The 70,792-nt window shown below is 51.7% G+C and overlaps 1 protein-coding gene and 2 gene segments (V, D, J or C); all 3 read left to right on the top strand.

The window, feature by feature from the left end:
• LOC115642212 overlaps positions 1 to 10,429 on the top strand; it is a 12,173-nt gene extending 1,744 nt beyond the window's left edge. The window contains 1 exon segment of the V gene segment in view: positions 9,990 to 10,429. Coding sequence covers positions 9,990 to 10,429 — 440 coding nt within the window.
• A 6,903-nt stretch (positions 10,430 to 17,332) lies between these two features.
• LOC115642211 (immunoglobulin alpha-2 heavy chain-like) lies at positions 17,333 to 41,451 on the top strand. Its single transcript, XM_030545696.1, has 4 exons — positions 17,333 to 17,418; positions 30,493 to 30,817; positions 31,587 to 31,794; positions 41,311 to 41,451. The coding sequence occupies exons 1-4, from the start codon at positions 17,373 to 17,375 to the stop codon at positions 41,449 to 41,451; spliced, it is 720 nt and encodes a 239-aa protein (XP_030401556.1). The 5' UTR covers positions 17,333 to 17,372.
• Positions 41,452 to 44,367: 2,916 nt separating this feature from the next.
• On the top strand, positions 44,368 to 45,021 carry LOC115642210. The segment is given in 2 exon segments: positions 44,368 to 44,489; positions 44,582 to 45,021. Coding segments are annotated over 2 exon segments (486 nt in total).
• Positions 45,022 to 70,792: the final 25,771 nt, after the last annotated feature.

Below are 70,792 nucleotides of genomic sequence, written 5' to 3'. Positions count from 1 at the left end.
ACTTGTCGTTTTATCAGTTTCCCAAGGTAAACTTTTGCCTCCTTAAAGGTCACAGGATGTCACCTGTGTTACCACAGCCTCCAAATTATTACTTCTTTGCTTTATTTCCCTCGGGTCTTTTATCAGAAACGCCAGATAACGGTGAGCAGTTTATTCAAAGATAAAACTTCTCTGAAGCGCCACCGCCCTCCCCTTTCCCACCCGTCACACTCTCGCTGCCCCTCGAAGGGTGGTAGAAGAATTACTGAGATATTTAGTTGATTTTTATCATTTCATTGCAGCTCGAGGCCAAACCCTTTACATAAACCACCATGAAACAGGGAATGTAGGTAGAAGAGGTGCAAATCTATAGCAGGCTAACCCCACACACGCACACACTATAACAATCCCACGCTATTACAACTCAACTACCCGCTGCCTTTGCCATTGAGCAACCCCAGATCCGAGTGCACCGCTCTGCATTACTGTGCCAGATATGGACACCACGGGGATCCAACCTATGATAAACATACAGGAAGAGATTTCTGCTTCTAACCCTGCCTCAGTGGGTCACAACACAGCCTGGAATTGGTGGTTATTCTTTTATAAGATATAGCGAACCAGCCACAAAATTGAACTCCTGTTTCACCGCAGGGGATAACAAGAAAACATAAAGGCAGTTTCCTCAGGCATCTCAGTTCTGATGTCACCACCAAAAACCCTGGATTGAGAGACAAGTGGTTCTTTACAACCTGTCTCATCAAATCATAGGTTCTCCTGATCCCAAAGGACCACCCGGGGTGGGGGGCCAGGTTTGTAGAAATTTTGGTGGTGCCCAAAATGCCCAGAGCTTGCCATCCCCAACTCTGCTCCCCACCTGCCTAAGGCCCTGGGAGGCAGTGTGGGTGGGGAGAGGGGGTCTGGGGGCAGGCCCTGGGCTGGGACAGGGCATTGGGGTGCAGGCTCTGGGATGGAGTTTGGGTGCTGTGTGCAGGCTATGGGCTGGAGCAGGGGATTGGGGTACAGGAGGGCAGGGCCAGTGCAACCATTTAGGCGACCTAGGTGGTCTCCTAGGGCACTGGGATTTGGGGGCACCATTTTCTTCAGCAGCGACTGCGGTGGCCAGATCTTCGGCCGCCCTGGTCACAACCAGCATTTAAGCGGAGGGAGCTGGGGCAGGGGAGGGCCGCCTGCAGCAAGTAAGGGGGGAGGGGCGGCAGGCAGGGGAACTCCCCGCCCCAGCTCACCCCTGCCCTGCCTCCTCCCCGACCACGCCGTGGCTGCTTCACTTCTCCCGCCTCCCAGGCTTGCGGCACCAACTGGGAGGCAGAAGAAGGGAAGCAGCCACGGTGTGCTCAGTGTGCTCATGCACAGAGCAGGGGTGAGCTGAGCCGGGGCGGGGGGGTGTGCCTCAGGGCAGAGGGTGGGGAGCTGCCACAAGGGGGCGCCTCAGGGCAGAGAGTGGGGAGCTGCCACAAGGGGGCGCCTCAGGGCAGAGAGTGGGGAGCTGCTGTGGAGTGGGGGGTGCGTAAGGTGGAATTTCACCTAGGGTGCAAAACATCCTTGCACTGGCCCTGCAGGAGGGGGATAGGGGTGCAAGCTCTGGAAGGGAGTCCGGGGGCAGGAGAGGTGTGTGGGAAGGGGCAGAGGTGCAGGCTCTGGAATGGGAGTGGAGGAGTGTAGTTCTTACCTTGGGCTCCTAGGCAGGGCAGCAGGGCCATCTATAGCCACTTAGGTGCCCTATGCAGCCTCTTCCCCCCCACCCCCGTGGGGAGGCGGTGTGGGGCCCCAGGACTCTGTAGGGGCGGGAGGAAGAACCTGCTCCCCCACCACCCAGGGTCTGGGCTGCACTCAAGGCCTGCGAGGCCCGGGAGGCAGGAGCTGTGAGTGGGTCACTTTGGGGGGCCCCACAGGCAAGGCCGGCTCTACTGTTTTTGCTGTCCCCAGCAGCACACCGAATTGCTGCCCTGAATGGCGGGGGCAGTCCATGTGTGCTGTTAGGACAGAACACGCGTTTCCGCGGTGGCAGCAATTTGGTGACAGCTTCTGTCTTCAGCCAGAAGACAGAAGCTGCGCTGCTGCAGACAGCTGAACATAGAATCTGCAGCCAAATTGCCGCTGCTGGGGAAATGCGCGTGCCATCCTAAAGGCACACCAACTGCCCCCACCAACAATCTGGCATGCTGCTTGGGGGCAGAAACACAGGGACTGCTATCCTTTGCAGAGTGCCGCCCCAAGCACCTGCTTGGGATGCTGGTGCCTGGAGCCGGCCCTGCCCACAGGCCTACAGTGGCTTGGGGCATTGGCAGGAGGCCAGGAGCAGCCAGCTGTGCTTCTCTCACCCCAGCCCCAGCCCCAGCTGTGTCGCTCAGGAGGAGGGTTTTGGGAGGAGGAGTCCCACTCACTCCATACTCACCAGTGGCAGGAAGCAGAGCGCCGTGGCTAGGAGCTGGAGGAGTAGAGAGGGCTGGGTCTGGGCTGCTCCGCTTTCCACTGCTGCCGGTGAGTGCAGTGTCGCTGGGAATAGAGGTGGAATCAGGAGCAGCGTCAGAGTTTTTGGTGCCCTAGGCGGGGGACCTTCCGCACTCCAGGTCGTTGGCGGCAATTCTGCGGTGGGGGGGGTCCTTCCACACTCCCAGTCTTTGGGGCACTTCAGCGGCGGGTCCCGGAGCGAGTGAAGGACCCCTCGCTGCCGAATTGCTGCTGAGGATGGCAAAATGCCCCCCCCCCCCAAAATCCTGGTGCCCTAGGCAACCGCCTAGGTCTCCTAAATGGAAGCGCTGGCCCTGGGTGGAATGGGGTTGAGGCGGGGGGAGCAGGGAAGAAGGCTAAGTGGTGGGGCAAAGGGAGTTGTCTGGGATCCTACACACACCTAGGGATGGCTTTGGTCCTTGCAGCGGGTGCAGCCCATGGAGAGGGGGAGGTGGCAGCCAGGGATAGGGCTGGTTGAAGGAGCTGGTGCTGCCACATACGCAGCATGCAGCTGCCTAGGGCACCATGAAATTTGGGGCAATTTGGCAATAATCTGTCCCTTTCGTAATGATTCCCAACATTCAGTTTGCTTTTCTGACTGCTGCTGCACATTGAGTGGATATTTTCAGAGAACCATCCACAATGACTCCAACAACACTTTCTTGAGTGTTAAGAACTAATTTAGACCCCATCATTTTATATATATATAGTAGAGATTGTTTTCCAACGTGTATTACTTTGCATTGATTAACGTTGAATTTTGTTGCCCAGTCACTGAGTTTTGCAAGATTCCTTTGTAAGTCATTGCAGTCTGCCTGGACCTTAACTATCTTGAATAGTTTTGTATCATCTGCAAATTTTCCCACCCCACTGTTTACCCATTTTTCCAGATCATTTACGAATATGTTGAACAGTAATGGTCCTAGTACACACCCCTCAGGGATACCACTATTTATCTCTTACCTTTTTGAAAACTGACAATATATTCCCACCCCTTGTTTCCCATCTTTTAACTGGATACAGATCCATGACAGGACAGCCTTCTTATCCAGTGATGGCTTACTTTTTAAAGGTCATTTTAAATTAAATAAATTTAAAAAATATATATTTATTTTAGAAATCTAGAACTGCTATGTGTTTAGGATTAAATTTGCGTTATCCTAACAAAGCATTTAATTTATTTATTCTCTTTTACATGTCACAGGTCAAAGTGAAAATGAAAAGATAAAAAACAATGCAACAATTTTTCCACTCAAAGTCCTCAAAAACCAGCCAAGGTGAAGAATATACCGAGAACCAAGAATATATCAACATGTCATCTGAAGGTTCAAGTGGTATATCTACATCCGACCAGCCCGAAGCACAAATACAGCTACCTAGTAAAGAAACAGTGTCTCCAAAACCTAAAGGCAGTTCCTGATGTTTGTCAAAGTGTTCCCATTTATTGAAGTTACAAAAGATGGCTACTGTTGCACCTCTTGCAAAAAAAGCGCATCAACATGCAGAAAGCCTTATAAGCCCAATTTTAAAGCCAAATTTAGAAATACTTAATAAGGTTGTTAAGAATGTGGGAGACTTTACACAGTTTACATGAACAAACATAGCTGTGGCATCATACTTTCTATTTAAGCAAGACATACCACACTCTAAAACTGGAGGTCAATGTTAAGTGCATTGTCACTTGTTCATCCTGAAGTTGAACGCTGGTTCTGAAGAAGACCGGAAAATGCTCACTATCTTTCTGCAACAAACTCAACTGATTGGTTAGAAGCATGCGGTGCAACAGTGAAAGACTCAGCACATTCAAAAAAATTGCATACATGGCTGATGAATGCACCAGTGCAGATGGGCATCAAGTATTAATCACTGTGTATGTTATTTTGATGTCAGGGATAGGCCAGTAGATGCATTTCTAGATGTTCAGATTATAGAAGACACATGGGCTGCATCTGTGACAACTCACGTCTTAGAAGAGTTAAATGCTTGTCAGTTGGACCCCAAACACATGGCTGCTTGTGCATTTGATGGAGCTGCAAACTTCTCTGGAAGACATATAGTACAAGCTTTGCTCAGAGAAAGGTGTAACCCTAATCTCTCCTATACACACTGCAGAGGCCATCTACTCCAACTAGCACTAGTACGAGCTGCAGACTTTTCAAAAGAGATTAAAAAAGCTATAAATTTAATGTCTTCATTATATTCTTTTTTCAGAAAGAGTCCAAAAAGACTGAATATTTTGTAAGATTTAGAAGATACTCTGGGACTGAAGTTCAAATCAGTCCAACTTGGGAAAATCCACTGGCTTTCTCTTGAACGATCCTTGGCTCTTGTTTTAAAATTCCAAAGCTAGTAATAACAGCTGGAGTAAAGTATCTATTGAGGTGGGATGGATTTAAGTAGTGAGGCTGGTGGTTTACTGTTGCTACTACGTCAAGAAAAGACTATTGCCATTCTCTCTCTTGTAAGTCTACTGACAAAATCATTTGAGTCATTAAACAATGCCATTCAGATATCTGCTACAACAGTAGTAGATCTTTGTCCAGCAAGAGAAGCTACATTTGGATCAATCACAGAGCTATCCATTGAAAAAGTACTGGAAGAAGCAAAGATATCAGTCCAGAAGTTGACTAATGAAGGCATTTATATTGGATCCTTAAGTGAAGAGGGCAAGAAATGTTTGTTAAGTCTGCTGAAAAAGTACACAGACTTGATTCTTACAAATCTACAACATCTTCTAGATTCTATTCAAGCTCTACATAGCTTTTACAGATCCCTGTCCAATAAAACACTGACAACGGAGTGGAGTAAGACACTACCAGCAAAGGGGCTGCCATATGATCAGAACAGAATAGAGAATTTGAACAGAGAGTGGAATATTATATAACAAATGAATGAAGATTTGACTTCATCTTTTTTGTTTTTATCATCATTAGTGGCTTGACCCAACCTTTGTGCTATGTTTCCTGGGATAAAAGAAGTAGGAATTTGTGACTGGTTGGATCTCAGAAACCCCCTTGGGACCAGGTGTGGCAGGTTTGTAGAAATTTTGGTGGTGCCAGAACTCGTCCCCCCCGCAAACTCCATCCTCCACCTGCCTAAGGCTCTGGGAGGGAGCTTGTGGGGGAGGTCGGGGGTGCAGGTCCTGCACTGGGGATTAGGGGGCAGGAGGGGTGCGGGCTCTGGGAGTGAGTTTGGGTGCAGATTCCAGGCTCGGGCAGGGGGTGGGTATGCAGGAGAGGGGGAGGGATGCAGGCTTTGTGAGGGAATGTGGAGGGCTGGGGTGCAGGCTCTAGGTGGAAGTTTGGGGGCGGGAGGGGGGGTGTGGGAAGTGGGGTGGGGGTGCAAGCTCCAGGTTGGGACAGGGGTGGGGGTGCAGGATGGGGTAAAGGGGTGCAGGCTCTGGGAGGGAGTTTGGGGATGGGGGTGCGGAGGGAGGGTGTGAAAGCTCTGGGAGGGAGGGAGGGGTGGGAGAGGGTATGGAGGGAGGGGGGTTCAGGGGTGAGGACTGTGGGGTGTGGCTGGGGATGAGGGGTTTGAAAGTGGGTTCAGAGCTAGGGCAAAGGGTTAGTATGAGGGCTGGGGCGTGGGGATAAGGGTTCATGATGCAGGAGGGGACCCAGGGCTGTGGGAGTGGGTTAGGGTGCCAGAGGATGAGGGCTCTGTCTGAGGCCAGGGATGAGGGGTTTGGGGTGTGGGATGGGCTCAGGGCTGGGGCAAAGGGTTTGTGTGGGGGGTGTGAGGACTCTGGCTGGGGGTGCAGGCTCTGGGGTGAGGCAGGGCTGGGGATGAGGGGTTTTGGGTATGGGAAGGGCTCAGGGCTGGGGCAGAGGGTTGGGATGTGGGGTGTGAGGGCTCTGGCTGGGGGCTCTGGGGTGGGATAGGGCTGGGGATGAGGAGTTTGGGGTGCAGACAGGCTGCCCTGGGGCTGGAGCCAGAGAGTAGGACTCCCCTCATCCCTCTGCCCGCTGGCAGCAGTGAGCTCTGGGGGAATGACCCCTTTCTCCCCCCCAGCAGCACACTCACTCCACACCACTGTCACTGCATGTGCTCCTAGGGCCTCTCTCATGTCCAGGAAGCCCCCTTGTCTCCCCTGCAGTGGGTTCTGGAGCGGTGTGCCATCACACGTGGACCTCCTCCCAGGCTGCTGCACCTCGCTGTAGCCTCACTGGGTGTGGGACGGTGGAGGCTGACCCTCGTCCAGCATTGGGCAGTAGCAGTGACTGTGGGAAGGGGGGCCCTGTGCTGGTGGAGGGTCCTGCTAGAAAACAGAAGGGTCTGAGGTGGAAGGGCAGGGTAAGGGCAGCCTGTCCTGCCACTAGTGAGGGGGGCAACTAGGACCCTGTGGTGGCAGTTCATGCTGGGAGCCAGCAGAGCGGAGTCAGGGTGAAGCTGCAGGGGAGAGGCAGGGGCACTCTGGGTCGGGGGGGGATGCACAGGGACAGCAAGTGGGTCTGGGGGACAGTTGAGGGAGGCATGTGGGGGCAGTAGGTGGGGCCGGGGGAGAGTACCAGCCCCAAACATTGATGGAGCCCAGGCACCGTGGGCCCATACAACTCGCTGCCCCTGCTTGGGACTGCCACCTGAGCCCATTTTCCCTGCCAGCCTGGGACTTCTGAACCTTGCCTTGTTTGAACCAGACGCACTTGCCTCTCTACAGCTACCCAATGGAGTTTTGACAGGTTTCAGAGTAGCAGTCATGTTAGTCTATATCCACAAAAAGAACAGGAGTACTTGTGGCACCTTAGAGACTAACACATTTATTTGAGCATAAGCTTTCGTGGGCTACAGCCGACTTCTTCGGATGATTGGAATGGAACATATAGTGAGGAGATATATATACACAGACAGAGAGCAGAACAACAGACTGTCTGTGGAGCCTAATCAGCTCTGTCTTTAAACACTGGAGAGGGGCAGGTCAAACAGTACTTGTCCGGACCGGCTCTAGGCACCAGAAAAACAAGCACGTGCTTGGGACGGCATATTTCCAGGAGCGGCATTCTGGCCAACAGCTTCAAAAATTCCAGCATCAACCCCCAGCTCTCATCAGGCAACAAAGTGCCACCAACTGCCTGGATGTGTCGGGCAGCGACCCTCCAGGCTACAGCTACAAAGTCTGCCTGACCCCGGAGTCTACCAAGAGCCACTTCATGTTCCTACAGCCTGAGACCCCCAAGGAACAGCGAGAGCTGCCTAGAATTCACCAGAGTGGGGCAGGAAGCCCCAAGCGGCCATAACACCGTCATCAGTGCCACCAGCCAGGTAACCCAGCACTGCAGTACAGCCAGTGGGGCTCAGGGAGACACACCGGGAGTGAGAGCCATGAAACACCCCTCCGGGAATTGGTCCCACTTTCCCCTTCTTCTCTCCCTCCCCTGCCCTCTTGGAAGCGAATCTGAGCCAGGAGAAATCCTTTCATTCAGCCACAACTTCTTAAAGATAATGACCGGACCCTTTGATGCAGTGGCAGTGTGGGAATTAGCACCCATCGGACAGCGGGCAATTCTCCAGTGCTCTCCTTTCCCATGTCAGTTAATGATTTGGGGAACATCAGGCTCATTTTAAATGTCTTGCCTGGGCTAAAGGCAGTGGAGGCTGGGGAGACCAGGAAGGTGCCTTGCCAAAGCACTTAGACCTGATTATCAGTGATTTCAGCTGTAGTGGTCACTCTGTGGAGCCTAATCAGCTCTGTCTTTAAACACTGGAGAAGGGCAGGTCAAATAGTACTTGTCAGGACCGGGTCTACGCACCAGAAAAACAAACACATGCTTGGGACGGCACATTTCCAGGAGCGGCATTCCGGCCAACAGCTTCAAAAATTCCAGCATCATCCCCGACTCTCCTCGGGCAACAAAGTGCCATCAACTGCCTGGATGTGTTGGGCAGCAGCCCACCAGCCTACAGCTACAAAGTCTGCCTAACCCCAGAGTTCACCAAGAGCGACTTCATGTTCCTAAAGCTGGAGTCCCCCAAGGAACAGCGAGAAAGCCACCGAGAACTTACCAGGGTCAGGAAGGAAGCCCCGAGTGGCCAGTAACACCGTCAGTGCCGCCAGCCAGGTAACCCTGCGCTGCAAAACAGCCGATGGGGCTCAGGGAGGTGCGCCGGGACAGAGTGCCATGAAATACCTCCCCCCCAAGGGTTCGCCTGGCTTTCCCCCTTCTTCTGTCCCATCCCTGCCCCTTGGAAATTAATCTGAGCCAGGAGAAATCCTTTCATTCAGGCACAACTTTTTAAAGGTAATGGCCCCACACTTTGATCAAGTGGCAGCAAGACCAGCTCCTGGCACCAGCTCAGCAAGCAGGGGCTTGGGGCAGCCAAGGGGAAGGGGCAGCACATCGGACTCTTTGGGGGCTGGTCTATCAGTTCCTCTCAGAGGGAAGGACCTGCCACAGAATTGCAGCCAAAGTGCCGATCGCAACTTTTTTTTTCCTTCCACCCCTTGGGGTGGCAAAACCCCCGGAGCTGGCCCTGAGTGGCAGTGTCGGAATTAGCACCCGTCACACGGCAGGCAATTCTCCAGTGCTCCTTACCCAGGTCAGTTAATGATTTGGGGGACGTCGGGCTCATTTTAAACGGGCGAAAGGAGCAGAACGCTCAGAAGCAGCAGCCCAGCTCCTAGTAAGACTGAAATATGGAGCGTGCCCAGGAAAGCCAGGGGCTGTCTCAGGAGAGAACTGTCCCCTTTGGAGGGCCCTCGCTCAGCCTCCGATCGCGGCTGCACAACCCTGTAGCCTTCCTTCAAGAGACCCAGACGTGAAGCCCGGGCCGCAAAGCATGCGGTGATTTAAACCTCTCAAAATGCCCCTCTCTGGTCTGTATTTCCCCCCCGCATGTGTCACAGGGGCACGAGTTACTCGGGTGCTCTGGTGGCCCACGGGGCTTTTCAGCTCCTCTGTCTCAATAAGAAATTCAGGCAGATACACCCGTCTAGAGCAGATTCAGGTACAGTCGTTGCCCAAAGCTGCATCAGTACCGCACCCAGTCAAACAAAACATAACAACACTGCAAAGTGCAAACGTGTAAAAACCACACACACAATGAGCTGGGTGAGAGCTGGGTATTTTTTTCTTGGGGCAGCAAAAAATCCACAGCCGGCCCTGCTCCCAGGGGTCTGAAAATGTCAGGAGCGCCCAGCTCCCTGTGCCCGGCGTTGCACAGACACACAAGACGGGACAGTCTGACTCCAGCACTCGGAGCCCTAGGGCGAGTCACTCAGATCACTGGCAGCAGGAGTGTGTGTCTCTTATAAAGCGGGGACATGCAAATGAGGGAGACATTTTCCTGTTTAAATCTGTGCCTCTCTCTGCCCAGGCTGCACACGGAGACACAATCCGCAGCCCCTGGGTCTGTGCAGTGACCAGCCAGTCCCTGAGAACTTTCCCCTCCAGCACCAGGGAAAATGGGATTTTTGCTCCTTGTAATTTTCATTGTAACCACTTTGGAAGGTATTTTCCTCCTCTGAATAACTGGCAGAGTTAGAAGAATATTGTGTTACCGCTGTTTTTATACTGATATTAATGGCCTGTCTTTATTCCCAGGTGTCCGGTCCCAGGCGCTGGTGGAGTCCGGAGGGGATGTGAAAAAGCCCGGAGACTCTCTCCGCCTCTCCTGCAAAGCCTCCGGCTTCACCTTCAGCAGCTACTGGATGAGCTGGGTCCGCCAGGCTCCTGGCAAGGGGCTAGAATGGGTCGCTGCTATAAGCACGGGTGGGAGTAGTACATATTACCCTGATTCAGTGAAAGGCCGATTCACCATCTCCAGGGATGATCCCAAGAGTGAGCTGTATCTGCAAATGACCGGCCTGAAGCCCGAGGACACCGCCCGCTATTACTGTGCGAGAGACACAGTGACACGAAACCGGTTTGTGATCCTACAAAAACCCAGGCTGCGGAACCGCCCTTCTCCCGGCAGCCGCGCGGGGGCAGCAGTGACACACACCCCGCTCCGGGCTCACACAGGAGACCCGGCACCCGGGTGAATGTAACACAAACCTCCCGGCAGTTTTAACCCTTCCGTTCCCGGGCAGCGTGTCTCCCCTTCCTGCCCAGAGCCCCGCTGGGTGCAGAGATCCCCTCGCTTCACCTGTGAACCCCAATCCAGAGTGAGTCCTGTTCTGAGTCGCTCTCCCCTCGTTGAGCTGGCATGTTGGCTCCCCCAGAGCCCGTCTCTATGTCAGAAATTCAGTGGCATTTTGGCGGAGGCTCAACCGCCACCATGGTCCTTCATCTGGCGCATGACAGACAAAAAGGTTGGGGACCACTGCTCTAGATCAAGCGGTGTCATCGAGAGGTGTCATCACCAAAATGCCTCTGAATTTCAACAGCATTTCGGTGTGTGCTTGACCACCATCCAGGACGCAGGCACATTTTGGGGCACCATTTTGAGAACCCCTGCAATAAATCATTCTCTGCTAGATCGATCCCTACCTGGCAATCCAGCAGGTAGTGAAGACCTGCCCTGAGAGGGAAAGCCACTGGTCCGTCTCAGGAATGTTATGCCATTGTGTACGTCTGGAGAAGTTATGCCCATACATTGGGGACACAGATTCCATCTGCAGACTGACCATGCTGAGCTAAAGTGGCTTCACACAGTCAAAGAGGCTAAGGGCACGTCTATATTACCCACCAGATTGGCAGGTAGTGTTCAATGTATCAGAGATCAATTTATCGCATCTCATCTGGATACAATAAATGGATCTGCTAATTGATGCCAGGGCCACCCAGAGGATTCAGGGGGCCTGGGGAAAAGCAATTTCAGGGTCCTCTTCCATAAAAAAAGTTGCAATACTATAAATACTATATACTCATGGGGGCCCCTGTGGGGCCTGAGGCAAATTGCCCCACTCGCCCCCTCCCAGAAAAATTAAGGTTTAAAAAGGTATCATTGGCTCTCAGCATCAGCTAGTGCTAAAAGGCACCAAAGCTCATTAAAAGGGTTGGACATATATTTTCTATCAAAACCTTTTTTGGATCAAAAACTAGGGGTTTTTTAAAAGCAGAAAAAAATCACAAACAATGTCTGCTTTCCTTCAAAATGTGTTGTGGGATTTTTAATTGAAAAGCTGGAATTAGTCTGCCAAAACCTGAACATGGTTTGGGGTTTCAGAAGTGTGTGGCCAAATGTTTGCTACTTGCTGTGTTTGTTTAAAGAAACAATAAAAAAAATTCTGCTTAAAAAGAATCCAAATCTTTTGAACCACCTCAGCTTGTGACCAAACGCCTGAGCCCATCCAGTCAGAGATTTTCCCAGGTTTCTGATACTCTGCTGGCTTCTTGGACTCATATCTGTCTCCATAACTTTGGGTTCATTTAGGTTAGAACATAAGAACATAAGAGTGGCCATACTGGGTCAGACCAAAGGTCCCTCCAGCCCAGTAACCTGTCTGCCAACAGTGGTCAATGCCATGTGCCCCAGAGGGAGTAAACCTAACAGGTGATGATCAAGTGATCTTTCTCCTGCTGTTCATCTCCACCCTCTGACAAACAGAGGCTAGGGACACCATTCTTCACCTGTCCTGGCTAATAGCCATTAATGGACTTAACCTCCATGAATGTATCTGTTTCCTAGAGACTGTCTCTGTCATAAACAGATAAGAAAAGTTAATAGCACAGAAGTACTTTATATCTCTTTGCCTGGAAAGGGTTAACAAGTTCAGTAAGCCTGGCTGTCACCTGACCAGAGGACCAATCAGGAGACAGGATACTTTCAAATCTTGAGGGAGGGAAGTTTTTGTGCTGTGCTGTTAGTTTTGGTTGTTGTTCACTCTGGGGGCTCAGAGGGATCAGACGTGCAACCAGGTTTCTCTCCAATCTCCCTGATACAGTCTCTTATAAGTTCAAAATAGTGAGTACTAGATAAATAAAGTGAGTTAGGCTTATGGTTGTTTTCTTTATTTGCAAATGTGTATTTGGCTGGAAGAAGTTCAAATGTGTATTTGGCTGTAAGGAGTTCAAATTGGTATTTTGCTGAAAAGATTTTAATTTGTACTTGTATACTTAGGCTGGGAGGATGTTCCCAGTGTCTATAGCTAAAAAACCCTGTACCTGTTCCATTTTTTTTAATTTACAAAGATAATTTTTATTGTTTTTTCTTTCTTAATTAAAAGCTTTTCTTGTTTAAGAATCTAATTGTTTTTTTATTGTGTTGAGACCCCAGGGGAGGGGGTCTGGATTCACCAGGGAACTGGTGGGGAGAAAGGAGGGAATGAGGAGAGAGAGGCTGATTTCTCACTGTGTTAGGATTACTGTCTCTCTCAGGAATAATCTGGGAGGGGAAGAGAGAAGGAGGGGGGAAGGTGCATTTTCCTCTCTGTTTAAAGATTCAAGGAGTTTGAATCACAGCGATCTTCCAGGGTAACCCAGAGAGGGGAAGCCTGGGAGAGGCAACGGTGAGGGAAAGGGTTTACTTTCCTTGTTTTGAGATCCAGAGGGACTGGGTCTTGGGGGTCCCTGGGCAAGGTTTTCGGGGGACCAGAGTGGTTTTGTGGGGACCAGAGTGTACCAGGCACTTGAATTCCTGGTTGGTGGCAGCGCTACAGGTTCTAAGCTGGTAATTGAGCTTAGAGGAATTCATGCTGGTACCCCATCTTTTGGACACTACGGTTCAGAGTGGGGATTATACCATGACAATCTCCATGGGGTACTTCACAAACTGGAGATGGTTACTGTGGGTTTGTTGTAGTAGAACTTACGTACATACTCCACAAACTGAACATTTGAGCTTGTTCCAGAATCTGGGATGAGCCTATGTTATGAAAACTGAAATGCTCAAAATAGCACATGGGTGTGAATGGACACAGGGTGCTAAAATTCAATTAACCCAGGGATTCTCAAACTGGGGGTCAGGACCCCTCAGGGGGTCACGAGGTTATTACTGAAGGTCCCAAGCTGTCATTCTCACCTCAAACCCCGCTTTGCCTCCAGCATTTATAATAATGTTAAATATATTAAAAAGTGTTTTAATTTATAAAGGGGGTAGAGTCACACTCAGAGGATTGCTATGTGAAGGGGGTCACCAGTACAAAAGTTTGAGAACCACTGAATTAACCCCTCTGGAGCCTCGGGGAATGCAGGGGAAGGGGGTCTCCCTTGGTAGGGTTGCGAAGGAGGTAGGTGGTGTAGGATATTGCTCTTCCCGTGTGATCCCTCCCCCATGGCTCTATCACTGTTAAGCTAAAGTGGCTAATTTTCAATGAAGCTACCCTCCCCTGACATGACTCTCCCTATGGCACTGAAATTAAATGTAGACTATAATTTGACATTTGAGAAGTGAAAGGGATGGTAGCCCTAAGAGAAAAGATAACAGCTTGGTTCTTTGTGTTAAATAGCTGTCTGAAAGCCTCAAATTGCCGAATGAGCTTTAGGGTAGGGAAGGCAGTGCCTCCCCAAACAGCCTGGCCCTGCTCCCTATCTGATCCCCACCCACTTCCTGCCCCCTGACTGCCCCTCTCAGAATCTCTGACCCATCCTGCTCCTTGTCCTCTGACCGCCCCCTGAAGACCCTCCCCAAACACCCGCCCCAGGACCCCACGCCCCATGTACCGTCCCATCCCTGTCCATTGACTGCCCCGATCCCCTGCCCCTGCTGAGTTCGGACAGACCTCCTGAATGCCCACAATCCAACCCCCCATTCTCCACCCCCTGACCGCCCCCCTGACCTCTGCTCCCTCCCTGTCCCCTGACTGTCCCCGGGACTCCCTACCCTTTATCTAGGCCCCCCATTCGTGGCCCCCTTACCATGCCATTTACCCCCACTTCCCCGCTCTTCTGGAGCCTCAGCGTGCGGCATCCAGGAGCGACCCTGGACAGCGCTGCAGCGCCGTGGCTCCAGCGGGACCTGAGCTTCGGCAGCAGCTCACAGGCCCACCCCCTTACCACAGGCCCCACCCAAGCCTCGCTGCTTTAGCTCTGTCCAGGGCCGCTCCTAGTGTGCTGAAGCATTGGGGAATGGGTGGAAGGGGGGGAGCCTTCGACATTCTCGTGGGGGCTACTACAGGGCGTGGGGAAAATTGCCTCACTCCCCTCCACCCCTCCGTGGCCCTGTCACCCTCATCACTTCCTCTTAGATCTCAAAGCGCTTTACAGGGAGGTCAGCACCATTATCCAGGTCTCTGGTTGCTCATTGATTCATGGATTCCAAGGCCAGAATGGACTATTTGAACATCTAATCGAACCTCCACAGGCCAGAGAACTTCCCCGAAAATAATCCCTCAGGCAGATCTCCCAGGGAAAAAACGTACAGTCTTGCTTAAAAAATGGTCAGTGATGGAGAACACACCAGGATCATTGGTGAGTTGGTCCAATGACCAATTATTCTCACTTAGATATTTGCACCCTATTTCCAATCTGAATGTGTCAAGCCTCAGCCTCCAGCCTTTGATTCCTGTTATACCTTTTGTCTGTTAGATTAAAGAGCCCAGGATTAAATATTTGCTCCCCATATAGGAGCTGATCCGACGTCAATGGCAGTCAAAGCCACGATCCTTCTCAGTTCAGGGGGGTTTGGGTCTGAAAGTTACACAAATTCTTCACCCACCCCTCAGAATCAGAGGATAAGAAATTTGATCATTCAGGGAAGGAGTTTGTGTGTCTTATAAGGAACGGGATATGCAGATGAGGTGACACTTCCTGTTTAAATCTCTCTCTCTCTGCCCAGGCTGCACCCAGAGACACAATCCACAGACCCCTGTGTCTGTGCAGTTATCAGCTAATCCCTTCTGAGCCTTTCTCTCCAACTCCAGGGAAAATGAGACTTTGGCTCCATTTACTGTTCCTTGTAGCAGTTCTGGAAGGTATCTTCTCCCCTGGAAAGCACTGGTGGGGCAAGGGAGCAGTCTATTATCGCTATTAATATTAATATGATTTATAATATCTTTCTATTCCCAGGTGCCCGTTCGCAGATCCAGCCCCTGGACCCCCAAGTTTATGTGAAAAATCCCGGAGACTGTCCGTCTTTTCTGCAAACCCACCGGGTTCACCCTCAGCAGCTACTGACTGAGCTGGGTCCGCCATGCCCCTGGGCAGCGACTGGAGTGGATAGGGGAAATACACCCAACTTCAACTACCATCACCTATGCCCAGCCCTTCAAGGGACGCTTCACCATCTCCAGGGACAACCCCAACAACCTGCTGTATCTGCAAATGACCATCCTGAAACCTGAGGACACAGCCCAGTATCACTGTGCTAGGCACACAGTGAGCAGATTAAAGCTATTAAACAAGGAACAAAAACCAAGCTGAAATGCCACTTTACCAACACACTGCAGAGGGCAACAGTGAACTACAATTAAATACTGATTTATTAAATTATTTAAGGCATAAGTATTAAAGAGCAAGTTTTTGCACATATCAGCATGTAAATATTTAGGGATTTCTATGTGTTTTAGTGATATGAGACAAATATTCTTTCTGATCTTGAATAGCTACTGGCATTACCGAAAATTAAGTGTGAAGTTAAATCCATGGCACCACGAATTGTGCTGAACTGGAAGTGGTGTCCTGCACAGGGATGGGGTTACGCAAATGCTTAAGTGCTTTCCTGAATCATGGCTTAAGAAATTATTCTAGGATCTAGATGAAATCACGAATTAACTTGTATCCTTGAAAATCATCTCCTGACCTACTATCTCCCTTAAACTGTTTGGAATAGCCCAACCCCAGACTGCTGTGGGATTTTACATAAGAATATTTACAAGAGATTGCCCCCACTGAAATGTTGCTGAGCTGTGCCTCTGAGCGCACTGTATCTCGCCTGAGAAACAACATGCCCTCAACCCATTAGAGAGTTTCCTCCCTATTTTCAAAGGAACCCATCGTTGTGAGGTTTCCAACTCTCATGGGATATGAGAAGTTACATTGCTTATTTAAGACCCTTTAAAAACTTCCCTGTATCAGAATGCATCAACACAGGGACATGGCTCAGATTCTAAGGTCTATGTATTACTGTTATTTTTTATTATTTTATCCAGCGTTCCCACAGAGACTTTCCTTTAGTTTTTTGACATTTTTATCTGTATCATTCCCTATATACAGTGAGTGTTGAAAATCATATTGACACTAATACTAAGAAGGAGAAGAGTGAAATAACTTCTGTGCAACAGATTTTTTTACAATTAGTCGCACTCAAAGCAACGGGAGTTCTCTGTCACTTACAGGTACAAATACCTGCCCGGTTATAATCCAAGGCTGGAGATTCTTTCAGATGCTGACTGTCCATTTTCACTATATAACTTAGCAGAGTTTAGCTCTTTAGGGCTTCTGGGCTACAACATTCAAAGCGGGCTGGGGGTACCCACACCCAACTCCCATTCATTTTAAGGTGCTAAACTAATAACAATTCTGTCTGGGCGTCCGGCATTGCAAGGAAGAGTTTCAAACACAGGTGGTGGAACTAGGGGTGCTGCTCCAACCCTGGCTTGAAGTGGTTTCCCTCATATTCAAAGGAGGGCCCGGGTCTCTATCTCCATTTTACACAGAGAAATGACTTATCCAAAGCAACCCAGCAGACCAAGGAATGAACAGCCAGTGTCCCATGGCCCAGCCTAGCGCTCTGTGCACTGGGACACACAGTGGCAAGGACTCACAGACGAAGAACAGACAGAGCTCAGAGGCAGGTGAACAATGGATGGTGCATTTGCCTGTCAGAGGCAGCAAGCATCCCTAGAGGTCATTGCAGAAATGAGCCTATCAGAAAGACTTTGACTCTCCTTCTCCCACCGAATATCTTCTTCCTCCGAACCCGTCTCCGGGAGGCCTGAGTTTAATGAGGGCTGCGGTCTGGGGTGTGATTTTTAAAGAGGGGAGATGCAAATTCAGTGTCTCAGGGCCCTGCATAAATCTAGTGTTCTCCTGGATGGCAGAGTATGAACGGGAGCAGGCCAAGATCTTGCAGTTACCATCAGAAACCCCTCCAGCGTCAGCAGCATGATATTGTGGCTGAATCTTCTCTTTGCTCTAGCGGCCCTTCCAGGTAATTCTCCCCTCCCCCACCCCCAATACTGGTGAGAGACTCCAGGGAAGTTTGCACATTCCTGCCCCAACCCAAAGCGCAGTGAAATGAATGGGCAGCTTCCCAACGGCTCCTGTGAGCTTTGGCTCAGGTCGCGTGTTAACGGGATTCCTAGTAGCTTTTTTCCTTCTTCCTCCCCCTGCCCCCAGATGTCCGATCCCAGGTTCTTCTAGTGGAGTCCGGAGGTGCAATTCAGAAGCCCGGAGACTCTCTCCGCCTCTCCTGCAAAGCCTCCGGGTTCACCTTCAGCAGCTACCACATGAGCTGGGTCCGGCAGGCGCCCGGGAAGGGCCTGGAGTGGGTTTCACACATTTATTCTAACGGGAGCCAACAGTTTTACACAGACTCCGTGAAAGGCCGATTCACCATCTCCAGGGACAACCCCAACAACCTGCTGTATCTGCAACTGACCGGCCTGAAGCCCGAGGACCCCGCCAGGGATCGCTGTGCGGGACACACAGTGCGGGGCGCCGGGCTGAGCTCAGACAGAAACCCGCCCTCGCTGGCTAAGCACAAACTCTCCGCTGGGGAGCGCTGCAGTTCTACAGCTCGCAGCGCAGAGACCGTGAGCGAGAAAACTCCGGTCCGCAGCTGCCCGCCTGTGACCCCCCCACCCTCCCCAGATAGAGACACGGACTGACCGCGCTGTTAGCAGAGACCAGCCCCAACTCCCCCTTTCCCCAGTACACTCTGTGCCCCTCACTCCGCCCCTCAGCCCCCCCCACCCCTCAGATACAGACACGGACTGACCGCGCTGTTAGCAGAGACCAGCCCCAACTCCCCCTTTCCCCAGGACACTCTGTGCCCCTCACTCCGCCCCTCAGCCCCCCCCCCCCCACCTCCCAATATTCACTGACAGAAGCGACATTACAGTGAATGAAAACACGTTAGTTCAACCCCCTCCCTAGCAGCCAGGCGGGGGGTCTCCAGGCTGCCCTAGAGATCCGGACACCTCGTGCCTATTCTAACCCCTCGGGAGCTCTAGAAAATCTCAGCCCGGGCAGACAGGCTTGGATTCCGGATGGATCCTAGGAGAGCTGGACAGCCACCTGCCAGGGGCTTTCCATGTGTGTTCAGGGCTAGATCCATAAGGTGAATTCAGCACCTACCTGCCGCCTGATGTGCCTAAATCGGACATGCCAGCGAGACCCTCAGAGCCGGCACCCTGTAAGCACCGAAATCCGCTAGGCGCCTGGCTGGGGATACGTGCTGGGCAGAGAGAGCAGGAAAGCGAGTCACTCTACCCCCCCCCCCACACACACACACAGACACACAAACTGACAGCAATCGGGCCCTGAAGTCGTGTCAGGGAAATTCTTATTATTCTGCCTGGAACAAATTCGGAGCCCACACAAAAGCCTCCCAGATAGTCACAGATTCATAAACCTCAAGGGAGCAGTGTGACAACCTAGTCTGGGCTCCTGCATAGCACAGGCCATAGATCCTCCACCTGGTTCATTCTGCTGCTATCACCCTCGTTAATTCACCGCGCTGGGATTCCACCCAGCGTCACCACGGCCAGTGGCACATTGCAGCAGCAAGACACCGATCTCTCAGCTTTGGGCACTAGCTTGTTTGTTTGCTTCTTTATTTGTTTTCCAGTTCAATGTTTTTTTCTACCAAATGTGGCTCTGGCACAAGGGCCATTTTCCTAGGAGAACAAAAATCCTGGGTTAAAAGAATAACTGAACAGATGGCTCAAAACATTCGTTTTCGGATTTAATATGACTAATAACACAAAGAGGGAAAACAGAGAGGGGGGTGGGCTGCAGAGTCCGCTTCTCCCATGTACCACGAGGGGGCAGCAATGAGGAATGCGGCACAGCAGGGCCTGGGGGACAAGACTGACAAGGGGCGGTGGGTTACCTACCTACCCTGCTCCGTTACACACACAAACTGCGTTTGCACTTTGACCCTGTCAATTCCCCTGAAATCTGTGAGAAAAATAAAGGGTAACAGTTTTCAAAAGAAAAGCAGCCCCTGTGGTAAACTGGGAATGTTCTTAATGTTTGCTCTGAATAATGTGTTGGTGCTTCCGTGTCCCCTGTGCAGTTCTTAAGTATCTAGGTGGTGGAATAAGGGTGTGTGATTGCTACAGAGCAAAGGGCCAGTGCACCTAAATGCCTGGCACTCTGTCTCCTAGCAACTGATGGCCTAGGCCCCTTCTCTGCAAAGGTGCCAGCTGAAGGTGTTGGAGACAAAGAAGTCAGGTGACCTCCTGGCCCAGGAAAGGAACTGAGCAGAGGAGGAGGGGCTGGAGGGGTTTTCAGTCTGGAGTTGGCTGGGGACGACGAGTGAGGGCAGATATGGGGGTCTGGCTCACTGCCCTCCAGAATGGACCCAGCTGAGGGGTCCGGTTCGCTGTACCGACAAGTTCTGTTTTAGACCCTGTTCCTGTCATCGAATAAATCTCTGTTTTACTGGTTGGCTGAGAGTCACACCTGACTGCAAAGGGGGGGTCAGGACCCTGTGGCTTCCCCAGGACTCCGCTGGGGCAGGATAACTGTGGGAAGCGCAAGGAGGGGCAGAGGATGCTGAATGCTCCAAGGAGAGACCCAGGAGATGAAGACGTGTGAGCTTCTTGCCCTGAAGACAATCTGTTCCAAGGGAGAGGAGGCTCCCCAAAGTCCTGATTGGCTTGGTGGGGAGCAGTTCCAGAGCATCGCCCAGGGACTCCATGACAACCACAAAACTACATCCCGAGGTTCCCCTCAGATCCAAACCCTGTGTCATCCAATCAATATGAGATGAAGCCGAAATTAAGGTCCACCTGTTCCATTGGAACCGTGTTATTACTATAAGTATGTCTTCCTTTGGGGGCTTGGGCAAGTCCCATACAGCCAGATTGAAAAGTGAATTAAGCTCCCAAAGAAGGACATTGACACCTAATGACACTATGAAGGCTCCTAAATTTTCACCTAAATTCCATTGAAATGAAGAGGCGTTAGAGTCCTGGTCACTTCTATAGATCCCAAAAGGTGCCTTCCTGCATTTGAGGGCACCCAAATACCTTTCAAAATCTCCCGCACTGGGCCTGGGTCCCCGCTTCGTAAACACGATTGCAGTTCTTTACATCGCTGAGATGTGGTGAGGTTAAACACACTAAATCTGGTGAGGAGCTGGGATGCTGTGGTGAGGGGCGAGCCTAGAGGTACCCAAGACAGACGGCTGGAAAATCTGACTCTGGGTATTTCTAGCGCTACAGTTAGCAGTGTTACATCCAGTGCTCAGCACAGTCAAAGGAAAGATTCCCACCGAGTTCTGTGAGCTTTGGGTCAGGCCCAGCGCAAGAGAAAAGACTTGTCCATTTTCTCTGAACCCCAGAAAAGAAAACGAGACGGCTCGGGAAGGAGTTTGTCTCTTATAAGGAGAGGCATATGCAAATAGCTGAGTGTCTCCTGTTTAAATCTCTCCCTGTCCCAGCAGCCCCCAGACAGACAATCTGCAGCCCCTGGGTCTGTGCAGTTACCAACAGGGCAAGTGCAACCATTTAGGTGAACTAGGTGGTTGCCTAGAGCTCCAAGATATGAGGGCACCAAAAAGCGGCACCCCCCAAAAAATTTTTAAATGGTTGCAGCCGCTGCTGCTGGAGAGATAGTCTGAGCTGCCTGCAGCCGGCAGCCCAGGGCACCCCCGGGGTCAGCGCGCCGCCGCAGCAGCCCAGCAGCCCAGGGCGCCCCCAGGGTCAGGGCGACGCCATGGCAGCCCAGCAGCCCGGGGCACCCCCGGGGTCAGGGAGCCACAGTGGCAGCCCGGCAGCCCACGGTGCCCCCCAGGTCAGGGAGCCGCTGAGGCAGCCCGGCAGCCCAGGGCGCCCCGGGGGTCAGGGCGACGCCGTGGCAGCCCAGCAGCCTGGGGCGCCCCCGGGGTCAGGGAGCCGCTGCAGCAGTCCGGTAGCCCACGGTGCCCCCGGGGTCAGGGAGCCGACGCAGCAGCCCGGCAGCCCAGGGAGCCCCCGTGGTCAGCATGCCGCCGCGGCAGCCCAGCGGTTCAGGCTGACGGCAGCTGCGCTGACCCAGAGGAATCCCTGGGCTGCAGGCAGAGGCTCAGAATCCCTCTCCCTCCCAGGGCAGGGGCTCCAGCCTCTGCAATTTTTCTAGTTGCCAGCGGGGGCACCGGCAGCTGGGCAGAGCTGCGCAGCTCTGCTTAGGGCACATGGCAGGGGCCCTGCGACAGCGGAACAACACCAGGGCTTCGCTTCTGAAGGAAAGCCGCAGCTACCCCCTGGCTCAGCCTCCACGTCAGCCCCAGCGAGGGGCACGGAGAAGAAAAGAGCCTCAGCAGTGGTCTGGTGGAGCGGAGGAAGAAAGAGGACCCCAACACTCATGCATTGGGCAAGGTAAGCAAGTGCCTCCCCACAGGTCGGCCTGAGGTGCCTGTGCTTCTGCCCCCTTGGTCCTTGGCTGGTCCCTGCTCCTGCTCCCACTCCCCTTGTGCCTGGACGGCTGGAGAGAACAGCAGCCTGCAGAGCTGAGCTGCCCCAGTGCCCCCAGGCACCCCCCTGACCCCATCCCCCCCACAGCCCTGACCCCCCAGCTCCGAGCCTAGTCCTTCTGAGCTGGAAACCCCCTCGACCTCATCCCCCCACAGCTCTTTCCCCTAGCTCCGAGCCCAGTCCCTCTGAGCTGGAAACCCCCTCGACCCCATCCCCCCCCACAGCCCTGACCCCCAGCTCCAAGCCCAGTCCCTCTGAGCTGGACACCCCCTGACCCCATCCCCCCAACAGCCCTGACCCCCAGCTCTGAGCCCAGCCCCTCTGAGCTGGACACCCCCCGACCCTATCTCCCCACATCCCTGAGCCCAGCCCCTGTGAGCTGGGCACCCCTGAACCCAGAGCCCAGCTTCCCACCCAACCGTGGGCAACAACAGCACCACCCACAGGCAACGACAGCCCATTGGTACCAACAATCACAATCACCCAGCAACTGCCCATTATGTAATTGCAAATGTATACAGACCATTACAGCTTTTAATGTTTTTAAATAATGTATTTAGTGTATTTTCAAATTATTACAAATTAATTTTTGAATGTATATCACTAGTTATTTTTTACATTTCCTAATACATGTTACTATAGTATTGCAAATGTTTTATGGAAGGGGCCTCCGATTTTGCTTTGCCCAAGGCCCCCTGAGTTCTCTGGGCGGCCCTGTCTGAGTTTTAAGCCCTGCTGCTGTGTTTTGCCTGCAACAGGCAGGCCTAAGCCTGTGAGTGACCCCATAGCAGCTGGCTGAAGAAGTGCTTGGGGGAATCATGCAGAAGGAGCGTGATATTTGTTTGAGTTCTCTCCTCATGGAGGCTGTGCTCCACTTGGTGCAGGACAGCAGTCTCAGCAGGACTCTAGGCCCAGCACCTTGCCTCAGTTTGTAGATTTGTAGTGCACCCATCACTGGGCTCAGTCTGGCACCGCTACCCCTCACCAGTGCCCAAGAAGCAGTCAAAAAAGTTGGATGGACTGGTTAGGTTAGTTGTCATGCTGTTGCTTGGTCAGTGTAGAGACCACTGAATGCATAGTATTCCTCTATGATGTTCCGTCCTGAGCACAATTGGCATGTTATGAGGTAGTGCCTGTGAGGGACAGGTGTCTGTTTATGTATCCAGCCATCATGTCTTAGGTCTTCTGGGGGGGAGCTTTTCCATCCTGCTTTCATTGGTGACATCTGTGATGCTCTGGTAGACATCTATGAAGACAATACTCTGACAGGATCATCTGCCAATACATCACGAGTTGATGCAAAGGCTCTTACAAAAGCCATTTCTAGTTTCAAGTTTCTTGTTTCTCTTGTTTTGTGGTATGACATATTGTTTGAGATCAACATAACTAGCAAACAACTTCAGGCAAAAGAATTTGATATATGTGATGCCATTAATCAACTTGGAGAAACCAAGAAGTTTCTTGTGGGCCGCAGAAGTGACGCAGCCTTTGAGAAAACATTGCTAGATGCAGGTGAACTTGCGGAGGAGTAGGATGTACTGGCACTTTTTGAACCAGATCCAATCCGTATTAGAAAGAAGAGGAAGCAGTGCACATATGAAGCAGATGACGAACCTATTTATGATCCGAAAGAAAAATTCAAAGTGAACTTTTACTTTGCAGACATTGACACAGCAATACATTCGGTTGAAGAAAGATTCACATTGATGCAGCAAATTAGTTCAGTATTTGGCTTCATATATGATGTTTACAGTTTGCAAAATAAAACCCCAAAGCAAATTATGGGACATTGCTTGAATCTGGAGAAAGCTTTGCAACATGGTGAATCCAAGGATATTGATGACTTTGACTTGTGCAGTGAATTGCAAGCTATTGCAAGACGAGTCCAAAGGAGTGCATCACCGCAAGATGTATTGAACTTCATATGGGAAAATAAGCTGACAGATAGTGTCCCTAACACAGCTATTGCTCTTTGCATCCTCTTGACTCTCCCAGGTTCTGTGGCCAGTGGTGAGCAAAGCTTCTCGAAGCTCAAGTTGATAAAAACATATATGCGAACATCAATGTTGCAACAAAGACTTTTTGGGCTATCTACCTTGTTAATAGAACATGACATTGCTCACAGCATTGACTTGAAGGAACTTGTTTCTAAATTTGCTAAACTTAAAGCACGGAAACATAAATTCTAAATTATAACATGTTACTCTGTGACCATGTATTGTGTATAATGTATGTGATTTTTAGGGGGAGGGGGGGCACAAGATGGAAGTTTCACCTAGGGCGCAAAATATTCTTGCACCGGCCCTGGTTACCAACCACTCCACTGAGGACTTTCCCCTTCAGCACCAAGGAAAATGAGACTTTGGCTCCATTTACTTTTCCTTGCTGCGGCTCTGGAAGGTATTTTCTCCCCATAGATGGACTAGAGAAGGGAGCGAATATTCCTGGTTTTCTGCACTGATCTAAAAACGTATTTTGTAACCTGCTTTTATTGATATTCGTCTCCTGTTAACTGACGGGGAATCGAGTTTCATGTGACCGGTTCCCTCATTGGTCGCTTTTCTCCCTCCCCTTTCCCACAGGGGCCCGGTCACAGGTTGCTCTGATCCAGTCAGGTCCAGAACTGAAGAAGCCTGGAGAATCCACTGGGCTGAAATGCGCCATGAGCAGGTTCACTCTCACCAACTATTATATGGACTGGGTCAGACAGGAGCCGAGAAAGGGGCTGGAGTGGCTGGTCAGCTACTGGAAACCAGGGCAGAGCGAGCATTATTCTCCCACCATGCAGGGGCGATTCACAGCCCCCAAAGACAGCTCCAACTTCTACCTGCAAATGACCGGCCTCACCAGAGGACACCGCCGTATATTACTGCACGAGACGAGACAAGCAGCGAGGTGGAAAACGACCGAGGCTCAGACAAAGCCTTGCCCTGAAGAGACCGGGGAAGCAGGGCCGGTGCAAGGATGTTTCGTGCCCTAGGCGAAACTTCCACCTTGCGTCCTCCCGCTCACCTGCGGCAGCTCCCCTCCTCCTCCAGGGCCGTCCTTAGGCATTGGCAGAATAGGCAACCGCTTAGGGCCTCACACTGCCTGGGGGCACCACTCTGCAGGCAGCCCAGACAGGGTAGAAGCAGGGCTGCTGGGTCCTAGAGAGAGCCGAATGCAGCACAGTCTGAGGGACGGGATTGGCTGCTGGGGTCTCTGGGAAGGGGAGAGGGTGGGGGTTGGGGAAGGAGCTCACCTGTGAGTGTGACTCTTTCCCCCGGCTGAGGTCAGGTGAGGCAGGCTCTGTGGCTCTGAAACCAGTATCCTTTGTTGTGCCCCATAACATCCATTCTTCTCCCCCCCTGCCCCACGGAGCCCCCCCTCCTTTCTCCCTCCTCCCCAGGAGCACCCCTCTCTCTCTCCTCCCTCCCCTCCGTCAGGGCTGGGTTGAGTGAGGTGCTGGCGGGGAGGGGAGGCTGGCTGGCTGCTGAGGAATGAAAGTGAAAGTAACTCACTTCCTGGGCAGGCAGCCAGAATTAGAATGTCACACAGGGCTGGGTTGGGGTTAGCCAGATGTGTGAAAAATCGGGATTGGGGTAGGGTGAGCAGATATCCCTATTTTATAGGGACAGTCCCAATTTTGGGGCCTTCTTCTTATATATGCTCATTTTACCCCACCACCCCACCCCATCCCTGTCCTGATTTTACACACTTTCTGTCTGGTCACTCTAGGTGGGGGTAATTGGTGCCTATATAAGACAAAGCCCCAAATATCGGGACCGGCCCTATAAAATCAGGACATCTGGATCTGGCCACCTTAGCTGGGGAGTGCCTCTCCCCCAGGCTGGCAGCTGCCAGCTATCCATCTCATCCGGAGGGAGCTGCATAGGGCAGGATGAGCTGCTGTGGCTCCATAGGTGCCCTGTCCCTGAGATCAGATGCTGTGCTAACTTCACCATGGTCCATAAGGCTGGTGGTGGTGCCCATTGGCATGTGATTGGACCTGAGCGTTTGTTGCTGCTGTTGCCACTCTGCACCCCAAGAGGTGGATTTTGGGGTCCTGCAGTTTTCCACCTATCTCCTCCTCTACTGCAACTGTTGGACCAGCGGGCTGGGGGGTGAGCCAAGCATGAAAGCAGTACTGTGTTGCCATTTAGATTGTCATTTAACAACTTCGTTTGCCAAAAATTCTTGCTAACAATCCTGAATCCAAATTCAATATTATTTAAAAAAAAATCTATATCTTAGCCAAAAACAGAAAATTAAGTTGTTGACAATTATTAGTGACAGGTTTGGTTTGAGGCAGGGAGTGGGCCAGTTTTCATCAGAGAAACAAAAAATGTTGACTGACTTTCCTATAGCCTGTTACTCCTGATAAGAGCCCTCCAACAACTGTAATATGCTCATCTCCTTACTAGTGTATAAAGCAGGGGTCGGCAACCTACGGCACACATGGCAAAGGTGGCAGGTGAGCTGATTTTTGATGGTATGCAGCAGCAGGCTGAGCGGCTCAGCCCATCACTGCTCTGGGGTTCCGGCTGCTGCCCTATTGCCAGCTGGGATACCAGCCATCGGCCCCACTCAGCATCTGCTGCTGGCCTGGGGACCCCCAAGGAACCCAGGCTGGCAGTGGGCTGAGCAGGCCAGCTGAACCACTCAACCTGCTGTCAGCCTGGGGTTCCATTCACTCAGCCGGCAGCAGGCTGAGTGGGCTGGTGGCGGGCTGAGCAGGGCCGGTGGGAGGTTGAGTGGCTCAGTCTGCTGCCAGTCTGGGGTGCCAGCAGCACTCAGCCTACTGCTACTCCGGGGTTCCGCCTGCCGGCCCCTTGCCAGTCAGGAGCTCAATCGCCAGCCCCACTCTGCCTCCTGCCAGCCTGGGTGAGCAGAATCCCAGGCTGGTAGCGGGCTGAGCGGGGATTGGCGGCCGGGATCCTGGCTGGCAGGAGTTGGTGGTCAGAACCCCAGACCAGCAGCGGGCTGAGCAGGGCCTGGGATCCTTGTCTAGGTTTCCAGCCACCAGCCCGCTGCCGGTTTGAGGTTTCATTTACTCAGCTGGCAGTGGCCTGAGCAGGACCGGTGGCCAAGACCTCAGATAATAACAATAGTTTATTTATATTATATAGACATAGAGAGAAACCTTCTACAAACATTAAAATGTATTACTAGCACGAGAAACCTTAAATTACAGTGAACTTGGCACACCACTTCTGAAAGGTTGCCGACCCGACGAGTGACCATATGTTGTACTAAGATTCTCCTGCTTTTTTTTTTCCCTATGAGTCAGTATAACTTTTGCCAGCCCAGAAGTTGGGCAGCCAATGTTTTACGTTTTCACAATGTTTTCTCCAACTTTCATAAAGTAAATACATAGTTAATATGAGTTAAAAAGGCCAGGGACACTTCTTTGTGAAGAATCTGTACAGCAGATCATGCCCATAGACGATCCAGAAAAGAAATTTGAGGTTGAATTTTTTAATGTTGTGATGGATGAAGCAGTATCTGCTGTTGATGAAAGGTTTAATACCTTGCAAGTACACCATGAACAGTTTGGATTTTTGTATGACATAACTAAATTCAACGAAATAGGAAAACAAGAGCAACTAATGACAAAGTGCAAGAATCTAGAGAGCCTCCTGAAGCACAGTGATAGTTTTGATTTAAATGGACTTGAACTGTACGAAGAATTGAGTACACTGTCATCAATGTTGCCACATGCAAAATCGGTGATGGACATTGTACAGTTTATTCATACCCGCAAACTTGTTGACATATATCCTAATGTGTACATTGCCACTCGTATTCTACTGACAATTCCTTTAACAGTAGCGTCAGGAGAACGGAGTTTCTCAAACTAAAGCTCATTAAAAACTATCTCCGCTCTACAATGAGTCAGGAACACTTAACTGGTCTTGCTATTCTTGCAGTCGAACAAGACACGACTTTGTCTTTGTCATACAATGACATTATTACTGATTTTGCAGCCAAAAAAGCCAGAAAGATTGCTTTTAATTGAAAACAAATCTTTGTTCCAATACCTCTTCATATACATTTCCAATAAAATTTTGATAAATTAAAAAAAATTTGCATCATTCTGTCATCAGAATTTTTTCTATAGTGCTGCTTCTTTAGTGCTAGTCCATCAGCATTACAGTGTGCTTAATTAAGTTAAACTGGTTTTAATAACGTGAATGTGGCAAGTTTTCCAATACTGTAAGCTTATGTTTGTGTTGCTAAGAGCAGATCAGGCACAGGGGCACCAGTTTAATAATCTCGCCTAGGGCACCATAAATCCTAAGGCCGGCCCTGTCCTCCGCCCTGAAGCATCCCCCCCCTGCGGAAGTTCCCCTCCTCCGCCCTGAGGCATCCCGCCCCGCGGAAGCTCCCTCCCTCTGCCCTGAGGTGCCCCCCGCGTGGAAGCTCCCCACCCTCTACCCTGAGGCACCCCCCCTCCCATCCCAGCTCACCCCTGCACCGCGCACGAGCATGAGCACCAATCAGCTTAGGCTCCGCAAGCCTGTGAGGCCGGAGAAGTGAAGTAGCGACGGCGTGCTAGGGGAGGAGGTGGGGCAGGGGTGAGCTGGGGCAGGGAGTTCCCCTGCCTGCTGCCCCTCCCTTACTTGCTGCAGGTGGCCCTCCCCGCACTCCCCTGCCCAGCACCCTCTGCCTAAATGCCAGCGGCGACCGGGGCAGCTGAAGATCTGGTCGCTGCCGAAGAAAATGGAGCTCCCCCAAATCCTAGTGCCCTAGGCGACCGCCTAGGTCACCTAAATGGTTGCACCGGCACTGCGGGGAAGGGATTTCCTAGGGGTGGCTCTTTCAGTCCACAGCAGTGAAAAGAGAGAGACACAAAGTATCTCCCCTTGATGGGATCTCACACAACTGCCAGGGGAGGGAGAGGCTCTGCTGACTCCATCTGCCCCGGGGAGCGCAGGGAGCAGATGCTCAGTGGCTATTTTAGTGAAGAAGGAGCAGGTGCATCCGCCCTCATTCTGTGATGCCCCCACTGAGTCACCAGGGCTTTCTGGTCAGCCAGTCCCCAGTGCGAGGCTCCCTTCGTCTCCCAGTGAACGGAGAAGCTGAGCCCCGAGGGAAGGTCAGTGGCAGTACAGAGCCCTGAATGAACCTGATTGACTGGAAGGAGGTCACTAATCTAGAGGTGACCTCCCCCCTCAGCCCATGGGTAATTCTCTGTGGGTGAAATTCACCCCGTGTGGAAGGCCTTACACAAGGGCCCCTGCCTGTCCTGTGTCCCGCCTAGGCAGAGGAATCTCTTCACCCCAAGCAGCAGTTTACAAGTGCACAATCCTGATTCCCCTGCCTTCCCCCTTCTGTCCACACTTAGGCCTGTGCCAGGTGGGTGGGATATGGGCCTGTTTTCACTCACACTCGTACTGCGCCTCATACATCTTTGATTAGGGGCAGTTCGGGGTCCCCGCACTAGTGCTGACATCAGCCAATGTGCAGAGCGGGGGGAGAATTCCAGGTGCCCCAGGTGGGCAGAGACACAGCAAGAATAACGCGATTGATGAGTGTTCCCAGGGCACAAACAACCAACATCTTCAACCTGAGCCATCGGGACCAACCCTACAGAGACAGAAAAGCGGCGTCATTGCACCAACAGGTCCCCGAGGCGAGAAGAAGGGGCTCGAACGGACACCAGTGTTATTCCCCACGTCTCTGCTTCCCAGCGAAAAGGAGGAGTTTGGGGAGAAATAGAAACACTTGTTCAAAGGCCATTCCTGTCCCCTGGGCACAGAGAGCCTAACTGCCCTGGCGGCTTTCACACATGCCACAGGAAACACCTTATTTCAACAGCATAACAGCAAATGGATTTTCCTTCGTTCTCTCGCCTTACACACGGACGGGCTGTGTCCAATGCTAGGGACGAAATGTGAATTCACCTGGGCTTGCTCAAGTATCAGGTGCTGTGTTAAAGTCACAGTCACTACGTCACTCTCCCCCATGAGCTCGGGGCTGGGATCTGGAACCCACTCACAGCTGAATCCCCCAGTCCCTTAGGAAAAGGGGACGGTGCAAATGCGGCTACTCATCTCCCCTGCTGAAAACCCCTCAGTCCCCAGACCCTGAAGCTCTGGCACTGAGAAGCTGCAGCCGCGTGGGTTCAAGCAGTAAAATAGTTATTTACCCTTTCCCCAAATACACAAACCAGGGGTCACCAGATGAAATTAATAGGGGTCCGAAACTCTGATGAGGATCCCAGCGCCCTGTGCCCGGTGCTGCACAGACACACAGGACGGGACAGTCTGACTCCCACACCTGGAGCCCTAGGGCGAGTCACTCAGATCACTGGCAGCAGGAGTGTGTGTCTCTTATAAAGCGGGGACATGCAAATGAGGGAAACACTTTCCTGTTTAAATCTGTGCCTCTCTCTGCCCAGGCTGCACCCGGAGACACAATCCGCAGCCCTGGGTCTGTGCAGTGACCAGCCAGTCCCTGAGAACGTTCCCCTCCAGCACCAGGGAAAATGGGATTTTTCCTCCTTGTAATTTTCGCTGTAGCATCTTTGGAAGGTATTTTCCTGCTCTGAATAACTGGGAGAATATTGTGTTACCGCTGTTTTTATACCGATATTAATGGCCTGTCTTTATTCTCAGGTGTCCGGTCCCAGGTGCAGCTGGTGGAGTCCGGAGGGGATGTGAAAAAGCCCGGAGACTCTCTCCGCCTCTCCTGCAAAGCCTCCGGCTTCATCTTCAGCAGCTACTGGATGCACTGGGTCCGCCAGGCTCCCGGGAAGGGACTAGAATGGGTCGCTATTATATACTCCGATGGGAGTAGTACATACTACCTTGATTCAGTGAAAGGCCGATTCACCATCTCCAGGGATGATCCCAAGAGTGAGCTGTATCTGCAAATGACCGGCCTGAAGCCCGAGGACACCGCCCGCTATTACTGTGCCAGAGACACGGTGACACGAAACCGGTTTGTGACCCTACAAAAACCCAGGCTGCGGAACCGCCCTTCTCCCGGCAGCCGCGCGGGGGCAGCAGTGACACACACACCGCTCCGGGCTCACACAGGAGACCCGGCACCCGGGTGAATGTAACACAAACCTCCCGGCAGTTTTAACCCTTCCGCTCCCGGGCAACGTGTCTCCCCTTCCTGCCCAGAGCCCCGCTGGGTGCAGAGATCCCCTCGCTTCACTGTGAACCCCAATCTGGAGAGAGTCCTGTTCTGAGTCGCTCTCCCCTCGCTGACCTGGCACGTTGGCTCCCCTGGGCCCCGTCTCCGTTTCAGACTCACAGGACAGCGTCTGTCAGTATAAACAGGACAAGCGCATTGGGGTTCGCATCAGACCCAACTGATGCAGCATATTCCTCATGGGGCCAAATCCACCGCTAGTGTAAACTCACCACAGATGCTTCCGCTAGACTCGAGTTACTCCGGATTTACACTAACTGGGGATCTGTCTGTTACCGTGCCTTGGTGGGTCACAACTGAGAACACGAAATTCAGGACAGGCAAATGTACCCTAAAACCATGCAGTATCTGAGGGTTTCACCATAATTAGCGAATTTTAAGATAGGGGAGCATTAGTCCCACATCCCACATGAGGAACTGAGGCATCGAGAGCTTAAAAGGGGAGATTTTCAACGGGACAAACCTGAGTTAAGGTCGCCAAGTGACACTGATTTTCAATGAGATTCTCTCACCGCCTTTCCTGCAAACCCACGGGGTTCACTCTCACTAGCTACTGGATGAGCTGGGTCCGCCAGGCCCCCGGGACAGGACTGGAGTGGATAGGGGAAATACACCCAACTTCAACTACCATCAGCTACTCCCAGCCCTTCAAGGGACGCTTCACCATCTCCAGGGACAACCCCAACAACCTGATGTATCTGCAAATGGCCGGCCTGAAGCCCGAGGACACTGCCCAGTATTACTGGGCTAGGCACACAGTGAGCAGATTACAGCTATCAAACACAGAACAAAAACCGAGCTGAAATGGTACCACTTTACCAACACGCCGCAGAGGGCAGCAGTGAACTACAATTAAATGCTGCTATATTAAATCATTTAAGGCATTAGTATTAAAGAGCGTGTTTGTGTTCCTACCAGCATGTAAATATTTAGGGATTTCTATATGTTTTAGTGATATGAGACAAATATTCTGTCAGATCTTGAATAGCCACTGGCATTACCGAGAATTAAGTGTGAAGTTAAATCCATGGCACCACGAATTGTGCTGAACTGGAAGTGGTGTCCTGCACAGAGATGGGGTAACGCAAGTGCCTAAGTGCTTTCCTGAATCAAGACCTACAAAATTCTTCTAGGGTCTAGATGAAATCACAAATTAACTTGCATCCTTGAAAACCGTCCGCCGACCTACTGTGTCCCTTAAACTGTTTGGAATATCCTAACCCCAGACTGCTGTGGGATTTTACATAATAGTATTTACAAGAGATTGCCCCCACTGAAATGTAGCTGAGCTGTGCCTCTGAGTGCACTGGATCTCCCCTGAGATACAACATGTCCTCAACCCACTAGAGAGTTTGCTCTGATTTTCAAAGGAACCCAAAGCTGTGAGGTTTCCAACTCCCATGGGATTTGAGAAGTTACATTGCTTAAGTTAAGACTCTTTAAAAACTCCCCCCTGTATCAGAATGTATCAACACAGGGACAGGGCTCAGCTTCTAAGGTCTATGTATTACTGTTATTTTTTTTTTTTTTAATTTTATCCAGTGTTCCCATAGAGACTTTTATTTAGTTTTTTTTGACATTTTTTCTGTATTATTCCCTTATACAGTGGGTGTTGAAAATAATATTGACACTCATACTAAGAAGAAGAAGATTGACATAACACTTCTGTACAACTGATTTTTTTTGTTTTGTTTTACAATTAGCCCCACTCAAAGCAATGGTACTTCTCTCTCAATCACACTAACACATGCGTACAAATACCTGCAGGGTTACAATCCTAGGCTAGAGATTCTTTCAGGTACCGACTGTCCATTTTCATTATATGATTTAGCAGAGTTTAGCTCTTTAGGACTGGTAACTGCACAGACCCAGGGAGCTGAGGGTCTCCGGGTGCAGCATGGGCAGAGAAAGGGACAGATTTAAATGGGAAACTCTCACTCTAATTTGCATATCCTGCTCCTTATAACAGACACAAACTGATTTGATTTATTAGTTTCAGTAGGGCTCAGGAGGAGGGAGGGAGATTGTCCCAGACTCTGCATTTGTGCAGCGACAGGCACAGCAGCCATCCCAACCCTCTTCCTGGTTTCCTGTGAGACCCACCAGTCATTGGGGTGTGATATTATGGACATGAACTGTGATCATATAGATCATTGTTGCAACCAAGGTGCTATAGTTGCACCAAATCTTGTACAAAGGAGATCAAATGAGGTGTCTATGGAAAGGTTGTAATTTGCTGGTTATGATTATGCTGTCTGTGTGCATAATTTTTGTATTTGAAGTTATGAATATTGGCTATGTACTTGTTTCTCAATGTGTTTGGTTCTAAGTAGCATCAGCCAAGCACTTTGAGACAGGACTATTCTGAGTAAGTGCCCAATCAAGAAACACTTAACTGACAGTGGACCTTGGGAAACTCCAATCAGCATCCGGAGCCTTCCTGGGAACGTTAAAGGTAGCATGTGAGCAATGGCTGCCGTCCGCAAACTGAGTCATGCATGGACATGTGACTTGCCCATGTGACTCCAAACTCCATCTTGCTGCTGTGATTTTCCACAGTATGAAAAAAGGGGTCCTTCCACATGGCAGAGGATATGATGATGATGTTCGTCCATCATTGTCAATGAAGACCTCAACAACTCATTCGTTGGATGATCAGGCTCTGTGCATCCCAAGATGACTGATCTGTCCAATTCGGGTGTGGAACGTCCTGTCACACATCGGGTAGACATGTGATGGGACTGTCGATGATGTGCAGGCAGATCTCGACTTGTGCAGCTCACCCTTTCTTTCAGCGTCAGCAGTACGCCTCACCTCAAAGGTATTGCTGCCTGTGTGAATGAAGCTGCGCCATGCTGGATGGTTCAGTGCGAGGGTTTCCCATATGGTGGTGTTGATCTCGAGGGACTTCAGAGAGGTCTTCAGCATGTCCTTGAACAGCTTCTTTTGTCCTGCATGGGAGCGCTTTCCCTGGGTGAGTTCTCATTAGAAGAGCTGTTTAGGAATGCGCTCGTCTGACATTCTCACAACATGTCCGGCCCATCTGGTCTGGGCCCTCATCAGCAGTGTGTGAACTGACGGCAAACTGGCTCTGGTAAGGACTTCAGTATTGGGCACTTTGTCCTGCCATCTGATTTTTAGAAGCTTTTGCAGACAGGAAATGTGGAAGTGATTGAGCCTTCGTGCATGACTCCGATAGACAGTCCACATCTCGTGGGCGTACGGCACAGTTGGAAGCACCACTGCTCGGCAGACCTTCATCTTCGTTGGTAGGCTGATCCCTCGATGTTCCCAGACGTTGGAGGGCAATCGACCAAATGCAGAGCTGGCTTTAGCAATTCTGCGGGAAAGGGTACTGCCCAGGAACGTGAAGTGGTCCACTGCCTGAAGTCTCTGTCCATTTACGGTGATGGACGGTTCTGAGTACAGAGCATGGGGAGCTGGCTGGTGCATGACCTCAGTCTTCTTGATGTTAATGGTGAGACCGAAGTTGTTGCATGCAGATGAAAACTTGTCCATACTGGCTTGCACTTCTGGCTCTGTACTAGCATTCAGAGCACAATCATCGGCAAAGAGAAAGTCTCGAAGTGCAGTTTCCTTCACCTTGGTGATGGCACACAGTCGCCTCAGATTGAATAATTTCCCATCAGTTCTGTACTTCAGGCCTACTCCTTCACTGCAGTGCTGAAAGGCATCAGTCAGAGTGGCAGAGAATATCATGCTGAACAAAGTGGCTGCTAAAACACACCCTTGCTTGAGGCCTTGCTAATGAAGGACAGCTGTCCGAGTCAGGCGGAGACTGTACATTCTTCTGGAGTGGCTGCAGCAGTGATGACCATCGCAAATCTGGAGTTGGCTTCGCCATCAAGAATCATCTTGTTCTGAAACTTGCCAGTGCCCCCAAGGGTGTGAATGACCGACTCATGACAATGCAGCTTCCGCTTCAAAAAGGAAAACAAGCTACTTTGATCAGCGCATACGCTCCCACAATGACCAACCCAGAAGATGTGAAGGATTAATTCTAAGAAGAACTAGATGCTCTGCTATCATCAGTGCACCGCACAGACAAGCTGATCCTGCTTGGCGATTTTAACGCAAGAGTCAGATGTGATTCCGCAGCCTGAGAAGGAGTCATCAGGAAAAATGGAGTGGAAAAGTGTAACAGCAATAGCCTGTTACTGCTGAAAACTTGTGCAGCACATGACGTTCTGATCACCAATACAGTCTTCCGCCTCCCTACTCATAACGGGACTTTGTGGATGCATCCCCGTTCCAAGCACTGGCTGTCACGGAGTGTGGGGGAGTCCGGCCCTGCACCCCTCTTCCTGGGACCCACAGTGACTCTTAGCCAGCCAGTAAAACAGAAGGTTTATTGGACAACAGGAACACAGGTTACAGCAGAGCTTGCAGGCACAGTCAGGACCCCTCCCTCGAGTCCTTCTGGGCTTTCAGGGTGCTTGGATCCTAGCTAGGATACCCTGAATTCCGCCCATCCAGCCCCAAGCCCAAACTCCAACTGCTTCCCTCCTGCCACTCCCTTCCTTTGTCCCCTTCCCGGGCAAAGGGGTTGACCTTTCCCCTCCCTTACCTAGCTCAGGTTACAGGCTCTGGCATCGTCCATCCCCTAAAGACCTCCCCTGCTCTCCCACTCCCCACACAGACAGTCCCTACTGCATCACATCTCTCCCCCCTTCGAGACTGAACTGAGCGGGGTCACTCTGCCCAGTGACCTGGGGAAGTTCAGGGTCCCCTCTCCGGGACAACGCATCCGCTGTCAGGTTGGCACTTCCCTTCACATGGACCACGTCCATGTCATAGTCCTGCAGGAGCAGGCTCCACCTCAGGAGCTTGGTGTTGGCTCCTTTCATCTGGTGCAGACAGGTCAGGGGAGAGTGGTCGGTGTACACGGTGAAGTGTCGCCCAAAGAGATATGGCTCTAGCTTCTTAAGGGCCCACACCATGGCCAGGCATTCCTTCTCGATGGCCGCGTAGCTTTGTTCCCGGGGTAGCAGCTTCTTACTCAGGTACACGATGGGGTGTCTCTCCTCCTTTTCATCCTCCTGCATTAACACTGCCCCCAGTCCCGTGTCTGAGGCATCAGTGAACACCATAAAGGGTTTGTCAAAATCTGGGTTTGCCAGAACTGGGCCACTAACCAGAGCCTCCTTCAGCGCCCGGAAAGCCTCCTGGCACTGCTCAGTCCAGATCACCTTGTCTGGCTTCCCCTTTTTGCACAGTTCAGTGATGGGGCTGGCTATGGCACTAAAGTGGGGCACAAACCTTTGATAGTACCCCGCCATCCCAATAAAGGCCTGGACCTGCTTTTTGGTTTGGGGAGCAGGCCAGTCTCTGATCACCTCCACCTTGGCTGGTTCCGGCTTCAGGCAGCCGCTCCCCACCCGATGGCCCAGGTAAGATACTTCAGCCATCCCCACCTTGCACTTCTCAGCCTTTACTGTTAACCCAGCCTTTCGGAGTCGGTCTAGGACTTGTTTAACCTGGGACATGTGGTCCTCCCAGGTCTGGCTGAAGACGCAGATTTCGTCAATATAGGCCACGGCAAAACTCTCCATCCCCCTCAGTAGCTGATCCACCAGGCGCTGGAAGGTGGCCGGCGCTCCCTTGAGGCCGAAGGGCAGGGTCAGAAACTCATAGAGCCCCAGAGGGGTGATAAAGGCCGATTTCAGCCTGGCATCTGCATCCAGCGGCACTTGCCAGTAGCCTTTGGTAAGATCCATAGTGGTGAGGTACCGAGCACCTCCCAGCTTGTCTAGGAGCTCGTCAGGCCTGGGCATAGGGTAGGCATCAGATACGGTGATGGCATTGAGCTTTCGATAGTCCACACAGAACCGGATTGACCCATCCTTCTTGGGGACTAGCACCACTGGCGAGGCCCAAGGGCTGGAAGACGGCTGGATCACCCCCAAAGCCAGCATGTCCCTGACCTCTCTTTCAAGATCCTGGGCAGTTTTCCCAGTGACCCGAAAAGGGGAGCATCTTATAGGGGCATGTGACCCGGTCTCCACCCGGTGGACAGTCAAATTAGTGCGTCCAGGCTGGTTGGAAAACAGCTGTCGGTACAGATGCAGCACCCCTCTGATCTCAGCGTGCTGGCCCGGGGTCAGTTGCTCAGAGAGGGGAATCGCCTCCGGGGGGAACCAGCTTTTGTCTCAGGGAATAGATCCACTAAGGGGTCATCTCCCTGCCCCTCCCAATGTCCACACACGGCCAACACCACATTCCCCCTGTCATAGTATGGTTTCATCATGTTCACATGGTACACCCGACGGTGATGTGCCCGGTTTGACAGCTCCACCACATAGTTTACCTCATTCAGTTGCTTGATAACCTTGAAGGGCCCTTCCCAGGCGGCCTGGAGTTTGTTTCTCCTCATGGGGATAAGAACCATCACCTGATCCCCGGTGGCGAAGGCACGGGCTCGTGCTGTGCGGTCATACCAGACCTTCTGCCTCCTCTGGGCTCGGGCCAGATTCTCCCTGGCCAGGCCCATGAGCTCGGCCAGTCTTTCCCGGAAGGTCAGGACATACTCCACAACTGACTCTCCCTCGGGAGCGGCCTTCCCCTCCCATTCATCCCTCATCAGGTCTAGGGGCCCCCTCACCCGCCTTCCATACAACAGTTGGAAAGGTAAAAACCCGGTAGATTCCTGGGGTACCTCCCTGTACGCAAACAGCAGGTGAGGTAAGTACTTGTCCCAATCTTGCGGATGCTGGTTCATAAATGTTTTTAGCATCATCTTCAGCGTCCCATTGAACCTTTCTACCAGCCCGTTGGACTGGGGGTGATACGCTGAGGCCCAGTTGTGCTGGACCCCACATTTCTGCCATAAGGACCGGAGCAGGGCCAACATGAAGTTGGACCCCTGGTCCGTTAAGACCTTCTTGGGGAACCCCACCAGGCTGAAAATTGTCAGCAGCGCATCTGCCACTGTGTCTGCTTCGATAGAGGACAAGGCCACCGCCTCGGGGTAGCGAGTGGCAAAATCCACCACCACCAGGATGTATTTCTTCCCTGACCGGGTCGTCTTGCTGAGGGGTCCCACTATGTCCATGGCCACCTTCTGGAAAGGTTCTTCTATGATGGGTAAAGGCTTCAAAGCTGCTTTCCCCTTGTCCCGGGCCTTCCCCACCCTCTGGCAGGGGTCACAGGATTGGCAGTACTGTCAGACATGGGTAAAGACCCCAGGCCAGTAAAAGTTCTGTAGCAGCCTCTGCCTGGTGCGCCGGATTCCCTGGTGCCCTGCGAGAGGGATGTCATGGGCCAGGTACAGCAGCTTGTGACGGAACTTCTGGGGAACCACCAGCTGCCTCCTGATCCCCCATGACTCTACTTCCCCTGGGGGAGCCCATTCTCGGTACAGGAACCCCTTCTCCCACAGAAACCTCTCCTTGCAACCTCTCCTCATGGTCTGTACCACACTGTCAGCCCGGTCCCTGTGCTTCCGCAAGGAGGGATCTTTCTGCAACTCGGCCTGGAACTCAGCAGCTGGGACAGGAATGGGGACCGGCTCTCTCTTGCGGGCTGGGTCTGAGACCGCAGCCTCTCTGCACCGTGCCCCTGGGTGTTCCCTGCTCCCTGAGTTAGGGTCCTGCACCTCAGGTCGAGTACCTTCCCCGTTGTTGGGGAGCAGTGCCATTTGCCGACTCTGACTACGAGTCACGACCAGGGCACTCTGGGTGTTACTAGGCCAGTCCTCAAGGTCCCCTCCCATTAACACGTCAGTGGGCAAATATTGGTGTACCCCCACATCCTTGGGGCCCTCCTTGGCCCCCCGTTTCAGGTGTACCCTTGCCACGGGTACCTTGAATGGGGTCCCGCCCAAGCCCATCAGGGTCAGGTAGGTGTCGGGCACCATCCGATCTGAGGCCACCACCTCGGGCCGGGCCAGCGTCACCTCTGCGCCCGTGTCCCAGTACCCAGTGACCTTCCTCCCATCCACTTCCAGGGAAACAATGCACTCTTTCCGGAGGGGCAGCCCCGCGCCCACCCGGTAAACCAAAACCCCGGAACCTGGAGCATCCGCCGGTGGTATGTTGCCAACCCCCCTTTCCTGGGAATGTAGCCCCTCCTCCGATTGGGTTTTTACCCAGTCCACCCTCTGCGGGTTGGGTCTGCTTGGTCTGTCCCTGAGCTTGGGGCACTGGGCCCGTATGTGACCTCGTTGGCCACAGCGATGGCAGCCCATATCTCGTGGGTCCCCTTGAGTGAGTCGGAGGGACCTGCCGCTGGATGTTCCTCTTTTGGGGGGGTTCTCCATAGGCCCCCTTTGGGAGGTCCCATGATGACTCTCTCTCTGCGTTGAGGCAGGCCTGCTCCTTCGAGACTCCTCCCTGCCATCCCCTGCCCGACTGTCCACAAATTGGTCGGCCAGCTGGCCTGCATGCTGCGGGTTCTCCGGCTTCTGGTCCATCAACCACAGCCTCAGGTCGGACGGGCACTGCTCGTACAGGTGCTCCAGTATGAATAGGTCAAGCAGGTCCTCTTTAGTTTGGGCCCCAGCCGTCCACTTGCGGGCATACCCCTGCGCCCGGTTGACCAGTTGTAGGTATGTGACCTCACGGTTTTACGCTGGCTCCGGAACTTTTTCCGGTACATCTCAGGAGTCAGCCCAAACTCGCGGAGCAGGGCCTGTTTGAACAGTTCGTAGTCCCCTGCCTCCGCCCCTTTCAGTCGGCTGTACACCTCCACGGCTGTGGAGTCCAGTAAGGGGGTGAGAACTGCGATCCTGTCTGCAGGGTCAACCCTGTGCAGCTCTCAGGCATTCTCAAAGGCCGTCAGGAAGGTATCTATGTCCTCCCCCTCCTTACGCCGGGGCAGCAAGTGCTTATCAAAGCTCTTTGTAGGCTTGGGTCCCCCCTCACTCACCGCAGCCGGGGCCTCACTGCTCCTCAGCCGGGCCAGGTCCAGCTCATGTTTACGCTGTTTCTCCTTCTCTTCCCACTCACGCTGGCGCTGGTTCTCCTCATCTTTACGCTGTTTCACCTTCTCCTCCAGCTCTCGCCTCTTTAACTCGAGCTCTTCCCGTCTCAGCTCCCTTTCATATTCCAGCCGCATCCGCTCCACGGATGCCGAGCGTTGCCGGGAGGATCCCTTGCTGGGGGGTGAGCTTCGCCGTGAGGCTCCCCTGCTGGTCGGGGGGTCACGGTGCCCTCGGTATACACTGGGCTCCTCCCCGCCCTTCGCCTACGCCTAGGAAGGGGGGGTCTCGGGAAGCCCTCGTCTGCCGGCTGACCACTCCCAGCGGGGACAGACACTGGTGCCTGTGCTGCATCTGCCCGGCTGCTTCCCTCAGAGACAGGGCTCCGTTCATTCATGCGGTCTCCCTGCTCCAGCTGGGCAATCAGCTGGTCCTTGGTGCGTCTCCCCGGGCGCAGCCCCCTCTGCTTGCACAGCTCCAGCAGGTGACACTTGCGCCACTTGGCATACATCTTCCTGCTGGCCACTCACAGGCCGGGGTGCTCGCCGCTCCCCACGGTTTCCAGGGGGACCCCTAGTGCACCAGCCCTTCGTGAGGTCACCACCTCTCTGCCAGGGTCGAGCTGCAGACTCCTCCGCCCCTGGGACCGCTCGCTGCAATCCCCCGGGGGACCCTGTTACTGCAAAGTCCTTCTCACTGGGCACACACTCCCAGGGGTTAATCACCCCTTCGTTTTACTGCTCCCCAGTCACTTACTGCAGGAAGCGCCGTCCACGGGGTGCAGTATCTCCCGCCGCTGCCACCAGTTGTCACGGAGTGTGGGGTGTCCGGCCCTGCACCCCTCTTCCTGGGACCCACAGTGACTCTTAGCCAGCCAGTAAAACAGAAGGTTTATTGGACAACAGGAACACAGGTTACAGCAGAGCTTGCAGGCACAGTCAGGACCCCTCCACCGAGTCCTTCTGGGCTTTCAGGGTGCTTGGATCCTAGCTAGGATCCCCTGAATTCCACCCACACAGCCCCAAGCCCAAACTCAAACTGCTTCCCTCCTGCCACTCCCTTCCTTTGTCCCCTTCCGGGGCAAAGGTGTTGACCTTTCCCCTCCCTTACCTAGCTCAGGTTACAGGCCCTGGCATCGTCCATCCCCTAAAGTCCTCCCCTGCTCTCCCACTCCCCACACAGACACTCCCTACTGCATCACACTGGCATCTGATTGACTATGTCATCATCAGGAGAAGGGACAGACAAGATGTCAGGGTTACAAAAGCTATGTGTGGCGCTGACTGTTGGACGGATCACAGGCTCATAGTATGTGAAGCTCTGTATCATGCCGAAGAGACGACCACAAGGCTGCAAGGCTCTCAAAAGAATCAACGTGTTGAAGCTGAAGAACAGCCGCATCACTGAAAATCTAGCAGAAGACCTAGAGAATGAGCTTGCTGATTTACGTATTGAGGATGACGCTGAGAAAGACTGAGAGCGATTCTGCAACACTGTCCATACAGCTGCATCGAAGGTATTGGGGCCCTCTACATGCAGACGGCAAGACTGGTTTGATGAAAATGATGCAGAAATCCAGGCCCTACTTGCTGAGAAGCTCCGCCTGCATCATGCATATCAGAACGATCCATCCTCAGCGGTAAAGAAGACCGCCTTTATCAACGCTCGCAGAACAGTACAGAACCGACTGTGCAAAATGTGGGACTTGTGGCTGAGCGCCAAAGCAGATGAAATACAGGCGTACGCGGACAGGAAAGACTATAAGCAGTTCTATGAAGCCCTCAACACACTCTATGGTCCAGAGTCTTTTGAGAGCTTTCCTCTCCTGAACTCTGATGGCACTGTGCTCCTTAAAGAGAAGATGCTGATTCTCCAGAGATGGGCTGAACATTTTGAAGCAGTTCTCAACTGCCCCTCAGTCATCAATGATGAGGCCGTTGACAAGATGCCCCAGTTTGTAGTCAATGACTCCATGGAGGCTTCACCAGAAGAGGACAAAGTGAAGAAAGCCATCAACCAGCTGTCAAGTGGCAAAGCCCCAGGGTCAGATGCCATACCAGCGGAAGTGTACAAAGTCAGTGAACCCGTGCTGCTACGGAAACTCACTGAGCTGTTTCAGTCCTTCTGGAAGCAGGGATCCATTCCACAGGAATTTAGAGACGCGTCCATCGTGCACCTGATGCTCTGCACAAAGGACTGAATGACCTATCCAAACTGGGATGTTTTTACTCCAGAGATTTGATTGGTTTAAATCACCAGTAATCCCATCAAGGTTGAAATAAGAACTTTGCAATTGCTGTATGTATTTGATTCCATTTAACCCATCTTAACTCTCATCTATATTTCTTTCTTTTTATGAATAAACCTTTAGATTTTAGAGTATAAAGGATTGCCAACAGCATGATTTATGGGTAAGATTTGACTTATATATTGGCCTGGGTCTGGGGCTTGGTGCTTTGGGATCAGGAGAACACGTTTTCTTTTACTGGGGTATTGGTTTTCATAACTATTCATCCCCATAAGGAGTGTGGCTCGTGGTGATAATGGAAAATTGGAGTATCTAAGAAAATTGCTTGTATGATGATTCCTGGTTAGCCAGTGGGGTAAAACCGAAATACCATTGGGAGCTTCAGGGGAAGTACCCACAGGCGAGGACAGCCTGTGGAGCCCTCTGCTCCCTCTCCCCCAGGGGCCGGAAGGATGTGGTGCCGGCTGCTTCCAGGAATGGCACAGAGCCCGGGCAGGCATGGAGCCTGCTCCAGCCGCTCTGCGCTCCACTGCCACCCTGGAGCTGCTCCAGGTAAGGAACACCAGGCTGGAGCCTGAACCACTCCTGCACCCTAAACCTAACCCTAACCCTAAGCTGAGCCCCGAGGGGAGGTCAGTGGCAGTGCAGAGCCCCAAATGAAGATGATTGACTGGAAGGGGGGTCACTAATCTAGAGGTGACCTCCCCCCTCAGCCCATGGATAATTGTATGTAGGTGAAATTCACCCCATGTGGAGGGCCTTACACAAGGGCCCCTGCCTGTCCTGTGTCCCGCCTAGGCAGAGGAATCTCTTCACCCCACGCAGCAGTTTACAAGTGCACAGTCCTGATTCCTCTGTCTTCCCCCTTCTGTCCACCCTTAGGCCTGTGTCGTTTGGGTGGGATATGGGCCTGTTTTCATGGGCACTCTTACTGTGCCTCATGCACCTTTGATTAGGGGCAGTTTGGGGTCCCCGCACTAGTGCTGACATCAGCCAATGTGCAGAGCGGGGGGAGAATTCCAGGTGCACCAGGTGCACAGAGAAACAGCAAGAATAACATGATTGATGAGTGTTCCCAGGGCACAAACAACCGACATCTTCAACCTGAGCCATCGGGACCAACCCTACAGAGACAGAAAAGCGGCACCATTGCGCCAACAGGTCCCCGAGGCGAGAAGATGGGGCTCGAATGCACACCAGTGTTATTCCCCACGTCTCTGCTTCCCAGAAAGAAGGGGGAGTTTAGGAAGAAATGCAAAAATGTCCAAAGGCCATTCCTGTCCCCTGGGCACAGAGTGCCTAACTGCCCTGGCTGCTTTCACACATACCACAGGAAATATCTTATTTCAACAGCATAACAGCAAATGGATTTTCCTTTGTTCTCTCACCTTACATATGGACCTGCTGTGTCCAATGGCCACCGTGCCCCGTATTGGGGACCCATATTGCTGCACCTCTCTGGAGGTGCTGACCGCCCAACTTCTCAACATCAAACTCAGGGACACTAAATAACTAGTTCCCTTTAACCAGCTTATCCTGTGCGCACGGTAGGAAAATCGGTGTTGCAAGGACAGGCCCCAGCATTGTATGCTGAGGGTGATACATGAATTTACCAGGGCTTGATCAAGTATCAGGCACCGTGTTAAAGACACAGTCACACAGCCCTTGCTAGACGCTCTAGTTCGTCACTCTCCTCTGTGAGCTCAGGGCTGGGATCTGGAGCCCACTCGCAGTTGAATTCCCCAGTCCCTTAGGAAAAGGGGAAGGTGCAAATGAGGCTATTCATCTCCCCTGCTTAAAACCCCCCAATCCCCAGACCCTGAAGCTCTGGCACTGGGAAGCTGCAGCCGAGTGGGTTCCAGCAGTAAAATAGTTATTTACCCTTTCCCCAACTACACAAACCAGGGGTCAACAGATGAAATTAATAGGGGTCTGAAACTCTAATGAGGATCCCAGCGCCCTGTGCCTGGCGCTGCACAGACACACAGGACGGGACAGTCTGACTCCTGTACCCGGAGCCCTAAAGCGAGTCACTCAGATCACAGGCAGCAGCAGTGTGTGTCTCTTATAAAGCGGGGACATGCAAATGAGGGAGACACTTTCCTCTTTAAATCTGTGCCTCCCTCTGCCCAGGCTGCACCCGGAGACACAATCCGCAGCCCCTGGGTCTGTGCAGTGACCAGCCAGTCCCTGAGAACTTTCCCCTCCAGCACCAGGGAAAATGGGATTTTTGCTCCTTGTGATTTTCGCTGTAGCCGCTTTGGAAGGTATTTTCCTGCTCTGAATAACGGGCAGTGTCAAGAATCTTGTGTTATCGCTCTTTTTTATACCGATATTAATGGCCTGTCTTTATTCCCAGGTGTCCGGTCCCAGGCGCTGGTGGAGTCCGGAGGGGATGTGAAAAAGCCCGGAGACTCTCTCCGCCTCTCCTGCAAAGCCTCCGGCTTCACCTTCAGCAGCTACGATATGAGCTGGGTCCGACAGGCTCCCGGCAAGGGGCTGGAATGGGTCGCTATTATATACCCCGGTGGTAGTAGTACATATTACCTTGATTCAGTGAAAGGCCGATTCACCATCTCCAGGGATGATCCCAAGAGTGAGCTGTATCTGCAACTGACCGGCCTGAAGCCCGAGGACACCGCCCGCTATTACTGTGCGGGAGACACAGTGACACGAAACCGGTTTGTGACCCTACAAAAACCCAGGCTGCGGAACCGCCCTTCTCCCGGCAGCCGCGCGGGGGCAGCAGTGACACACACACCGCTCCGGGCTCACACAGGAGACCCGGCACCCGGGTGAATGTAACACAAACCTCCCGGCAGTTTTAACCCTTCCGTTCCCGGGCAGCGTGTCTCCCCTTCCTGCCCAGAGCCCCGCTGGGTACAGAGATCCCCTCGCTTCACTGTGAACCCCAATCCGGAGTGAGTCCTGTTCTGAGTCGCTCTCCCCTCGCTGACCTGGCGCGTTGGCTCCCCCGGGGCCCGTCTCGGTATCAGACTCACAGGACAGCGTCTGTCAGTATAAACGGGACAAGCGCATTGGGGTTCGCATCAGACCCAACGGATGGAGCGAATTGCTCCTGGGGCCAAATCCTCCGCTGGTGTAAAGTTACCGCAGCTGCTTTCACTAGACTCGAGTTACTCCTGATTTACACTAACTGGACCACAAGACCTTACACCACAAGTCCCACTAGACTTAAAGATGAGTGGATCTTTAAAAACATTGTCATCAAATAAAATCCAGATAAGGTCACACCCCCAACGCAAAACTGATGCAGGAAGCGGTGTCCCAGACCTTGCTGGATGCATCATGGGCTATTCCCATTCTTGGTTCTGTTTACTACAGCTTCTAACCCACTAGTAGACGTGTTAGTGTGTAACAGAAATGGCTTGTCAAAATCACGTTTGACTAAAACAGGATGTTTCTTTGTAAGGTTCATTATGGAAGTAACAAGGTGATTGGATTTCTCTAAAAGCCAATGTAAAGTTTGGTTAGACCAATAGTGGGTTGGATCTGCTCCTGCAGCCCATATTTCCTGTATGTCTCATGTGATCTTGCCATAAGCTAATTAAAATAGCTAATTTATTTATACAAGTTCTGGCAAATGTTTGGAACCCAATTACTATCAAGTCAGTGTAGCCATTGTTATATCAAGTCAATTGTAGATCTAGTTGTGTAGATACACAACTAGTATGATACACAGAGGAGACAGTGGAAGCATTTATCATGAGACCGAGACTGACCCGTGTAGGAAATTGGGAATCATGGGTAGACTATTGTATTCAGAATCAGGATCAATCTGGAGATGTGGGTACGGAGGATGGAATATTGGGGCTGCCTTACCTTAATGGTGTGGGGCTCATTGTGGATTTAGCCAATGGCTTCCTATGGGCAAACAGTGAATAGGCAGCAGAAACTTCCACACACACACACCCTCCACCCATTAATGCTGCACGTATGTGCGGCCATAAAGGCCCCGGAAGGAGGGCAAGCAGAAGAAGGAGACCCATAGGTGGAGAAGGCTCCCAGGATATGGGCCGAAAATAAATTAAAATGTGGAATAATTGACACTGAGGCTTTAATCCGAGGACCTGACCCCCCTCCACAGTGCCAGTACAAGTATCCTTTAGAAGCAGAGGAACAAATAACTTCTACCATTGAAAGCTTGTTAGAACAGGGTGTTATTGTGGAAATGGCTAGTACTAATAATGCCCCAATGTGTCCTGTACTAAAAGTGGCTGGGAAGACCTGGCGAATGTCAGTGGATTTTAGAGCATTAAACGCAGTAACCTCCTGCCCCTGCCCCGGGGGGGGGGCCAAGTACCAGAAGTGGTTTCTGCAGTAGCAGCAGGGGCACAGTGGTTCTCAGTAACAGACTTAGGGTGTGTCTACACTATGAGATTAGGTCAATTTAATAGAAGTTGATTTTTAGAAACCGACTGATACAGTCAATTGTGTGTGTCCCCACTAAGCACATTAAGTCGGCGGTGTGTGTCCACAGTACCGAGGCTAGTGTTGACTTCCGCAAGGTTGCGCTGTGGTAGCTATCCCACAGTTCCCACTGGAATTCTGCGCTCCCAATGCCTGATGTGGCAAAAACATTGTTGTGGGTGGTTCTGGGTACATGTTGCCAGGCACTTCCTCCTCCCAACCCCATGAAAGCAACAGGAAAAAATAGTATCTCACCTTTTTTCCTGGGTTACCTGTGCAGACGACACAGCACGGCAAGCATGGTGCCCACTCAGCTCACTGTCACCGGACGTCTCCTGGGTGCTGCTGGCAGACCCAGTACTGCAGTGTCACATAGCAGCAGCTTCTTGCCCTTGCAAGTTGACAAAGACAATTCTCAGTCCTATTGTACCATCTGCTGCTGTCAGGGGTGCTTCTGGCCAGCCTTGGTGAGGTCGGCTGGGGGCGCCTGGGCAGACATGGGTGCTCCTGGCCAGCCTTGGTGAGGTCGGCTGGGGGCGCCTGGGCAGACATGGGTGCTCCTGGCCAGCCTTGGGGAGGTCGGCTGGGGGCGCCTGGGCAGACAGGGGTGCTCCTGGCCAGCCTTGGGGAGGTCGGCTGGGGGCGCCTGGGCAGACATGGGTGCTCCTGGCTAGCCTCGATAAGGTCAGTCGGGGGTGCCTGGACAAAAGTGAGAATGACTTCAGGTCATTCTCTCTTTAAGTTTTGTCTCATGGAGATTCAGTCCTGCCTGGAATATCATGGCAGCTGGAGGCTTCTCCCTCAGGCTGCTCTCCCAGTCGGCAGCACCGCACGGTGGCACCTACCCCAGCCTGTCCCTTGCCCCCATGGCTCAGGAAGCCTGGACAGTAGTAAGGAGCAGTCCAGCTATAGGCTGAGCAAGTGCAGAATGGTGGTTCACTCTACTTCCCTGTAAGCCAACCGCCCTCCCCTCCCCCCTTTGATTCCACTTGCAGAGGCAATAAAGTCAGTGTTGTTTCAAATTCATGCATTCTTTAGTGCTTCATTACACAAATGGGGGTGGGGATAACTGCCAAGGTAGCTCGGGAAGGATGGGGGAGGAGGGAAGCAACGAGTGGCGTTGTTGCAGGGATACCCCCTAGAATAGCATGCAGCTCATCATTTCTGCGGGATGTCTGGGGTTCTGATCCGGAGGGGCCATTTGCATCTGTGGTTCTTTAGTAAGCTTGCCTGATAGTCCAGGCAGGACTGAATCTCTGTTAGATGAAATTTAAAGAGAGAATGACCTTAAGTCATTCCCATTTTTGTCCAGGCGCCCCTGACCGACCTCTGCAAGGCCAGCCAGGAGCACCATGGGATGATGGTGACAGCTATCATTCCAATTGTACCGTCTGCTGTCAGCAAGGGGATGCTGCTGTGTAGCACTGCTGTACCACATCTGCCAGCAGCATCCAGTAGACACAGGGTGACAGTGAAAAAAGGTGAGAATCTTTTGTTTCTCATTGCTTTCGGGGGGGGGGGGGGCGGTACCTGACTACATGTACCCAAAACCACCCATGACAATGTTTTTGATGCATCAGGCATTGGGAGATAACCCAGAATTGTGCGGGAACTGTGGGATAGCTACAGTCATCAGTTGCCCCTCCCTCCGTGAGAGCAACGGCAGACAATCGTTTCTCACCTTTTTTCTGCGTAGATGTCATAGTGCGTCAAACATGGAGCCTGTTCAGCTCACAGCCGAAGTTTTGACTATTGTAAACACCTCACACATTATCCAGCAGGGTGTGCAGTACCTGCAAAAGCTGGTGAGGAAGCGACGACGGCGCGATTCCTATACTGATTAGGACATGGACACAGACATTCCTAGGTGCACGGCACGTGGCTATTCGGGGATCATGGTGGCATTGGGCCAGGTTCATGCCATTGAACGCCGATTCTGGGCCTGGGAAACAAGCACAGACTGGTGCGATCGCATAGTGTTGCAGGTCTGGGATGACTTCCAGTGGCTGCGAAGCTTTCATATGCTTAGGGCCACTTTCATGGAACTCTGTGACTTGCTGTCTCCTGCCCTGAAGCACAAAGACACCGGAATGAGAGCAGCCCTCACAGTTGAGAAGAGAGTGGCCATAGCACCATGGAAGCTTGCAATGCCCGACAGCTACCGGTCAGTCGGGTATCAGGTTGCGGAGGGGGAATCTACTGTGAGGGCTGCAGTGCTGCAAATAGTCCACACAATCAAAGAGCTGCTGATAACAAGAGTAGTGACTCTAGGAAATATGCAGACCATTGTGGATGGCTTTAATGCGCTGGGGTTCTCTAACGGCAGTGGGGCGACAGACAGAATGCACATCCCTATCTTGGCCCCAGCACACCGTGGTGGCCAGTACATAAACCACAAGGATACTTTTCAATGGTGCTGCAAGCACTGGTGGATCACAAGGGACATTTCACCGACATCAACGTGGGACGCCTGGGAAAGGTGCATGACACTCGCTTCTTCAGGAACACTGGTCTGTTTGAACAGCTGCAGGAAGGGACTTACTTCCCAGACCAGAAAATTACTGTTGGGGATGTTGTAATGCCTATAGTTATCCTGAGTGACCCAGCCTACCCCTTAATGATATGGCTCCTGAAGCCATACACGGGCACCCTGGACAGTAGTAAGGAGCAGTTCAACTACAGGCTGAGCAAATCAGGGGTGGCTCTAGGCATTTTGCCACCCCAAGCACGGCAGGCAGGCTGCCTTCGGCCGCTTGCCTGCACAGGGTCCTCCAAAACCGCAGGACTAGTGGATCCTCCGCTGGCAAGCCGCCAAGGGCAACCCACCTGCCCCCCCCGCGGCACTGGCAGAGCGCCCCCCGCGGCTTGCCGCCTCAAGCACGTGCTTGGAGCGCTGGGGCCTGGACTGGAGCAAAAGCAGAATGGTGGTGGAGTGTGCTTTTGGACATTTGAAAGGGCGCTGGAGCAGTTTACTGACTCAGTTAGACCTCAGCACAACCAATATTCCAGCTGTAATTCCTGCTTGTTGTGTGCTCTGCTCCACAATATCTGTGAGAGTTAGGGAGAGACATTTATGGCAGGGTGGGAGGTTAAGGCAACTTGCCTGGCTGCCAGTTTCGCACAGCCAGACAACAGGGAGATCAGAAGAGCACAGCAGGGCAAGCAGGGCATCAGAGAAGCTATGAAAGACAGTTTCATGACTGGCCAGGGTATGGTGTGATAGTTGCGTTTGTTTCTCTTGAAGTCACCCTCCCTTTCTATATATAAAAGGAAATAAAGTCACAATTGTTTAAAAAACATTCTGTATTATTTGTTGTCCAACACATTGAGAGAAATCCGAAGGTAGACCGGGGCAAAGGGGGTATTGGGTTACGGGGGTGGAGGAAGAGGGAAGGACAAGTCCAGAAGCCAAATCAAAAGTTCGCATAATCCAGCTTTTTGCTGCTTGGACGATCCTCTGGGGTTGAGTGTGTGGGTCCCCGTAGCCTCCACCCTCGTGTTCTTGGGCGTCTGGGTGAGGAGGCTGTGCAACTTGGGAAGGAGGGAGGGCGGTTATACAGCGGCTGCAGTGGCAGTCTGTGGTCTTGCTGCCTTTTCTGCATTAGATCCACCATACAGTTCAGCATGTCAGTTTGCTCCCCCATGAGCTTGACCGTAGCATCCTGCCTGCTCTCATCACACATGTCCATCCTCTCTTTGTGTTCCTATAATGCTTTGCAGGACTCCGCAATTGTTTGCCTCCATGCATTCAGCTGGGCACTATAAGTGCGAGAGGACTGCATGAGCTCAGCAAATATGTGGTCCCGAGTTTGTTTTTTCTGCCTTCTAATCTGGGCCAGCCTCTGGGACGGAGTAGATAGGGGCCGTGTTGAAACATTTGCACCTGCGGGAGGAGAAAAAGAGAGGTTAGTATTTTAAAAGGTACACTTCAGAGAACAAAGGGGACACTCCCTCTCAGTGAAACAGGCAATTCATAGTACACAGCACATGTTCTTTCTGTACAAGTTAGCATTTTGCCTCTTATACTGAAGTGCCTGCCACTTTGGTGTGAGTAACCCATCACACACAGTCGAGCAAAAGAATTCAGCTTGCAGGGAGCCATGGTAAGTCCTAGGGACACACGGGGTTCTGCTTCTTCTGCATTCATTTCAATGCTTTCAAACTGTCGGGCCCCCTTTCCCATAGTAAGCAACGCCTGGTGGGTTTGCCATATAAAAAGAGGGCCTGCGGGCTCTCAGGATGATCACTTCACATACATCCCCTTCCCCCCTGCACCCACCATGCTCCGATGAGGCTCATAGCAGGGATGAGCTGTCATAGTATAATTCCCAAATCTGGACCTTAGCGTCCAGGATATGGGTACTAGCATAAAGTTCTCTAAGCTTAATTACCAGCTTAGATTCTGCAGCGCTGCCACCAATCAGGAATTTTTAGGGCCTGATACCCTCTGGTTCCCCCAAAACCTTCCCAGGGGACCCCAAGACCCAGATTCCTTGAGTCTCACCACAAAGGGAAATAAACCATTCCCTCCCACCTCTTTACCTCCTCCCAGATCTTTCCTGCCTGGGTACACTAGGAGATACCGACAGTCAATTCCTTGAAACACAACACAGAGATCAAGTTTCTCTCTCCCCCTCACCCAGAGGCAATACAGATTCAAGCTACCTGAATCTAACACAAAGAGGAAATTTACCTTTCCCTCCTCCCCACCAATTCCCTGGTATATACAGACTCAATTTCTTTGAGCCTTAATTAGAAGAGAAAAATCAACAGGTCTTACAAGCAAAACTTTTAATAAAAAAGAAAGAAAAAAAAGTAAAAGGTTTATCTCTGCACTTTAGATGGTAAACAGTTACAGGGTCTTTCAACTTATAAACAATAGAAATAAACTTTCTCCAGCAGAAACACAATTTAAGCTACTTCCAGCAAGTACACATATGCAAATTGAAAAAAAACAAATTAAAAGACTATGACCGCCTTTTCTTACTTACAGTTCTGAATAGATAAGAGACTGTAGCAGGGAGATTGGCAGAAACCTGGTTGCACCTCTAGCCCCATCCAGGACCCAGAGAGAACAAAGCCAAACCCAAAACCCACAAACAAAGGCTTCCCTCCACGAGATTTGAAAGTATCTTGTCTCCTGATTGGTCCTCTGGTCAAGTGTTTGCAGGTCACTGTTTGTTAAGCCTTTATAGGTGAAAGAGACATTAACCCTTAGCTATCAGTTTATGACACGCCCTCCAAATCGCAGACAGTGGGGAACCTCACTGGCGGGGATTTTTTCCTATAATTTTAGAATAAACAGATTAATACAAAACATGTACCTTTACATATACTACTAAGTATGTAAACTACAAGACTTTTTACATTTTAAGGACAAATTTTAACCAGTGGATTTTGGGAAACTTTTATGAGAGAGTGCATTAGCTACTTTGTTAGAAGCTTCTGAAATGTGTTGAATTTTAAAATTAAAATTTTGGAGAGCTAAACTTTATCGAAGCATTTTTTTGTTGTTTTTCTTGGCAGTATGAAGCCACTTTAGCGCAGCATGGTCAGTTTGTAGCTGGAACCGCCGTCTCCAAATGCATGGGCTTAGCTTTTTTAGGGCGTACACAATTGCATAGCATTCCTTTTCACTGACTGACCAGCGACTTTCCCTCTCAGACAGTTTTTTGCTGAGAAACACAACAGGATGGAAGTTGTGATCCGGTTTTTTCTACATAAGAACTGCTCCTATACCACTCTTAGATGCATCTGTGGTTAGTAGGAATGGCTTGTTAAAGTCCGGGGCCCTTAGCACAGGGTCTGACATGAGCATTGCCTTAAGCTGGGTAAAGGCCTTTTGACACTTATTAGTTCACTTGACTGCGTTCGGTTGGGTTTTTTTGGTTAGGTCGGTCAGTGGGGCAGCGATTTAGCTGCAGTGTGGTACAAATCGCCTGTAATAACTGGTCAAGTCTAAGAAGGATTGGACCTGTTTCTTGGACTTTGGGACAGGCCACTTTTGGATAGCATCCACCTTGGCCTGTAGGGGGTTTATGGTTTTTTGACCCACCTAGTGTTCCAGGTAAGTTACTTTGTTTTGGCCTATTTGACACTTTTTGGCCTTAACAGTTAGTTCGGCCTGCCTGATGTGCTCAAAGACCTTTTTCAGGTGTTCTAGGTGTTCGGGCCAGGAGTCAGAAAAAATGGCCACATTATGGAGGTAGGCAACTGCATATTCGCCCAGTTCTGCTACTAAACCATCTACCAGCCCTTGGAAGGTGACGGGTGCATTTCGCAGCCTGAAAGGAAGCACATTAAATTCATACACCCCCACATGGGTGATGAATGCTGACCTTTCCTTGGCAGGTTTATCTAGCGGTACTTGCCAGTACCCCTTGGTTAAGTCTATTGTAGAGATGAACTGGGCACATCCCAACTTTTTTAATAGCTTATTGGTGCATGGCATTGGATAGTTGTCTGGACAAGTTACCGCATTTAGCTTACGGTAGTCCATGCAAAAGCGTATTTCCCCATCTGGTTTGGGTACCAGAACCACTGGAGATGCCCATGCACTGGTAGATGAGCGGATTATACCTATCTGTAGCATGTTCTGGATCTCCCGTTTTATAGCAGTTTGGGCTTCAGGAGACACTCGGTAGGGTGGTGTTCTAATGAGGTGCGCATTACCTGTGTCAAAGGAGTGGTATGCCCGTTCAGTCCGTCCTGGGGAGGCTGAGAAAAATGGGGCGAAGCTAGTGCACAGGTTCTTGATTTGTTGCCGCTGCAGGTATTCCAGGGTGGTTGAGAGGTTCACCTCTTTCACACCACCATTTTTTTATTTTGTAGTAGACACCATCAGGCCACTCAGCGTCATCTCCTTCCTGGACTGTAAACTGACAAACCTGTAAGTCTCTGGAATAAAAAGGCTTGAGAGAATTAACATGGTACACTCTGGGCTTTAGGGAGGAATTGGGAAATGCTATGAGGTAGTTAACAACTCCCAGGCGCTCTTGGACCGTGAATGGCCCTTCCCATGATGCTTCCATCTTATGGGCCTGTTGTGCCTTCAAGACCATAACATGGTCTCTTACCTTGAAGGAACGCTTTCTGGTATGTCTGTCATACCAGGCCTTTTGCTTTTTTTGAGCATTTTTTAGGTTTTCTTTAGCAAGGGCTAAAGAGTGTCGGAGGATGTTTTGTAGGTTGCTTACAAAGTCTAGAATGTTAGTCCCTGGAGAGGGCGTAAACCCCTCCCATTGCTGTTCACCAACTGTAATGGCCCCTTAACCTCGTGACCATACACATGTTCAAACGGTGAGAACCCTAAACTGGGATGTGGTACAGCCCTGTAGGCAAAAAGTAACTGCTGCAACACTAGGTCCCAGTCATTGGAGTGTTCATTGACGAATTTACGTATCATGGCCCCCAAAGTTCCATTAAATCTTTTCACCAGGCCATTGGTTTGATGGTGGTACGGGTTGGCAGCCAAGTGATTCACCCCATGAGTTTCCCACAGTTTTTTCATGGTCCCTGCCAGGAAATTAGATCCTGAATCTGTAAGGATGTCGGAGGGCCAACCTACCCTGGCAAAAATGTCTGTTAGGGCCAGGCACACAGCTTTAGCTCTGGTGTTGCCTAGAGCTACTGCTTCCGGCCATCGGGTAGCAAAGTCCACGAAAGTTAGTACGTACTGCTTTCCTTTGGGTGTCTTTTTTGGGAAAGGACCCAGAATATTCACAGCTACTTGCTGAAATGGGACCTTAATTATGGGGAGTGGTTGGAGAGGGGCCTTGACCTGTTCTTGGGGTTTTCCCACTCTTTGGCACACCTCACAAGACCGGACATACTTGGCAACATCCTTGCCCATCCCCTCCCAGTGGAAGGACTTCCCCAACCGGTCCTTTGTTTTGTTCACCCCAGCATGGCCACTAGGATGATCATGGGCTAAGCTTAAGATCTTTTCCTGGTACTTGGCTGGAACCACTAACTGTTTTTGAGGATGCCAGTCTTCCTGGTGCCCACCAGAAAGAGTCTCCTTGTATAAAAGTCCTTGATCTACAACAAACCGGGATCGATTAGAAGAGCTGAGAGGTGGTGGGGTGCTCCGTGCCGCCGCCCAAGCTTTCTGAAGGCTGTCATCTGCTTCCTGCTCAGTCTGGAACTGTTCCCTTGAGGCTGGAGACACCAGTTCTTTCTTAGACTGTGGACTTGGGCTTGGTCCCTCTGGAAGCGATGTAGGTGATGGGGTTGTTTCCGTTGCTGGTGAACCGCTCTCCGCTGGTGCACTAGGGGGTATTTCAGGCTCTGGCTGAGCCTTTTGGGTATGGCTGTCTGCTGCTTCTGCCAGTTCTGGCTCGCTGGCGCCCTCTGATGTTGGGGTTGAAGATTGGTTTGCAAGCACTGTCGTCTGTGCTGGCACCTGTTCTGGTGCTGGTTGCTTTTCCAGTTCCTGGTCTGGGACTGGAGTCACTGTGGCTGTTTCCATTGCTGGCATGGGATCCGGGTTCACTACCTCTGTCTAGGTTTCTTGTAAGACAGACAGGGCCTCTGTGGACGGTTCAGGAACAGGGATGGGTCTGGAAGCTTGCCTGGTTTGGCTATGTGTAACCATTTTCACTTTTTTGGCCCGCTTCAGCTGGCTGGCCAAATCTTCCCCCAGTAGCATGGGGATGGAATAATTGTCATAGACTGCAAAAGTCCACATTCCTGACCAGCCTTTGTACTGGACAGGCAGTTCAGCTGTAGCCAAGTCTACAGCTTATGACATGAAGGGGTAAATTGGCACTTGGGCCTTTGGGTTGATGAATTTGGGGTTGATGAAGGATTGGTGGATAGCTGACACTTGTGCCCCTGTGTCTCTCCATGCAGTACCCTTTTTTTTTGCCCACTCTCAAAGTTTCCCTTCGCTCCAAGGATATTTGAGAGCAATCAGGGCCTGGGGATCTTTGGTGTGATGGTGATGTAATGAACTGCACTCGGTTGGGGTTCTTTGGGCAGTTGGTCTTTATATGTCCCGGTTCATTACACTTAAAGCATCTTCCAGCTGACTGGTCACTGGGTCGAGGTGGGTTACTGGAGACTGGTGAGGTGGAAGAATAGGGCGTCTGTGGCTTTTCTTGGGTTGTCTGTGGGGTCTTGTGCTGCCCTCGGTTATAGGGTTTATTGTCGGTGTGCCCCCTGGGATATTCGCTCCCCTTGACAATAGCTTTTTTCTTTTCTGCCACTTCCATCCATTTGGCTCCAATCTCCCCCGCCTTGATTACCTTTTTGGGCTTTCCATCTAGGATGTACCTTTCTATTTCCTTAGGAACACCATCTAAGAACTGCTCCATTTGTATCAGGAGGTGCAGCTCATCCAGATTGTTAACCTTTGTTTCTGATATCCAGGCTTCATAATTCTTTGCAATGTGGTAGGTGTGTCGGGGGAAATGACACATTTGGTTTCCATTTTAGGGCTCTGAACCACCGATGGGCATGTTCAGGTGTTATCCCCATTCGGTATCTTGCCTTGGTTTGAAAAAGTTTATAATCGTTCATTTTCTCCTTAGGCATTTCAGCCGCCACCTCTGCTAAGGGTCCACTGAGCAGTGGCCTCAATTCTACTATGTACTGGTCTTCAGAGATGCTGTACCCAAGGCAGGCTCTTTCAAAATTTTCTAAGAAGGCCTCAGTGTCATCACCTGCCTCATAGGTGGGAAATTTCTTGTGCTGCGGAACAATTATAGGCAAAGGGTTGTTAGGATTGGCTGGGTTCTGTTGCTTAGCCTTTTCTAACTCCAGGGCCTGCTGGTAGGTCTCCCTCTGGAGTTCCAGCTGTCTTTGGTGGTCTGCATCTTTGGCTGCTTGCTCTCTTTTGTAGGCTGCCTCTCTGTCTTCTTGTTCTCTTATGTGGGCCACCTCTCTTTCTTTTTCTCTTAGCTCCATCTCATTTTGTTTTATTTTTAGTTCTTGCATTTTTTTTTCCATATCTTGCTTGTGCTCTGTCTTTGATTTGTACCTCTGCATGCAGTCTTGCTTGCTCCTGTTTCAGGGCATCCTTGGTAGTCATGGTTCCTGCTTTCTTGGGTTGGGGTGCCCTCTGCTGGTTTACTGTCTGAATTACTGTTCCTCTGCTACCTGTTCTGTTGCTAAGCAACAGAGTCTTTCTAACAAGCCTTCCCGAATAAAACTAGAACAAAAGGAAACCTTTCATTTGCATGTGTGTTCTGCTGATGTAGTTGACTCACAGCTGGAGTTCTATGGTCTAACAAAAGACCCCTGTTAAACTTAATGGCCCTTGCCTGAAGCCATATCTATGCACAGCCAGACCGAAGCAAGGGGAAAAAAATTCTTTGGTTGCAGTTTAAAAAAATAAACCCCTTCCCTCTGCTTATAACCAGCTAGCAGAGAAGCAAATTAATAATCTTACTGGCTTTTGGATTCATATCTTTCCCATACACTGCCACCATGTCATAGTATAATTACCAAATCTGGACCTTAGCGTCCAGGATATGGGTATTAGCATAAAGTTCTCTAAACTTAATTACCAGCTTAGATTCTGCAGCGCTGCCACCAATCAGGAATTTTTAGGGCCTGATACCCTCTGGTCCCCCCAAAACCTTCCCAGGGGACCCCAAGACCCAGATTCCTTGAGTCTCACCACAAAGAGAAATAAACCATTCCCTCCCACCTCTTCACCTCCTCCAAGACCTTTCCTGCCTGGGTACACTAGGAGATACCGTCAGTCAATTCTTTGAAACACAACACAGAGAGATCAAGTTTCTCTCTCCCCCTCACCCAGAGGCAATACAGATTCAAGCTGCCTGAATCTAACACAAAGAGGAAATTTACCTTTCCCTCCTCCCCACCAATTCCCTGGTATATACAGACTCAATTTCTTTGAGCCTTAATTAGGAGAGAAAAATCAACAAGTTTTAAAAGCAAAACTTTTAATAAAAAAGAAAGAAAAAAAGTAAAAGGTTTATCTCTGCACTTTAGATGGTAAACAGTTACAGGGTCTTTCAACTTATAAACAATAGAAAGAAACTTTCTCCAGCAGAAACACAAATAAGCTACTTCCAGCAAGTACACATATGCAAATTGAAAAAAAACAAATTAAAAGACTATGACCGCCTTTTCTTACTTACAATTCTGAATAGATAAGAGACTGTAGCAGGGAGATTGGCAGAAACCTGGTTGCACCTCTAGCCCCATCCAGGACCCAAAGAGAACAAAGCCAAACCCAAAACCCACAAACAAAGGCTTCCCTCCACGAGATTTGAAAGTATCTTGTCTCCTGATTGGTCCTCTGGTCAGGAGTTTGCAGGTCACTGTTTGTTAACTCTTTATAGGTGAAAGAGACATTAACCCTTAGCTATCTGTTTATGACATGGCCACTGTCGGCAGTCAGGATACTGGGCTAGAGGGACCTTTGGTGTGACCCAGCGTGGCCGTTGTTATGCTCTTAAGGTGAGCAATCAATAAGGAATTTTGTCTCTAAAAATTGTAGAGAAATCTGCAGAAATTATTCTTTGAGTGAAGTTCTACTCTTCTCCTTTGTTCAGGTAACGCTTTCCCACTACACCCACCTCCGGGCGCCTGAGTTTGCTGAGGGCTGAGGTCCAAGAGGTGTGCTGTAAAGAGGAGGAGACGCAAATTCAATGGTTAATGTGACTCATTTTCCCCCTTTGATTAAAATTCCCTGCTTCAATGTACCATTGCCTTGTTTTCTTCCTTGTCCCCCAGGGGCCCACTAGCAGGTGCTTCTGACCCAGTTGGGGCCAGCGCTGAGGAAGGCCGGAGAGTGCCATACGCTGCAATGTGCCACTAACGGGTTCACTCTGAGCAGCGCCTGGATGTGTTGGTTCAGACGGGAGCCAGGGAAGGGGCCGGGGTGGCTGGCCAGGTACTATGATCCCTCCATCTGCAGATACGCCTCTTCCATCCAGGGGAGATCTGCAGCCTGCAAGGACAGCACCACTTTCTCCTTGCACATTGTAACGAACTAGGAATGTTCTTAATGTTTGCTCTGAATGCTGTGTTAGTGCCTCAGTGTCCCCATGGCAGTTCTTAAGTATCTGAAAGAGCAAAGGGCCAGTGCACCTAAATGCCTGGCACTCTGTCTCCTAGCAACTGATGGCCTGGGCCCCTCCTCTGCAAAGGTGCCAGCTGAAGGTGTTGGAGACAAAGGGATCAAGTGACCTCCTGGCCCGGGAAAGGAGCTGAGCAGAGGAGGAGGGGCTGGGAGGGGTTGTTAGTCTGGAGCTGGCTGAGGTCGAGGAGTGAAGGGCAGATGTGAGGGGTCTGGCTCACTGCCCCCCAGGATGGACCCGGCTGAGAGGTCCGGTTCGCTGTATCTACAAGCTCTGTTTCAGACCCTGTTCCTGTCATCAAATAAATCTCTGTTTTACTGGCTGGCTGAGTCATGTCTGACTGCGAAGTGGGGGTGCAGGACCCTGTGGCTTCCCCAGGACCCTGCTGGGGTGGACTCGCTGTGGGAAGCGCACGGAGGGGCAGAGGATGCTGAACGCTCCAAGGAGAGACCCAGGAGGTGAAGCCGTGTGAGCTTCTTGCCCTGAACAAGTCTGCTCCAAGGGAAAGGAGGCTCCCCAAAGTCCTGACTGGCTTGGTGGGGAGCAGTTCCAGAGCATCTCCCGGGGACTCTGTGACAACTGGTGGCAGCACTGGGATGTACTGCACCCCGTGAATGGCACTGCTTGCAGTAAGTGACTGGGGAGCAGTAAAACGAAGGAGGGATAATGAGGACCAGGCATGCTGAAGGCTCAGAGAGGGACGGTTTCAGGGGGCAGTTAACCTCTGGGAGTGTGTGACCAGCGAGAAGGACTGTTGGAGTAATGGGGTCCCCCTGAGGACTGCAGCGAGCAGTCTCAGGGGCGGAGGAGCTTACCGCTCGACCCTGGGAGAGAGAAGGATTTTTGCAGTAGCAGGGTTCCCCTGGGGATTGCAGGAGCAGTCCCAGGGATGGAGGAGTCTGCAGCTCGACCCTGGCAAAGAGGTGGTGATCACAAGAAGGGCTGGCACACCAGGGGTTCTTCCTGGAAACCATGAGGGAGCCAAGAGCACACAGGCCTGTGAGTCCAAAGCCACTTGGGAATGGTGAAGTGATGGCCTATCACCATCTCCTTGAGAAGGACATTGTGATCCTGTGCACAAAGAGAGGGTTACGCATGGGGAAATTCACCAAGGCACAGTTAATCGTGCAGTTGGAGGAGAAGGACCGCTCTGAGGAGCAGATTCCTGGCCCAGATGGGGCTACAAGAGGATCTGAGAGCAGCTGGAACATCAGCCAGGCATCCCCGGGAGTCTGGTCCCCAATCAGACAAGGGTCTTCACAATTGGGTTCCCCATCAGGAGATTGGAGACGGATGGGATGGGAGCAGAGCCCGAGAGAGCGAGAGGACCGTGAGAGAGAGCAAGAGCCCGAGGAAAAGCTGCAGGAGAAGCAGCAGCAGGGTGGACTGGTGATGGTGGAGCAGAGAGACATAGGGGGCTGCCCAGGGGTCAGTGGGGAAACACGCCTGCAGGGGCGAGACCCTGGGACAGAGAGAACTGTGGTGGTGCAGCCCCAGATGCTGAGGGACTGTGGGACCTGGATGAAGTTCCCTGGGGTGAAGCCCCTCGCCCTGCCTATGGCCCAGATCCCTGTGCAGACCCAGAAGGGGTCGGGCTGGCTGGTAGTTCGGGTTCTCCAGGATATCGGCTGGGAGGCCCTGTTGGGGGGTGACTGTCTCCCCATGGGAGAGGATCCAGGCCCCACTCCTGTAACGGTCGAGGGTTTGAATTCAAATCCAGGGAACCAATTGGCTAGGATGGAAATGGTCAGTGAATATGCAAATGACCTGGCTGGCAAGGGGGAGGGGCTGCTGGGCTCAGGACACCTGCCTACCTGTAACCAGCCCCCTGGGGCTGAGTGGGAGGGAGAGATGCTCCCCGCCCCCCTGCACACCGGAGAGGGGGCTCACACTGGCTCTGATGCTGTGACCAGAGCAGAGAGCTCGCTGCCTGGCCCCACTGGGACAGCAAGGGCAGCGCTGAGCACGGGAGGAGCTGAGATCCCAGCTGAGTGGGGGGACACCCAGGCAGGGCAGGTCGGCTGCCAAACAGGTTTGCCTGGTCCAGACGTGCCGCTGGGAAGTGATTACACAGCAGGGAGGGAGCTATCAGGGACAGGGCTCAGGGGGGCTGTGACCCCAGGCCCAGCCAGCGAGAGGGAACAGATTCCACTCCCTGCCCCAGCTGCTGAATCCCAGACCGAGCTGCAGAAGGATCCCTCCTTGGAGAAGCTGAGGGAACTTATTGGCCACAGTGCTGCAGACCCCCTTGGGGAAGGCTGCAGGGACAGAGTCCTGCAGGAGGAGGGATTCCTGAACCGGGAATGGGGTCCCCAAGGGGAAGCAGAACTGGGGGAAATCGGAAGGCAGCTGGTGGTGCTCCAGGAATGCACAGGGTTCTTCCCTTTCGAGCTGCGGGATGGGAGGAGAGTGAGGGGACCCCTGGACCTGAAAGGGGAGGATTGGGAGGAGATGGGGGAAGACCCCCTGGGGGATCTCTTCCCTGAGGTGGGAGCCAATCTCAAGCAGCCCAGATCCTGGAGAGACAGGTCAGGAACATGCTGGCTTTAGATGGGATCCAGCCGTTTTACAGCACATGGGCCTCACCCATGGGGCTGATTCCCAAGGGAGACAGGATGATCTGGTATTATGGGGGCTATCAGAAGCTTAAAGCCATCACAGTGTCCGATGCAGACCCCATGCCTAGGCCGGGGGAGATTCTAGACAAGCAAAGGGCGAGGGAGAACTTGGCCCTGGTAGACACTGATAACATGTGCATCTTTAGCCAGACCTGGGAGGAACAGGTGTCCCAGGTGAAGAGGGGGCTGGGCTGCCTCAAGGAGGTGGGACTGACGGTAAAAGCTGGAAAGTGCAAGGGGGGACGGCAGAGGCGTTGTGTCTGGGCCACAAAGTGGGAAGCGGCTGCCCAAGCCCAGAGCTGGCCAAGGCCAAGATGGGGGCTCTTAACCAAGACAGCCTGAATTGCAGCCCAGAGTGCTGGGAGAAGACCCTGTCCCAGTTTGAAGCCCAGGGGTATTGGGGTGGCAAAAAGGTTCAAGCCGCATAAACCTTCCCACATGCGGTCTCCAAGTGCCATCAAGCACGCCCGACCTAAGGGAGGGCGTGAGACTGGACTGTCCTGGTGTAACTCACACCGAGGAATGGGAGAGATGCTGTGGCATCCATGGGAAAGTTGGTGGGTTTGAACTTCCCCAGGTCACTGGCTGGAGTGACCTCGCTCAGTTCGGTCTTGAAGGGGGGAGAGATGTGACGAACTAGGAATGTTCATAATGTTTCCTCTGAATACTGCGTTGGTGCCTCAGTGTCCCCATGGCAGTTCTTAAGTATGTGGCAGAGCCAAGGGCCAGTGCACCTAAATGCCTGACACTCTGTCTCTTAGCAACTGATGGCCTGGGCCCCTCCTCTGCAAAGGTGCCAGCTGAAGGTGTTGGAGACAAAGGGATCAAGTGACCTCCTGGCCCGGGAAAGGGGTTGAGCAGAGAGGAGCGGCTGGGAGGGGTTGTTAGTCTGGAGCTGGCTGGGGTCAAGGGTGGAGGGCAGACCTGGGGGTCTGGCTCACTGCCCCCCAGAATGGGCCCAGCCGAGGGGTCTGGTTCGCTGTATCTACAAGCTCTGTTTTAGACCCTGTTCCTGTCATCGAATAAACCTCTGTTTTACTGGCTGGCTGAGAGTCACGTCTGACTGCAAAGTGGGGGTGCAGAACCCGGTGGCTTCCCCAGGACCCCGCTGGGGTGGGCTCGCTGTGGGAAGCGCATGGAGGGGCAGAGGATGCTGAATGCTCCAAGGAGAGACCCAGGAGGTGAAGCCGTGTGAGCTTCTTGCCCTGAACAAGTCTGCTCCAAGGGAAAGGAGGCTCCCCAAAGTCCTGACTGGCTTGGTGGGGAGCAGTTCCAGAGCATCGCCCGGTGACTCCGTGACACACATGAACAGCCTGAAAGCCGAGGACACCGCTGTGTAGAGACAGTGACACAGTGAGGGGAAGCCAGTCTGGGCTCAGACAAAAACCTTCCTGGCAGCTGTATCAGAAGCCCAGAATAGTCCCATGTTCACCTCTCAGTTCCCGTGTGCGGATAGAAAGCAGGAGAGGTGAAAGCACAAATCCTGGCAGCTACATAAGGGAACAAGGCTATTCCCCAAATCCCTGTTGGTCAATGCCAGAGAGCTGGGTCATGTCTGTTTATAGATTTATTTGACTCCCTGCCCTGTACATTGTCTCGCCACTATTAGCCTCATCAATGAACTGGTCTCCAGCCAGTCTGACAGCCTACGACCATGGCACATTATGGAGCCGCCCACTCTCCCACCCTCATCTTCTGAGCATCATTCAGTGTAACTGTCTACGGGACATTCCCTGAGAACATTCTCTCTCTCTCTCTCCAGTGTGTGCGAAGGAGGGTGGGGATATGAAAGTGAACACGAGTGGTCATGGGAATGGAGATCTGTGTCTCAGCGTGAATGCTGATACTTGTCTGAAAGTCAGTGGGAATAGAAATATTTGTGGGTTGTTTGTTTGTTTGTTTGTTTTTTTGTTATCCCTCAATATTACATCCTGGGGATGGTTTAGAAACACGTAGCATTGATGTCACACAACTTCTTTAAACACAATGAGGAGAAAGCTTCTGTCTACACGTCATTGCTTATTAATAATTAACTAAGTAAATGATCTTGGTGATGATGCTCAGCGGTTATAGATTTGGTGCTGGTTGTGCTCCTGGTGCCCAGGGTCTCCAAAAGCTGGAAATGGGAGACAGGGGATGGGTCACTCAGTGATTCCCTGTTCTGTTCATTCTCTCTGGGACACCTGCCATTGGCCACTGTGGGAAGACAGGACACTGGGCTAGATGGACCTTTGGTCTGACCCAGTCTGGCCCCTCTTATACTCTTAATTATAGTTTAGGCTCCCATAGTTCTAGGCACGGTGCAAACACAGACCATATAACCTCTCTCAGTCCCACCGAGTTTACAACCCCAGTGTAAACGGAAAGTGGCATGTGACTGGGAACAGGAATAGAAACACGAATATAAATATCAGCCATGCACATTCATCTTCCTTCTCTGTAGCCTGAATCCTCCCTTGACTCCCCTGTAAAGAAAATCTCCCAGACACGCCACTGTCGGCCCACTAATGTCAGGGAGACTCCACTGCAAAACCTTAACTCTGCCCTCTGATTCCCTGCTCCCCCCAGCTTCTCCCACCTGCACCCACAGGCGTGCCCCAGACCTGGCCCGAAGCATGAGCCAGGCTTGCTCAGATCACGTCCCTAGTGTCACGGATCATTTCAATGGAGCCAGTCACTGCCAGGAAGGGAAAGGGGCCTCCGTCCCCAATCCCTCCCAGCTCCACGGGGAATCTTCCCTCTCCAGCGGGTGGCCCAGCCCAGTGGATCCCTGCGACACGAGCCCTCCCCAGACACTGACCCCCCTGACCGGACATTGCATGGCCCCTGTGAGCCTGGAACGGGGCTCTAGAGCTGAGTCCCCCCCAGCCCCAACATCACCTCACAATAGCCAGGCCCTCAGTTCCCCAGTGGGGAAATACAGTCACTGCAGAGAGCTGGTCATTCCTCCCAGGGATCCGAAAGTGTCAGGAGGATCCCAGCGCCCTGTGCCCGGCGTTGCACAGACACACAAGACGGGACACTCTGACTCCCGCACTCGGAGCCCTAGGGCGAGTCACTCAGATCACTGGCAGCAGGAGTGTGTGTCTCTCATAAAGTGGGGACATGCAAATGAGGGAGACACTTTCCTGTTTAAATCTGTGCCTCCCTCTGCCCAGGCTGCACCCGGAGACACAATCCGCAGCCCCTGAGTCTGTGCAGTGACCAGCCAGTCCCTGAGAACTTTCCCCTCCAGCACCCGGGAAAATGGCATTTTTGCTCCTTGTAATGTCTGTTGTAGCTGCTGAGGATTCTGCGGAGGGGGAAGATGAGGAGGAGGAGGAGGAAGAGGAAGAGGAGGACGACCTTACGGAGAGCACACAGCACTCCGTTAGCCCCAACAGTCAGGAGCTTTTTGTGACCCAGATGGAATTACCCTCTCAATCCCCCAAGCCACTAGCCCAGACAGTGGAGCCATGGAAGCGACCTCTGGTGAGTGTACCTTTGTAAATATCAAACATGGTTTAAAAGCAAGCGTTTTTTAATGATTGATTTGCCATGAGGGCTTGGGATGCATTCACGGCCAGTAAAGTTACTGCAAAAGTTTATTAACATGTCTGGAGATGGAGCAGAAATCCTCCAGGGACATCTCCATGAAGCGCTCCTGGAGGTACTCCAAAAGCCTTTGCAGAAGGTTTCTGGGCAAGGCAGCCTTGTTCTGTCCACCATGGTAGGACACTTTACCACACCATGCATGTAGCAAGTAATCGAGTATCATTGCATGACAAAGCCTAGCTGCGTATGGTCCCAGTGATTGCTGGCATTCAAGAAACATCCGTTCTTTATCTCTCTCTGTTATCCTCAGCAGAGTGATATCGTTCATGGTAACCTGGTTGAAATTCAGGAATTTAATTAATGGGACAGAAATGGCCATTTTCCTACTGGGCTGTTGCTTAAAAGAAACCCTTCCTTGCACGTAGCCAAGTGGGGGGAGGGGAGGAAGGATAGCGCTGAGCTTTTTTGTGTTTGGCTAGCAGGAATCTTCCCAGAAACCCAATAGTACAAGCCACATGGTGGGGGGCGGAAAGGGGGGTGATTAACAGTGATCTTCCATGATACCAGCCATGAGGTGGGCGGAGGGGTAAGGCAATCATCCTAGAGAATTAGATGGGGGGGGGTTGGCTTCTGCTGCTGCATGTTAACAGGAAAGAAGCATCAGAGGGCACTGTGTATGTGAAGGCTGGAGAAGCCAAAAGACAATGGCTTACCGTGGCTGCATGCAAGCTGAATTGTGATGCCTGGACCTGCGTCTGTGAGATCTGTAACACCAGAGCCGCAGGCACTCAATATTAAAAGATGCAAAATGCGACCTTGTAGTGAAATCACATGTGCTATGTAAGGTGAATAGTGTTGTTCACTGTGAAAGAGTATAACCATTGTTCTGTAAAATGTATCTTTTTAAATACTTCTCTCCCTTTTTTCCCTCCGTCATGCAGCTGCACATTTTTCAAGCCTCCCTACTCCATCCCGAAGGTTAGCTCAGATAGGGCGGAGGAAAAAGAGGACGCGAGACGAAATGTTCTTGGAAATCATGGAAGTAACCCGCAATGAAAGAGCTCATGTGAATGAGTGGAAGGACGTGGTAGTAAAGTATAGGAAAGATGCCAGTGAACATGAGGATAGGAGGGACCAACGTGAGGATAGCAGGGACAAACGTGAGGATAGGAGAGATGTTCGAGATGAGAGGTGGCGGCAGGAAGATCAGAGGTGTAGGCAGGAAGATCAGCGGTGGCGAGATGCAACGCTGGGGCTGCTGCATGATCAAACTGACATCCTTCGAAGTCTGGTGGAGCTTCAAGAGGAGCAGCGGGGTCACAGAGTGCCTCTGCAGCCCCTGTGTAACCACCCTCACCACTCACCATGTTCCATATCTTCCTCACCCAGACGTGTAAGAACGCGTGGGGGAAGGCTTCGTGCACCCGCCCACTCCAGCCCTGTGGACAGTCCAACCCAAAGGCTGTCATTACATTGAAATGTGTTTAATTGCCTTTTCCTTCCCTCCTATCCTTCTCCCAAACCACACCCATGATACCTTGTCAGTTCTCTGCCTCTTTTTATAATGACTTTTTAATAAAGAATACATGATTTTTAAATGATAGTGACTTTATTTCCTTAAGCAATCTGTAATCGAAGGGGGAGGGTGGGTTGCTCACAAGGAAGGAGTCAATAAAGGGGTGGGGTTCATGAAGGGGAAACAAACACAGCAGTCACACCGTACCCTGGCCCATGATGAAACTCGTTTTCAAAGCTTCTCTGATGCATACCGCTTCCTGGTGAGCTCTTCTAATCACCCTGGTGTCTGGCTGCGCGTAATCAGCAGCCAGATGATTTGCCTCAGCCTCGCACCCCGCCATAAAGGTCTCCCCCTTACTCTCACAGAGATTGTGGAGCACACAGCAAGCAGCAATAACAAAGGGGACATTGGTTTGGCTGAGGGCTGAGCGAGTGAGTAATGTGCTCCAGCGCGCCTTTAAACGGCCAAATGCACATTCTACCACCATCCTGCAGTTGCTCAGCCTGTAGTTGAACAGCTCCTGACCACTGTCCAGGCTGCCTGTGTATGGCTTCATAAGCCATGGCATCAAGGGGTAGGCTGGGTCCCCCAGGATAACAACAGGCATTTCAACATCCCCAACTGTTCTTTTCTGGTCTGGGAAGTAATTCCCTTGTTACAGCCGTTTAAACAGAGTAGTGTTCCTGAAGACACGAGCATCATGAACCCTTCCTGGCCATCCCACGTGGATGTTGGTGAAACGTCCCTTGTGATCCACCAGTGCTTGTAGCACCATTGAAAAGTACCCCTTGTGGTTTATGTACTGGGTGCCCTGGTGCTCCGGTGTCAAGATAGGGATATGGGTTCCATCTATCGCCCCCCCACAGTTAGGGAATCCCATTTCAGCAAAGCCATCCACTATGACCTGCACGTTTCCCAGAGTCACAACCTTTCGTAGCAGCAGCTTAATGATTGCTTTGGCTACTTGCATCACAGCAGCCCCCATAGTAGATTTGCCCACTCCAAATTGATTCCTGACTGACCGGTAGCTGTCTGGCGTTGCAAGCTTCCAGAGGGCTATTGTCACTCGCTTCTCCACTGTGAGGGCTGCTCTCATCTTGGAATTATGGCGTTTCAGGGCAGGGGAAAGCAAGTCACAAAGTTCCATGAAAGTGCCCTTACGCATGCAAAAGTTTGGCAGCCACTGCGAATTGTCCCACACCTGCAAAACTATGCGGTCCCACCACTCTGTGCTTGTTTCCCGGGCCCAAAATCGGTGAGCAATGGGTAGAACCTCCCCCGCTACCATCAGGAGCTTCAAAGCACGGGGGCCCGCGGTTTCGGAGAAATCAGTCTCCAGGTCCTCATCACTCTCGTCGCCGTGCTGCCATAGCTGCCGCCTCCTCTCCTGTGTTTGCAGTTCATGGTTCAGCATAGACAGCATGAGAATGCATGAACTGTTTACAACGTCCACGATTGCGGTCTTGATCTGAGCAGGGTCCATGCTTGCTGTGCTATGGAGTTTGCACAATTCACCCAGGAAAAAAGGCGCGAAATGGTTGTCTGCTGCTTTCACGGAGGGAGGGGTGAGGCTGTACCCAGAACCACCCGCGACAATGATTTTTGCCCCATCAGGCACTGGGATCTCAACCCAGAATTCCAAGGGGTGGGGGAGACTGTGGGAACTATGGGATAGCTACGGAATAGCTACCCACAATGCAACTCTCCAGAAATCAACGCTAGCCTTGGACCATGGACGCACACCACCGAACTAATGTGCTTAGCGTGGCCGTGTGCTTTATACCATCAGTTTTACAAAACCGGTTTATGTAAAATCGGAATAATCTCATAATGTAGACGTACCCTGACATCGTGGATTAACTCTTTGATGTCCTGACTATGTCCCCCACCCCGGTGCATAGCAGAGCGCTGCTCGCCTCACACTGGAGTTAACGGGGGATCTCCAGGGAGCAAAGCAACGAGCAATTGGCCCCTTCTCCGTATGGCTAAACCTGCCAGGGAACATTCCCCTCTGGTCACCGCACAGTTCAGTGCAGCTGGTCACCACTGGGAAGGGAATTCAGTCCCAACTCTCTGCCAGCGCCAGGGGTGTCCCAGCCCCACGGGACCCCGTGAGCTGGCCCCTCCCAACTTGCAGCCCCGCTGCTCGTGGGCCGGAGCTGCAGAGCTGAGAGTCACCTTATCTCATGAATATTTATATTTCCATATGGTTAACCCATTTGTTCATTTCTCTTACCTAAAACAAACAAGCAACACTCGGCCAGGAACTGAACATCTTCCATCAGTAAGTCACACGAATACAAACAGGCCCTGAAGTCGAGTCTCTGGAATTGTGTTATTTCAGGGAAACTTCTTGTATTAATTATTATTATTGTTTCTCTTATCCAAAGTACACTCAGGATCCCACCACACTCAGAACGGCCCAGCACACACCCTCAGTAAGGGACAGTCTGACTCTCTGGCCTAGATTCCTAAGAGAAACAATAAATCACAAGAGAATTTGTGTCTCCTATAACGAGGTGGCTCGGCAAACAGGACCACCACCACTCACTGTTTAGATTTGTGCCTCTCTCTGCCCAGGCTGCACCCGGAGACATAATCCGCAGCCCCCTGGGTCTGTGCAGTTACCAACCAGTCCCTGAGAACTTTCCCTTCCAATGCCAGGGGTGAATAAGAGCCTGCCCTCAGTTTGTAAACCTATAATTCAGGGGCTTTGTCACCCATTTCTGTGGCAAGTCCCAAAGGGCCTGTGCTGCAGAGACCGCTCAGTTCCTGAAGAAACCCCGCTCAGCTGGTACTGGAAATATGAGGCAGGGCTGGGATTTTCAAAGAGGCCTCTTGGATTAAGGAACCCACCTCACATTTGAGAATCACAGTCCAGAATTTCTGCAGCTGTCCGAGGGCGAAGCTAAAGATCCAGCCCACAATACAGTTCCAGCAATTTAATAGAGTGACCGCGGAGATAAAGGATTGAACCTGTAGCCCTTAATTACCGGGAATTCCCAAAGGTTGGCGCTGAGGGCAGTGGGGTAGTAAGGGCAGGGGCGTCTCTATGTTCTTTGCCACCCCAAGCACAGCAGTCGGGAGGCCTTCTGCGGCGTTTCTGTGGGTGATTTGTAGGTCCCAGTCTTCGGGGAAGCCGTGGGACTGGCAGACCTCTCCCAGGCACGCAGCTGAAGGCAGCCTGAGTCTTGCTCTCACAGTGACCGGCAGCCCGCCCCGCGGCTTGCCACCCCAGGCACCTGCTTGCTGCGCTGGTGCCTAGATCTGCCCCTGAGTAAGGGTACAGAGAAGAAGCCTGGTAGGACTTACTGGGATCATGCAGAGAGAAGCAGCAACCCCACAGGGGACATGTCAGCAGGGCCATCCTTAGCCATAGGCAGAACAGGCAGCCACCTAGGGCACCACTAGGTCTAGGGGCACCTCTCTGCCAGGAGCCCGGACAGACAGGAAGCAGTGGAGCATGTAAGAGCAGGGCTGCTGGGTCCTAGAGAGAGCCGAATGCAGCACAGTCTGAGGAGGAGATTGGTTGCTGGGATCTCTGGGAAGGGGTAGGGGAAGTAACTCACCTGTAGGGTCACCAGATGTCCCGATTTTATAGGGACAGTCCTGATTTTTGAGTCTTTTTCTTATATAGGTTCCTATTCACCCCCACTCCCATCCCCATTTTTCACATTTGCTGTCTGGTCACCCTAGGTGCGGGTAATTGATACCTATATAAGACAGAGCCCCAAATATCAGGACTGACCCTATTAAATCAGGACATCTGGATCTGGTCACTCTAGGTGGGGAGCACATCTCTCCCCCAGGCTGGCAGTGATCCATCTCATCCAGCGGGAGCTGCACAGGGCAGGATGAGCTGCTGTGGCTCCATGGGTGCCTCGTCCCTGAGATCAGATGCTGTGCTAACTTCACCATAGTCCGTTGAGCTGGCGGTGGTGCCCACTGGCATGTGATCAGACCTGAGGATTTGCTGCTGCTGCTGCCACTCTGCACCCCAAGAGGTGGATTTTGGGGTGGATTTTGGGGTCCTGCAGTTTTACATCTATCTCCTCTATTGCAGCTGTTGGACCAGCAGGTTAGGGGTGAGCCAAGCATGAAAGCAGTACTGCGTTGCCATTTAGATTGTCATTTAATAAATTTGTTTGCCAAAAATGCTTGCTAACAATACTGAATTCAATTTCAATATTTTTTTTTAAAAAACCAATATCTTAGCCAAAAACAGAAAATTAAGTTGTTGACAATTAGTTGTCACAAGTTTAGTATGGGGAAGGGAATGGGGCAGTTTTCATCAGAGAAACAAAAGACGTTGACTGATTTTCCTATAGCCCTGTTACTGCTAAATAGAGCCCTCCAACAACTGTAATACGCTCATCTCCTTACTAATGTATAGAGCAGGGGTCGGCAACCTA

This window comes from Gopherus evgoodei, unplaced genomic scaffold (genome assembly GCF_007399415.2).
Source record: "Gopherus evgoodei ecotype Sinaloan lineage unplaced genomic scaffold, rGopEvg1_v1.p scaffold_39_arrow_ctg1, whole genome shotgun sequence".
NCBI lineage: Eukaryota > Metazoa > Chordata > Testudines > Testudinidae > Gopherus > Gopherus evgoodei.
Note: the sequence above shows the minus strand (reverse complement) of the source record. Positions and strands in the feature narration are given on the sequence as shown.

Bases quoted from the DNA above. Each gene is read 5' to 3' on its own strand.
- LOC115642211 (XM_030545696.1), top strand. From the start codon at position 17,373: ATGATATTGTGGCTGAATCTTCTCTTTGCTCTAGCGGCCCTTCCAG. The intron at 30,818-31,586 runs GTTTGTGACCCT...CACTCTCACTAG, and splicing joins GACACGGTGACACGAAACCG to CTACTGGATGAGCTGGGTCC. The intron at 31,795-41,310 runs GTGAGCAGATTA...ATCATGCCGAAG, and splicing joins ATTACTGGGCTAGGCACACA to AGACGACCACAAGGCTGCAA.